Consider the following 72,089-nt stretch of genomic DNA (forward strand, 5'->3'; position numbering starts at 1 on the left):
TCCCTCACTCTATTCCAATATTTGGTTAGTGCCGGTTTATATATTGTCATGTTCTTATATATAGGAATAAACAAATAGACATTAAATTTTGCATTAATTATTAGAATTGAAACACATGGATTTTCCATATGGCTTCTGCCAGAAACTGCTTTCAAGCAGCTCTCTTAAAAAGTTTGGTACCTTAATTCTTTTTAGCCAAGGTAAATTAAATATTTCTAAAAGCAAAATTGGAAAATACAATCACTCTTTTTAAAAAGATAGCTGCAAATTCAGTATTTTCTAATGAAGATTTGTTTGCTGTGAAACAGGAATATGATCAAAAGGACAACTACAGCATATTTCTCAGTTTTTGGGAATATTTGTAATTCTTGATTGCCATTACATCAACTTAATTGAATTATACTGAAATAATTTTCTGTTGACTAAAATATGTTAACTTCTTTTTTCAAATATCTCTTGCTAAAAAGCACCTTCTAGCCATAGTTACAGGAAGCAACTGGTGGCTTCTTTGAAATGAGGCAAAATGTATATAACACCTTTATTTAAGTTTTAAAAGTGTTCTAATGTGTCTATCTCCACATGTTCTTTCTCCTTCAAAAAGGTGATTTTTACAGATTTTAAAGTTGTCAATGTTTTAGCAGTATGCAACATGCCGTTTGAAGTCAGATTGCCAGAATTTACAAAAAACAACCGACCCCATGCCAGGTATAGTGCAATTTAACAGTATTATTATATGATACAAATTGAAACTGTTTTAATTTGAATAGAACAAATTAAAATTATTTTATGTTTTTATATTGGGATTTATTTTTGAAATATGTTTCATTTATTTATTTCCTAGTTATGAACCAGAACTTCATCCTGCAGTGTGTTACAGAATAAAAACACTTAGAGCTACTTTACAGATTTTTTCAACAGGAAGTATCACAGTTACAGGTACTGATTCATTTTTGTGAATAAATATCTTCCTTAGCAACAGGACCTCAGGTAATTAAAGATAAACTTATAACCAGGAAAACAATAACAAAAACTACCTTTATTAAGATCAAACAATGTTCTACATAAGTGTTTTTCAAAAATCTGAATTTAATGGGATTCTTCGCTGGGCAAGTTGTTAAACATAGCTGGTGTTGGAATGGAGGTGAGGGAATGACAATTAAAAACAGGTCCAAAGTTTTTACAAATGCTAGCTCTAGTTCCAAGGCAGTAGTTTGTAGATTGGATTAATCCCCAATTACTTCTTCCTTACCTTCTCTGACAATAAAGCTAAAATTCAGCTCACTTGTATTGAGTAAAACAGCTTATGCTTAAGTAGAGAACATAAAAAAGTGAAAGAGATCTTACATAAGGAAAGCAATAGATTATTTATATATTTTGTGGTTGGCAAAAACAAAACTAAAGAGTTAGACATTCAAGTATTGTGAAACTAAGCTATAAAATATGGAGTCACTGTTTAATTGGTAGAAAATAAAAATATACTATATTCTTCAATACCTCATATAGCATTAATAGATGCAGAAATAGCAATTCTCGTCTGCCAAACTACAGTGGAACCTCAACATACGAGCAGCTCTACGTACGAGCTACTCGAGATAAGAGCTTGGAAGGGAGCGACATTTTTGTTCGCCTCCCGAGCTCACATCCGGGATACGAGCCGAGAGGAGCCGCGCCCCCCTGACGCTTTCGGCAGCTTCCGAAGACGCTGGAAGGAAGGAAGGCAAGCCAGCGCCCGGCTCCTCTCGGCTCATATCCCGGCACTTGGTAAGCGGAGAGGCGTTCGCCTCCCCTGCCGCCCCACTCTGGGGGTCCTTGGCTTCTGCTTGGAGGTGGGGGGATCCGAACGGTGGTAGGGGGACTGTCGCCGGCAAAGCCTTTTGTTTTTTTTAATTCCGAGGGGCCTAGCAGGGAGATCGGGAGCGCGCGCAACCGCCCGTGCGCCCCCGACATTTCCAGCACCCCCCCGAACCCCCAACCTGGGCTCGGGGGTTGCTAGAAAGCTCCCCCAGGCCGGCTGCGATCTTTTCAAACATGCGCATCGCCTCTCCGCTGACTCCTAAAGCCGGGAAGTTCGCCAGGAGTCAGCGGAGAGGCGGTGCGCCTGTTTGAAAAGATCGCAGCCCGCCTGGGGGAGCTTTCTAGCAACCCCCGAGCCCCCAACCTGGCTGCGATCTTTTAAAACCTCCGGAGGATCCCCATCCCGGGCGGAGCAGCCTGAGAGAGCCGCAACACACCGACACACGCGCGGCTCTCTCTCCATTCTTCTCTTTCCCCGGATCGCTTGCTTCCCCGGCCAGCAAGCCGGCTGCCTGGGAAAGCAAGCGATCCGGGGAAAGAGAAGAATGGAGAGAGAGCCGCGCGTGTGTCGGTGTGTTGCGGCTCTCTCAGGCTGCTCCGCCCGGGATGGGGATCCTCCGGAGGGGCGCACGGGAAGGGCTTAAGCCGCCGCCTTTTCCCTTCCCCTTCGGAGCCTGAGAGGGGGAAAGAGAAGAATGGAGAGAGAGCCGCGACACACCGACACACGCGCGGCTCTCTCTCCATTCTTCTCTTTCCCCCTCTTGGGCTCCGAAGGGGAAGGGAAAAGGCGGCGGCTTCTCTTTCCACCTCTCGGGCTCCGAAGGGGAAGGGAAAAGGCGGCGGCTTCTCTTTTCACCTCTCGGGCTCCGAAGGGGAAGGGAAAAGGCGGCGGCTTAAGCCCTTCCCGTGCGCCCCTCCAAAGGATCCCCATCCCGGGCGGAGCAGCCTGAGAGAGCCGCAACACACACGCGGCTCTCTCTCCATTCTTCTCTTTCCCGCTAAATCCTGTGGCAGCAAACATGCTTTGGGGGGTTGGCTAGGGGGGAGAGAGTTAGGAAGGTCCTACTTCTTCTCCCCCCCAGCCAAACCCCCAAAGCATGTTTGCTGCCACAGGATCTAGCGGCGAAGGGACGTGAAGGAATGGAAAGCTGAAACAGCCCCGTTTCAGCTTTCCATCCATCCATGTCACTTCGCCGCTAAATCCTGTGGCAGCAAACATGCTTTGGGGGGTTGGCTAGGGGGGAGAGAGTTAGGAAGGTCCTACTTCTTCTCCCCCCCAGCCAAACCCCCAAAGCATGTTTGCTGCCACAGGATCTAGCGGCGAAGCGACGTGAAGGAATGGAAAGCTGAAACAGCCCCGTTTCAGCTTTCCATCCATCCACGTCACTTCGCCGTCACTTCACAGCTTTCCATCCATCCACGTCACTTCACAGCTTTCCATCCATTCACGTCACTTCCACGTCACTTCACCCCCCAAAGCATGTTTGCTCCCACGGGGAAGGGAAAAGGCGGCGGCTTAAGCCCTTCCCTGTGCTTCGGAAGCCGCTGACGTGCCCCTCTGACGGTGTTCGGCGGCTTCCGAAGCACAGGGAAGGGCATTGAAAAGGCGCGAAAAGGTCCAGGAGGGGGAGAGAAAGAGAAAGAGAGAGGGGGGAGAGAGAGAAAGAGAGGGATAGAAAGAGAGAGAGAGTGAGAGATGCTCAGTGAGCCTTTCTTTGAAGTTGCCTTTCTTTCTTTCTTTCTTGCTCTTTTTCTTTCTCTCTTTTACCTTCCCTTCCTCTTTCTTCTTTTCTTTCTCCTTCCCACCTTCTACCCTCCCTCCCTTCACTCATTCCTCTCTTACTCTCCCCTTTCATAAGTTTCCTTGCTTCCTTCCTCTGTTCCTGTCCCTTCCCCCTTTCTTTCTTTCTTTCTTTCTTGCTTGCTTGCTTGCTTTCTTGCTTTCTTTCTTGCTCTTTTTATTTCTCTCTTTTACCTCCCCTTCCTCTATTTCTTCTTTTCTTTCTCCTTCCCACCTTCTTCCCTCCCTTCACTCATTCCTCTCTTACTCTCCCCTTTCATAAGTTTCCTTCCTTCCTTCCTCTGTTCCTGTCCCTTCCCCCTTTCTCTCTTTCTTTCTTTTTTTCTTGCTTTCTTTCTTGCTCTTTTTCTTTCTCTCTTTTACCTTCCCTTCCTCTTTCTTCTTTTCTTTCTCCTTCCCACCTTCTACCCTCCCTCCCTCCCTTCACTCATTCCTCTCTTACTCTCCCCTTTCATAAGTTTCCTTGCTTCCTTCCTCTGTTCCTGTCCCTTCCCCCTTTCTTTCTTTCTTTCTTTCTTGCTTGCTTGCTTGCTTTCTTGCTTTCTTTCTTGCTCTTTTTCTTTCTCTCTTTTACCTCCCCTTCCTCTATTTCTTCTTTTCTTTCTCCTTCCCACCTTCTTCCCTCCCTTCACTCATTCCTCTCTTACTCTCCCCTTTCATAAGTTTCCTTCCTTCCTCTGTTCCTGTCCCTTCCCCCTTTCTCTCTTTCTTTCTTTTTTTCTTGCTTTCTTTCTTGCTCTTTTTCTTTCTCTCTTTTACCTTCCCTTCCTCTATTTCTTCTTTTCTTTCTCCTTCCCACCTTCTTCCCTCCCTCCCTCCCTTCACTCATTCCTCTCTTACTCTCCCCTTTCATAAGTTTCCTTCCTTCCTTCCTCTGTTCCTGTCCCTTCCCCCTTTCTTTCTTTCTTTCTTTCTTTCTTTCTTTCTTTCTTGCTTTCTTGCTTTCTTGCTTTCTTTCTTGCTCTTTTTCTTTTTCTCTTTTACCTTCCCTTCCTCTATTTCTTCTTTTCTTTCTCCTTCCCACCTTCTTCCCTCCCTCCCTCCCTTCACTCATTCCTCTCTTACTCTCCCCTTTCATAAGTTTCCTTCCTTCCTTCCTCTGTTCCTGTCCCTTCCCCCTTTCTTTCTTTCTTTCTTTCTTTCTTTCTTTCTTGCTCTTTTTCTTTCTCTCTTTTACCTTCCCTTCCTCTATTTCTTCTTTTCTTTCTCCTTCCCACCTTCTTCCCTCCCTCCCTCCCTTCACTCATTCCTCTCTTACTCTCCCCTTTCATAAGTTTCCTTCCTTCCTTCCTCTGTTCCTGTCCCTTCCCCCTTTCTTTCTTTCTTTCTTTCTTTCTTTCTTTCTTTCTTTCTTTCTTTCTTGCTTTCTTGCTTTCTTGCTTTCTTGCTTTCTTTCTTGCTTTCTTTCTTGCTCTTTTTCTTTCTCTCTTTTACCTTCCCTTCCTCTATTTCTTCTTTTCTTTCTCCTTCCCACCTTCTTCCCTCCCTCCCTCCCTTCACTCATTCCTCTCTTACTCTCCCCTTTCATAAGTTTCCTTCCTTCCTCTGTTCCTGTCCCTTCCCTCTTTCCTTCCTTCCTTCCCACCCTCCGTCCATTCATTCACCCATTCCTCTCTTGATCGCTTAAAGCCGGTCCCTGCTGCAAAAAGGGTTGGGGACCTCTGTCCTACAGGATTGGGTGGCAGAGAAGTTGAACATATGTAAATTTAAAAGTTTAAGAAAGTTTACAAGTTAAGTGAAAGAAACTTCATTATTCATTTATATGTACATGTACATTTCTTCATTAAAAACATGTATTTTTGCATAATTTAGACTAACTTTGTGAGTTTTTGAGGGCTGGAACCAATTAAAATTATTTACATTAATTCCTATGGGGAAAAGTCGTTCGAGATAAGAGCTGTTCGACTTAAGAGCCCAGGTCCGGAACGAATTAAACTCTTATCTCGAGGTACCACTGTATATGAAAATCCATAGAAAGCAATATTTCTTTTAGGATTGGCCCCAGTACTAAATAAAAGAGTGCCATATTCTTGTTTTTAAACAGATTATGTTTAAGTGTAGATCACATAACATCTTATTTTCCCATTAAAATGGTATCCTCAATCCTGTGTGACAAGTGACATATGAATGAAATCAGTCAAATTAAATTTTAGACTGAAAATCTAATACAGTGGTCCCCCGATTATTGCGAGGGTTCCGTTCCAGGACCCCTCGCGATGATCGGTTTTTCGCGAAGTAGCGATGCGGAAGTAAAAACACCATCTGCGCATGCGCAGATGGTGTTTTTACTTCCGCCGCAGCAGCAGCGAGGAGCCGAAGATTGGGGTTTCCCCGCCGCCCACGCAAACTCCTCGCTGCTGCCGCGCCCGCCGCTTGTCCGCCCGCCGCTTGTCCGCCGCCTGCCTGCCCGCACGCCTGCCCTTCGCCCGCCCACGCCGTTCGCTCGCGCCGCTTCCCAGCTGAGTCCTGAAGCGAACTTCCGCGTTTGGCTTCAGGACTCAGCTGGGAAGCGGCGCTGGGGTTTCCCCGCCGCCCACGCAAACTCCTCGCTGATGCCCGCCGCTCGCCCTCCCGCCAGCAAGAGGGGGAAGACCCAGGGAAGCCGCCCAGCAGCTGATCTGCCCGGCGCCATCTACGCATGCGTGGCCCTAGAAAAAAGGGTGCGCATGCGGAGATGGTATTTTTACTTCCGGGTTGAAAAATCGCGATATAGCGTTTCGCAATGATCGAGATCGCGAAACTCGGGGGACCACTGTAAATTGAAATTTGATAATCTAACAGATAAAAACCAGAACATAATTGAGTGAAATCAGTTAATTTGTCACGATTAAATGTTTCAGGTATTAAATTCAGTAATCCATCCATCAATATAGCTGACAAAGAACTGGTTTCTTATATTATAAGTAGTAGTTTAGTTAAACATCCAATTTAATTATGAGCACATGGGGAAATATGTTTTTCAATCAGGAATGTAGCATACAATGGAAGAAGGCTTACATCTCCTTTTCTTTCTGCTTATGACTTATACACTTTAAGAATAAATATCCCATTGTACCGATGGGAACATTCTTTTTATATTTTACTAACTGGGGAAGTAACAATTTTGTTCTATCTTGCTGAGGAGAGAAGAAATAAGAATTTGATTCCTACATATTGAGATTCCAGTAAAGATTTTCTAGACTTATAATTGAAGAAAAATAAGAAAAATAGTTGTATGTTAAGGTCTAATTTGAGTTGGAGTGTTGGGTGGCTGTTGATGATAGGTAATTTATAACAACATAAATTGCAAGTAGCAAATATGGTGAAATCAGTTGCTGAATTTGCACTTTTTTCTTCTGAGTTTATGGTACAGCTAGTCTTCAATGTGAGAAGAGCGAAGATCCATCTAGGACAGTGATGGCAAACCTTTTTTTCTCCGGCTGCTGAAAGAGTATGCATGCGTGCACACTATCGCACATGTGCAAGTGCTCACCCCCATAATTCAATGCCTGGGGAAGGCTAAAATAGTTTCCACTGCCGCTGGGGACCCTCTGGAGGCCGGAAATGGCCTGTTTCCCAACTTCTGGTGGCCCAGTAGGCTTGTATTTCATTTCCCCAGGCTCCAAAGGCTTCTCTGGAGCCAGAGGGGGTAAAAACACCCTCCCCCATTCCTCCAGAGGCTCTCTGGAAGCCAAAACTGCCCTCCCAGAGCCTCTGTGTGAGCCAAAAATCATCTGGCAGGCACACACAGGCACGTTGGAGCTGAGCTAGAACAACGGCTCACGTGCCAGCAGATGTGGCTCCGCATGCCACCTGTGGCACCTGTGCCATAGGTTCACCATCACTGATCTAGGAGGTATATGGATGTGTGTGATGTAGAATGTTTTCAGACTAGTTTTATTTTCTGCTTCAGTAGTGTTGGAATTGTTCACTTTTAGAATATTGGAGAAAACAATTGTCGTAAGTATTAACTTCCACTAATAAAGTTTAGGAGTTTCAAAGATTTGTTTCTGCTTCTATTCTGATCCTTTTTTTCTGTTTATTCTTAGGGCCAAATGTAAAAGCTGTTGCCACTGCAGTGGAACAGATCTACCCGTACGTGTTTGAGAGCAGGAAAGAAATTTTATAATTTGCCACTTCATGGTTAGGTGAACTAACCAAGCACCTTTTATAAGACTGCTGCATATTGGACTTAAAGCAAAAAAAAAAAAAGGGTAAAGAAAAAAGGATTAACTGGACCAAGACAGCTGAGAAGGTACAAACTCTTGGCCATAGTGATAAACTCCAGTCCTTTTTGGATTTTATTTTGAACAGTGCTGTATTGTAAAAACAAAAGTTTACAAGAAATATGAAATTGCTGCTTTTTACAAGACATTCTATTTATTTCTGCAGTGATTTCAGTGTTCATAAGCAGAATTGTCATGATATGCACTAACCTTGGAGATACTTCTTTAGGTTGAGCTTGTGTTTTTATTTGTTAATAGTCTTTTACATTTTTGTATGCTGACTGTTGGGCACCAAAGAAGCTGTAGACATTACCTTTTTCACCTGACAAACATGCACAAATAAAAGTCTGCAAAACCTTCCTTCATACCTGTTCTGTTACATTCCTTTTCCCCTTTCAATTAATAATTGTATATTGGCAAAGTAACTAGAGCATTATTAAAGTAATCTTTTGTTCATTTTTTTCCCTTCCAGTTTTAGTGTGTTTGTGTAAAGTGGTCAATAGCAGACTAGGTTCAAGTGAGTGACAGATACATATGTGTACAAAGGACACACACTGTTTTTTCTGCAATGTATTTGTAAGTAAATGCAGAGGTTGGCTGATCTTTTTCTGCTTTGCTCAGTAAGAGCACATTCTGGATCATAACAGATTTTAATGAACGTTGTATTCAATAAAGATAGAAGTACCATGATAGCACTTGATGTTAGTAAAATCAGCTTACTGTGTCCATAATTCAGATACAGTTTTGGTTGGTTTTTTTAAAAAAAACTGCTGTGAATTACTTACATTGACTAGTGTTATTTTTCAGGAAATGTTTAATTGATGTAGACCTTTAGCTACTTCTAAAAATTGTCCACACTTGCCAAATACTGCTATAATACTTCATTTTTGTTTTTGTTTTTTTTATTCTAACATGTAAGAAAGTGTGGTTTTGACATGTAATCTTGGGACTTCAAAAGCCAATGTTGAGTCTCTCAGTACATGTGCATAGGTACAGATGAGTGGTATTATTAAATTTTAATTGGAATGAAGATGCTACTCTCATCATATACAATAAATATGTAAAAATGCAGATGTCTCTTTTTCATATCTAAGCCTCAAAAATGAATAAATGTTGATATGAATATTGCAAATACCATGTACAATATTCAGTTCTCAGCTTGCACTTCAGACTGAAATAAATTCAGCAGAGTCCTGCAGATAAAAATCCCATTGGCATATTTTTTTCAAACTATTTTTAAAATACTGTTCAAATGTCACGAGAGAACTTTGGAGGTCTGCTGGAAAAATGATATAATAAATTGTGCTTTGGGAGAGGATACAAATGGACTGGATATAAATAGACATTGTGTTATTCAAACCAGAAAGTGTGCTAAATATATCTTCCTAGAGCATTTAAATATATCTTCCTAGAGCATTTTCATTGTCGGGAGGCTCACCTTTTGAGAGGCATCTACTCACACAGATTGAAACATTATACATAATAATAATTATGATGGAACTAGGAAGAGTATCTCTGTAACTACAAGCTAATGTTGATTATCATCTTTTGTTATGTATGTGCCATCAAGTCGTGTATGACTCATGGTGACTGCCTGAACAAGTTCCCTAGGTAGGATTTTGGAAATGGTTTGCCATTGCCTGCTTTCGAGGGCTGAGAGGGTAGGACTCGCCCAAAGTTAACCAGCTGCTTTTGTGTCTATAAGGCAGAACTAGAAATCCTGGTCTGCTAATCACTATACCAAGCATTCGTCCCTAATCACTCCTAATCATCTAGTTTTCATAATTTGTTAATTGTTTCTTTCAAAATGTATGTAAGATAACTGCATCGTATATATGAAAAAGTATGGAGATAAATACGAATGATAGAACAATTTTACCCTCTACATTAACTTTTAGTTAGCTGTAATTTACATTTCAAAAGTGTATTGCTTATAAAAGTGACCCTTCCTAGACTGATGGGTTGGAGTGCAATTGTACCAAATTTCAAGTTGATCTGATAGAAATTGCGATGAGTACAGCAAGTTAAAAAGCACTGAATACTTACAAATTTATCCTTTGTATTCAGATGTCAAGGTGGGAGAAAATTTAGGTTGTAGCGACCATCTATGTTTGTGGTTTGATGTAAAAACGCATTGTGAGCAATCCTGTAATGCAACCAAAGTATTGGATTTCAGAAAAACAAATTTTAATGCAATGGGGGAATATTTAGATAATGAATTAAAGGGGAGGGATAAAATGGCAGGAGCGAGCACCCAGTGGACTGTATTAAAAAAGGCCATCTTAAAAGCCACTGGACTGTATGTAAGACAAATAACTAAAGGTAAAAGGAAGAAGAAACCGCTATGGTTTAGCAATGATGTAAGGGCTATAGTCAATGAAAAAAAGGCTGCCTATAGGAGGTATAGAGAGTCTGGAAGTATAGCTGATAGGGAGGTGTATAAAATGAGACAGAAGGAGGCGAAACAGATAATATATGCTGCTAAAGCCTCAAAAAAGGAAGAAATTGCCAAATCTCTAAAGAAGGGGGATAAAACCTTCTTCAGATATATTAGTGATAAGAAGAAGAAAAACTGCGGCATCATGAAGCTTAGTACCGGGAATAATGCATTAATGGGAATAAGGAGATCGCTGACCATTTCAATAACTACTTCTGTTCAGTTTTCTCAAAAGACACCTTACAAAATAATACTATGGAGGGATATAGCATTGCTTCCAGCTGTACGGATTCAGCTCCAGTGATCTTAGAAGCCGATGTCTTAGAAGAACTTAGAACGATTAAAGATAAATAAGGCAATGGGTCCAGATGGCATCCACCCGAGAGTTCTTAAAGAACTCAGATCTGTCATTGCTACCCCCCTGACTGATTTGTTTAACCAATCCTTGTTAACAGGAGATGTTCCTGAGGATTGGAGAATGGCCAGTGTTGTGCCTATCCACAAGAAGGGCAGTAGAGAAGAAGCTGGTAACTACAGGCCAGTTAGCTTGACATCAGTTGTAGTTAAAATGATGGAGACTCTACTCAAAAAGAGGATAAATCAGCACCTAAAAAACAATAACTTATTGGACCCAAATCAGCATGGCTTTACTGAAGGCAAATCATGTCAGACTAATCTCATTGATTTCTTTGACTATGTCACAAAGGTGTTGGATGAAGGTGGTGCCGTGGATATTGCCTACCTGGACTTCAGCAAAGCCTTTGATACGGTTCCACATAAAGAGCTGATAGATAAATTAGTGAAGATCGGACTTATTCCCTGGATAGTTCAATGGATTTGCAGCTGGCTGAAGCGTAGACATCAGAGAGTTATTGTTAATGGCGAGTATTCTGAGCAGAGTCAGGTTACAAGCGGTGTGCCACAAGGGTCTGTTCTGGGTCCTATTCTTTTTAATATGTTTGTGAGGGACATAGGGGAAGATTTGGTAGGGAAGGTTTGCCTATTTGCCGATGACTCTAAAGTGTGCAATAGGGTTGATATTCCTAGAGGTATCTATAATATGGTAAATGATTTAGCTTTACTAGATAAATGGTCAAAGCAATGGAAACTGCAGTTTAATGTTTCCAAATGTAAAATAATGCACTTGTGGAAAAGGAATCCTCAATCTGAGTATTGTATTGGCAGTTCTGTGTTAGCAAATACTTCAAAAGAAAAGGATTTAGGGGTAGTGATTTCTGACAGTCTCAAAATGGGTGAACAGTGCAGTCAGGCAGTAGGGAAAGCAAGTAGGATGCTTGGCTGCATAGCTAGAGGTATAACAAGCAGGAAGAGGGAGATTATGATCCCGCTATATAGAATGCTGGTGAGACCACATTTGGAATACTGTGTTCAGTTCTGGAGACCTCACCTACAAAAAGATATTGACAAAATTGAACGGGTCCAAAGACGGGCTACAAGAATGGTGGAAGGTCTTAAGCATAAAACGTATCAGGAAAGACTTAATGAACTCAATCTGTATAGTCTGGAGGACAGAAGGAAAAGGGGGGACATGATCGAAACATTTAAATATATTAAAGGGTTAAATAAGGTCCAGGAGGGAAGTGTTTTTAATAGGAAAGTGAACACAAGAACAAGGGGACACAATCTGAAGTTAGTTGGGGGAAAGATCAAAAGCAACATGAGAAAATATTATTTTACTGAAAGAGTAGTAGATCCTTGGAACAAACTTCCAGCAGACGTGGTAGATAAATCCACAGTAACTGAATTTAAACATGCCTGGGATAAACATATATCCATCCTAAGATAAAATACAGAAAATAGTATAAGGGCAGACTAGATGGACCATGGGGTCTTTTTCTGCCGTCAGACTTCTATGTTTCTATACTGAATCAATGAACTCATTTCTATGCACTTCTCAGAATTTTCTGAGGTTTTTCTGCCCCATTAAAGGAGAGCAACTGTTGAAATAGTTATATTGTGGAAACGAGATGTTATCAACCTGATTTGAGGGGAAAGAAATTAGATTGCCTAGAGCACAGGTACCAAACTCACCACGTCACATTGCCGTCACATGATGTTTTGTAACGTTTTTCCCCTTTACTGAGCTGGGATGGGTGTGGCCTGCACATGACCCATCCAGCCTGCAGGGGCTACCAGTTGTGAGGCCCCTGGCCTACAGTCAAGTTTTGTCTGGGGAATTCTGGCAGTTGAAGTTCACACATCTTAAAGTTGTCAAGATTGATAATTGTGGCATAGAGGAAATGAATAAAATGCAGGAAAGAAGTGTACCCGAATATTTTCATATTAATCTAGCAACATCACCTAATCTGCTATCTCAAAATGTAGCTGTCTAAATGTTTACTCTACCTTTATTAAAGTTTTTATTCCAATTAGGAAACATTGTTTTACATACACGTAGTGAATGGCTTTAAATGATTAGTATTCTGTTTCATATGAATTCATTTGCACAAAAGTGACTCATTATAGTAGTGAAACAGTGGAACTCTGCTGTTCAAAGTTGTCATTGGTGCATTTTGCTAAACACAAAAGTTGCTACATGTGGGCATAACTATATGGGGAAAAAAAACTCAAAAAAGCAGAGAAAACATTCCCATACAAATAAAGGCCAGGTCAATATAAGCTAGTGTATAGTAATTAGGAGTTTGACGAGAACACTTAAAGGCTTTTAAAATGAGGTAGGAATTAGTTTTTGGCCCACAATTACAGAAGACCAGGAACATTTCTCCATTGACTGATCCACATTATACTAAGCAATTATTTGTTTTAATCTTATTTTTTTTAAAAAATCACAGTAGCCTTGTTTACACAACTAAGCCATAAACTATGGCTTACAGTTATTCAATTTATGCTATATACCAAGCAAAAATTAAGAATTACATTATAATTTTATAGTAAAATATGTGATTGCAGCCTGTGATTTGGAAAGGCTTATTAGTTTAGTAGGGGACAAAGATGATGAGCAGCAGTGATGGTCTACGAGATGCTTTAGATTACAAGTAGCTGATTCATAGTGCCTACATACTAATGTTGAAACATCAGTCTTCTCCCATCCAAAATTAAAAGATGTTTCAAGACTAGTATAGCCATAGTTTCATTTTTAAATCTGAAATCTAATAGAAAAAAGAAAGATTGTCTTCACGGACTCAACACAAAAGCCGGCAACTCGCCAGCCCTGCAGATACTTAGATGTAATATAAGTCTTGAACTTCTGTCCTTCCATCATATTGCCACTTGCCATATCTAGAAATGCTTCCACCCAGAGAATTACGTGGCCATTCAGGAAGAGGATCATTTCCAAAGAAGGAGGAGACAAGTAATAAGAGGTTTTCAGATTTTCCTCCTTGGTGGTTGTAATGCATCTGGCAAAAACATGCTCTTTCTTTCATGTGGTGGTACACTGGATAAAGCTTCCAATTGCTTTATGTCATATCTGGCCTTCAGGCCCTGCTAAACTACCCACCTCACATTTAAGCATCCATTAAAACAAGACCCTATTCTTTTTCTTTAAATTTCCTAATCTTAAAATTGTGAGGAGGTACCCCGTCCCCCAGAGGTTTTGGTACTTATTTAAGGCTGATGTAATCTCTAGTCCCGTGATGGCGAACCTATGGCACAAGTGGTACACGGAGCCATATCTGCTGGCACGTGAGCAGGTGCCCTCCAGTATATATGTGTATGCAGTCAGCTGATTTTTGGCTTGCGCAGAGGCTCTGGGAGGGCGTTTCCAGCCTCTGGAGGGGCATTTTCACCCTCCCCAGACTCCAAGAATGCCTCTGGAGCCTGAGGAAGGCCAAATGGGCCTACCGGGCTCACCAGAAGTCAGGAAATGGGGCAGTGGGGTGGTCATGTGCAGGGAATGGGGCAGCAGGGCGGGGACACGTCCACATGCGCAGGGGCAGGTCACGAGGGTGTTGAATTATGGGTGTGGGCATGTGTGTGTGCGCACAAGCTTTTTTCAACCAAAAAAAAAGGTTCGCCATCACTGCTCTAGTCCAGAGGTCCCCAACCGCCGGTCCGCGGACCGGGACCGGGCCGTTGGGGTTTTCCAGCCAGTCCGCGGCGGCGCTGCCCTCCCGGCAGAGGACATTATGCAGGACAGGGTGGGGCGTCGGGCAGGGCAGGGAGAATCAGGAGGCTCCTTTGGCGGCTGGGGGCTGCCTGGCTTTGTGATTTTGGCTGGGGGGGAGTTAGGAAGGTCCTACTTCTCCCCCCCCCCAGCCAAAAACTCAAAGCCTATCTGCTGGATACGGGCGATGAGCGGGATGAGCGGCGCCGAAGCCGGTGGCTGTGACAGCTGCTGCAAGAGGCTTCCGCGCCGCTCTGTCCCACTCATCGCCCGTATCCAGCAGATAGGCTTTGAGTTTTTGGCTGGGGGGGACTTAGGAAGGTCCTACTTCTCCCCCCCCCAGCCAAAAACTCAAAGCCTCGGGCAGCAGCTTCTGCCAGACACGGACAATGAGCAGGACGAGCGACGCCGAAGCCGGTGGCTGTGGCAGCTGCTGCAAGAGGCTTCCATGCCGCTCGTCCCACCCATTGCCCGTATCCAGCAGAAGCTGCTGCCCGAGTGCTCTTGGTCGGTGGGATTCAAAGTGCTGGGGTGGGGGGTGTCCCAGCGGGAGGCGAAGCACTGGGGTGGGGGGGCTGTCGGGACACCCCCCACCCCAGCACTTTGAATCCCGCCGGCCAAGAGCACTCAGGCAGCAGCTTCTGCTGGATACGGGCGATGGGTGGAACGAGCGGCGCGGAAGCCGGTGGCTGTAGCAGCTGCTGCAAGAGGCTTCCGTGCCGCTCTGTCCCACTCATCGCCCGTATCCAGCAGATAGGCTTTGAATTTTTGGCTGGGGGGTGGAGAAGTAGGACCTTCCTAACTCCCCCCCCCAGCCAAAATCACAAAGCCAGGCAGCCCCCAGCCGCCAAAGGAGCCTCCTGATTCTCCCCGCCCTGTGGAGACGTGTGGAGGGCTGCGTCACTAAGCTCCACCCCTCCATAACCCCACCCCCATATGACCAAAGCCCCCCCCCTCCGGGCCGTGGAAAATTGGTCTAGCTTAAAGCTGGTCCCTGGTGCAAAAAAGATTGGGGACCTCTGCTCTAGTCTATAATCTAAAACAAGGAAGTTTTCAGGCATAACAGCAAACCGCAGTAGTTCAATAGTACCAGGATCTGTCTTGAAAAACCTCAAGTTCTTATCCGTTCTGCTCATTCTATGGTGTGAAAATAAATAGGAAACTGGAAGTCCCTTATGTCTTGCCTTAAACTAGCCCAACTAGATGGATGATCTCTGGCGGGCCCGGGACAGGGGTTTATCCTCTGTCCTGGTGCTCCTCGATCTCTCAGCGGCTTTCGATACCATCGACCATGGTATCCTTCTGCACCGGTTGGAGGGGTTGGGGGTGGGAGGCACTGTGCTTCAGTGGTTCTCCTCCTACCTCTCTGGCCGGTAGCAGTCGGTGTTAGTGGGGGGTCAGAGGTCGGCTCCGAGGTCTCTCCCTTGTGGGGTGGCTCAGGGGTCGGTCCTCTCCCCCTTGCTATTTAACATCTACATGAAACCGCTGGGTGAGATCATCCAAGGACATGGGGTGAGGTATCATCAATATGCCGATGATACCCAGCTTTACATCTCCACCCCATGCCCAGTCAACGAAGCGGTGGAAGTGATGTGCCGGTGCCTGGAGGCTGTTGGGGCCTGGATGGGTGTCAACAGACTCAAGCTCAACCCGGATAAGACGGAGTGGCTGTGGGTTTTGCCTCCCAAGGACAATTCCATCTGTCCGTCCATTACCTTGGGGGGGGAATTACTGACCCCCTCAGAGAGGGTCCGCAACTTGGGCGTCCTCGATCCACAGCTCACATTAGAAAACCATCTCTCAGCTGTGGCGAGGGGGGCGTTTGCCCAGGTTCGCCTGGTGCAACAGTTGCGGCCCTATCTGGACCGGGACTCATTGCTCACAGTCACTCATGCCCTCATCACCTCGAGGTTCGACTACTGTAATGCTCTCTACATGGGGCTACCTTTGAAAAGTGTTCGGAAACTTCAGATCATGCAGAATGCAGCTGCGAGAGCAGTCATGGGCTTACCCAGGTATGCCCATGTTTCACCATCACTCCGCAGTCTGCATTGGCTGCCGATCAGTTTCCGGTCACAATTCAAAGTGTTGGTTATGACCTTTAAAGCCCTTCATGGCATCGGACCAGAATATCTCCGAGACCGCCTTCTGCCGCACGAATCCCAGCGACCGATTAGGTCCCACAGAGTGGGCCTCCTCCGGGTCCCGTCAACTAAACAATGTCGGTTGGCGGGTCCCAGGGGAAGAGCCTTCTTTGTGGCGGCACCGGCTCTCTGGAACCAACTCCCCCCGGAGATCAGAACTGCCCCTACTCTTCCTGCCTTCCGTAAACTCCTCAAAACCCACCTTTGCCATCAGGCATGGGGAAATTAAACATCTCCCCCTGGGCATGTTTAATTTAAACATTGTATGCTTGAGTGTGTGTCTGTTAGTATATGGGTTTTTTTAAAATCTTTAAATATTTTAATTAATTGGATTATTATTTGTTTTCACTTGTTGTGAGCCGCCCCGAGTCTTCGGAGAGGGGCGGCATACAAATCCAAATAATAAATAAATAAATAAATAAACATATTGGCTAGATCAGAAGACTGAAGAGCTGTGTTGACTCAGATCACTGGCATTGCAAGGCCGGTGTTTATTTATTTATTCAATTTTTATCCCACTCTTCTCTTTAGACTCAGGGCGGCTTACATAGCACTTTTTAACAGAGCCAGCCTATTGCCCCCACAATCCGGGTCCTCTGTTCCTGTACAATAGCCAACAAATGCCTGTGGAAAGGCCACCCACAGCAGCGAGCGCAAAACTTCCCACCATTCAGCTCTGTTGGATGGTTTTGATTTCTAACAACACAGTTCAGGCAAACATGTTCTCAACATCCATAATTTTTATCCTTACTCGTCCTTATTCGAACTTTTTCTCATTTTGGTTGCTCTGTGCTGTAATTTTTTGAGTTCTGTAGCAAACAAATCACAACAAACATGCTTTAAACCATCTGGCTTTGAATACTAGTTTGGGGGGGGGGTATGTGTGTGTATACATACATACATACATACATACATACATACATACATACATACATGAAACAAAGAAGATTGATGGCTGAAAAAGACCTCATGGTCCATCTAGTCTGGCCTTATACTATTTCCTGTATTTTATCTTAGGATGGATATAAGTTTATCCCAGGCATGTTTAAATTCAGTTACTGTGGATTTACCAACCACGTCTGCTGGAAGTTTATTCAAAGCATCTACTACTCTTTCAGTAAAATAATATTTTCTCATGTTCTGATCTTTCCCCCAACTAACCTGAGATTGTGCTTCATTCTTGTGTTCACTTTCCTTTTAAAAACTTCCCTCCTGAACCTTATTTAACCCTTTAACATATTTAAATGTTTCGATCATGTCCCCCCTTTCCCTTCTGTCCTCCAGGCCAGTGATTTTCAACCTTTTTTGAGCCGCGGCACATTTTTTACATTTACGAAACCCTGGGGCACATTGAGCGGGGCGGGAGGGGGGGCTAAAAAAAGTTTGGACAAAAAAATTCTCTCTCTCTCCCTTCCTTCCTCTTTCTCTCTCTCTCCATCCCTCTCTTTCTTTCTCTTCCTTCCTTCCTGTCTTTCTTGCTCTTTCTCTCCCTCCTTACCTCCATGTCTTTCTCTCTCTCTCCTTCCCTCCCTCTCTTTCTCTCTCTCTCTTGCTTTCTTTCTCTCTCTTGCTCTCTCTCTTGCTTGCTTTCTCGTTCTTTCTCTCTCTCTTGCTTTCTTTCTCTCTCTCTCTTGCTTTCTTTCTTTTTCTTTCTCTCTCTTGCTTTCTTTCTTTTTCTTTCTCTCTCTTGCTTTCTTTCTCTGTTTCTTTTTCTTTCTTTCTTTCTTTCTTTCTTTCTCTCTCTCTCTCTCTCTTTCTCTCTCTTTCTTTCTCTTTCTTTCTCTCTTGCTTTCTTTCTCTCTCTGAGCTTCGCGGCACACCTGACTATGTCTCGCGGCACACTAGTGTGCCACGGCACACTGGTTGAAAAACACTGCTCCAGGCTATACAGGCTGAGTTCATTAAGTCTTTCCTGATAAGTTTTATGCTTAAAACTTCCATCATTTTTGTAGCCCGTCTTTGGACCCGTTCAATTTTGTTTTTATAGATTTTCACGAGTATATGTATGTAGATTGTTGTGAGTTCAGGTTTTTTCCCTGTGTAATATTTTGAGTGTCTTTGCAATGTTTTGGCGAAATCACATTCGCCATCATCAGGCTGAAGTTATTGGTTTTGTGCTGCTTTGAGTATGGTTGAATATGGTGGCGAATGTGATTTCGCCGAAACATCGCAAAGACACTCAAAATATTACACAGGGGAAAAACTGAACTCACAACAATCTACACACACATACATACACACACATATATATCTCATAATTTAAGGTCAATGCCACTTGAAAAAGAAAGGAAAATGTTTAATTTAAAACCATAAATCAGATTTTTCCATCTCCTGGAAGAGAGGGAAGTTTTCCGATAAGCTTGTACAAGTAAATACAATTCAGATTTAACCACAGCTTCCTATATCCAGATCTTGGCATTTGCCCAGATTTAATGACCTTAGGGTAGATTTTCTTAGGCAGCCATTACAGATTGCCAAGCAGGTAGTCCTCAGGCTTTTGGGACTGGAATTTCTGTCACTAGTAATGTGTCCAGAGTGGAAAGTCATGTGACTCCATTGCTCAGTAATGGCAATCCCCACAGTCCCATCTGCTATTCTTAACCCCAGAAGGACACAGGTTATTAACCAAGGATCCCACATGATTACAACATGGGAACAGGAGAGGCAAGCAGGCTGGCAGGTGAGAGCTACAGGTGGATAGGTACCATGGGCAGACAGTATTGAGCATGGGCAGGTATGGGTCCCGGTCAAGCAGGGTAGGAAGGTGTCACAGACAGGTGCTTCAGAGCATGGCTTGCAGGAACAATTTGAGATTTTCTTTGGCAGTTTCCCCATTGACTTTGCTTGCAGGAAACAGTCAGAAAAAGTCACAAATGGCAATCATGTGACTGCAAGATGCTGCAACTCATTTTAACTGCAAGCCGGTTGTCAAAGGCCCAAAACACAATCACGTGACCACGTAAATGCTGCAACAACGACAACTTCAAGGATGAGAAGCAAGTTTGGTGCCAACCTAAGTTTGAATGGTTTCTGAACAAATGGACATAACCGGAGTGCTATCTGTTATGCAGTTTGTGTGTTTGTGACTTAGCAAGAAGCAATAGTCAGTGTCCTTCATTTTAAAGAGCTTGGCTAATGGCTTGGCCTAGAAAGGATGAGTACAGACGAAAGTATTTTACTCTCTTCAAGAAAAGTTTCCATAAATTTCTCACGTTTGTATAATTGGCTATATTACATTCATGGTTTGTTTGTTTTTTTAATTTCCACAGAAATATCCTTACAGATTGACAGCTCTGGGTTTAAAATGTGCAAATTCATTATTTCGTAACATTCACTGACCAAAAAGTCATCTAAAATAAAAATCAGAGAAAACTAATTTAGAGTAAGACGCTAAAGCATTCAAATGTAAGCGGCAGGATTTCTATGAATTCTACCATCTTGTCCGTTACAAAAGTGAATTCTTCTGGTCTGAGTGACTCAAGCCTAGAAGAACTGTTCATTGGCGCCTTTATTAGAAAGTTCTATAGGTGAGCCAATCAGTTGGTCTTGCCGCTGGCCCATCCAACAAAAAGGATTCTTGGTGTGCTTTCTGAAAAAGAGGAAATAATTTCAGCACAATCTTTAACATAAAGCATTTACTGTTAAACACACAGATCCTCAAACTTTAGGGTATTTATGACACTCTAAAATACTTAATGAATTTGTGTGACATTCTTTTACAGCCTTACCTTCCCTCTGTTCCAAAGCAGCTTTTTCCTAGGGCAGTGATGGCGAACCTATAGGATGGATGCCATGGGTGGCACACGGAGCCATATTTGCTGGCACGTGAGTCGTTACCTTAGCTCAGCTCCAACGTGCATGTGCGTGCCAGCCAGCTGATTTTTGGATCACCCAGAGGCTCTGGGAAGGCATTTTCAGCTTCGAGAGAATCTCCGGGGGAATGGTGAAGGCATTTTTGCCTCTCAAGCTGGGGGAGAGCAAAAATTGGGCCTACCAGGCCCACCAGAGTTTCGGAAATAGGCTGTTTCAGGCCTCCAGAAGGCCTCGGGGAGTGGGCATTTTTGCTGGCCCTAGGTATTGAATTATGGGCATGGCATTCGTGTATGCACGATATCACACACATCTACACTTTCGGCACCTGAGGAAGAAAGGTTCGCCATCACTGGCCTAGAGGATATCAAACTGGCTCCCCATTGCAAAACTGTTTTCTGCAAGAGGTTGCAGAAAACAGGAGCAATTTTTGCCTTCCCCCAACCCCCAGAAGCACTCTGCAGGCATCCCAAACCTTCCACATGCACCATTTTTCACAAGAATGGTGAAAAAACGGGCCCACTTTTGCAAAAAATGGGGTGCACAAAAGGTTTGGGAGACCCGCAGAGTGTTTCTGGGGGAAAGCAAAAATGCCTCTGTTTTTGCAAAAACAATTGGCCCTTTTCCCAAAAATGCCTCTGCTTTTGCAAAAAATTGGCCCTTTTCCCCAAAATGCCTCTGTTTTTGCAAAAAAATTGGCCCTTTTCCCAAAAATGCCTCTGTTTTTGCAAAAAATTGGCCATTTTGCAAATGGCCTTCCCACAGCCCCTAGAAGCACACTGCAGGCCTTCCAAACCCTCTGCACACCACGCCTTTTGCAAAAAACAGGTGAAAAATGGCGCACAGAGGGCTTGGGAGGCCTGCAAAGTACCCCTGGGGCCAGGGAGGACAAAAACATTTTTCTTATCTCTTTGAAATCTTGGTGCATCTTATACACTAGTGCGTCTAATAGTCTGAAAAATACAGTAACTCATATTTATGACGGTTGCAGTGTCCTGGGGTCACATGATCTCCTTTTGCGACCTTCTGACACGCAAAGTCAATGGGGAAGCTAGATTCACCTAGCAACAGTTTGACTAATTTAACAATTACTGTGATTCACTTAATGACTCTGGCAAGAAATGTCGTAAAATGGGGCAAACTCACTTAAATGAAATTTTGGGGTCAGTTGTGATCACAAGTCAAGGACTATCTGTAATACATTTGTCTAGAAACAAGTACAATCTATACGCATATTGCGTGGTACTTACTGTTTTGCCAGTTCCATGGATATTTGCTCTAAAGAGTATCCTTTAGTCTCTGGTATACAGATAATGACAAAAGCTAATGTTGCTAGGCTCATCAGGGCATAAATGAAAAATATCCAGGGTAAGCCAAGTAGGTCTACAAAGAATAAAAATTGTTTGACTCAGATACTTTAGGGACCCCAATTCTTAGACAAACAGTCTGAGGTTACCCAAGATGTGCTATAACATACAAATCGTAATACACAGAATAACAGCAGCAACAAAACCAGTTCAACACTGAAAAACATACATTCTAACTGTTTTGTTTTCAACGTATAGAAATTACTGGCGTACAAAGCAAAACTTTATAGCAGATTCTAGAAAGGACATTATGACATATTTAAAAGTACTACTCGATTGTCATTTGCTTGAACATAAAGGGGAATGGCTATTTTCTCTCTTTACTTTCGTTCTGAGAGTGATTTTGTCATATAATACTAAAAATATCTCTTTATCTATAAAAGTCCTCTAATCAGAGGTGGTATTCAGCTGGTTCTGGCGAACCGGTATCAGAAATTTTGAGTAGTTCGGAGAACATGCAAATACCACCTCTGGCTGGCCCAGCCCCCATCTATCCACTGCTTCCCGAGTCCCAGCTGATCTGCTGGGTCTTTTTTTGTTGCCCTGCACAGGAGAACGGAGTTGGAAAGTAGGTTAGTGGGGTGCGAATGGAGATTTTGTAGTATCCTTCCCCCAGGAGTAGAAAGGGAATGGGGATTTTTCAGTATCGTTCCCCTGCTATGCCCACCACAATTGAATCCCACCACAAGATCCCCAGCAATGAAGCATCCACAAATGTTTGGACTTTCCCAGATTTCTGGGATTCTTCTCAAATATGCATCAATTCATTTTATTTTTAAAGTATTACACCAAGAGGAGAAAAGGGCTGGTTATGTAGTTCCCCAGCCACAGCAAACTTACTTGTTACAGTCAAAAACGTTGATGAGATAAGGAGATTAACCCCCCAGTTGATGCTTGATGTGAAAGCAATTGCTCTTCCTCTGATCCCTGCAGGAAATATTTCACTTAACACCAACCATGACACTGAAATTGAAAAACAAAATCTGTTAGCTAATCAGGTTTTCAAGCAACCGAGTAGTTAATGCCTGGAACTCACTACCGGACTCTGTAGTTTCATCACCAAACCCAGGAGTGGGCTACTGCCTGGACATTGAAGGGGGGAGAACGCAGTGGGGTAGCGAAAATGGAGCTCCACCCCAGAACACCCAATTTGCATTGAAAGATGAAAGAAAATGCAGGGAATCCTGCATAAGCCACGCTCAGAGTGTGGTAGTAACTATCCACAATAGACCTCACCTAATTCCTAAGAGGCCAGTAAAGGGTGTGCATTAAGTGCACCAGCCTGCCTACCTAATGTTTTCCTCTAATTAGTACCCGTCTCATGTATATAAACAGTGGTGTATCTATCACATATTATTGATGAATTTTTAAAATTAAGGGAGACTAGGATAGCACTATTTCGGCCTTGTTCTGGCCTCATCAGCTAGCCATCAGCTAGTGGTGTATCTATTTATACTACCAATACATACTTGACAAAATAAATTAAATAAATAAAAATAAAATAAAACTGTTCTACACTGATCCCTCATAGTTCCATTAAATTCTGAATTGTCAACTACAGCAGAGGTTCCAGAAGCAGAAGGAAGAAACCCCCAGATAATAAAATCTGAATGGTTATCTTAAAACGAGGTACTTTTTAAAAAATAAGTCCCCGACCCTCTGGAATCAACTCCCCCCGGAGATCAGGACTGCCCCCACCCTCCTTGCCTTTTGCAAACTCCTTAAATCCCACCTCTGCCGTCAGGCATGGGGAAACTGATTCCCCTGGGCCACTCCATTTTATGCATGGTTTGTCTGAGATGTATGACTGTTTTATATTAAGGGTTTTAAATTGTGTTTTTTTAACTATTGGATTTGTATTGTGTTCTGTTGTTGTGAGCCGCTCAGAGTCTCTGAAGAGGGGCGGCATACAAATCTAAATAATAATAATAATAATAATAATAATAATAATAATAATAATAATAATAGTAGTAGTAGTAGTAATAAATGATCCTTTAAAAAAACAGCAGTACATCCAAGCACAAAATACTTAGGATACTGTGATTAAAATATAAAAATAAAGCAGTTTGTAGTCTCCATGTGGTAAACAATGGGGGGGGGGGGTTTGTCCCAGGTCTTAACCAACAACCTGACTTTCTCCTTTTTGTGTCTTGAAACTACATTCCAAGCTGACTTATATAAAAGGTGCTCCTTGGTGACCTTGAAGGACTTCCCAAGTAGGCATGGAGACCAAATGAATGCCTTCTGATTTATTGTCTCCATTGTCTTAAATGAATTAGATTATATTTGCTGATCAGGGGCAATGATTCTTTTCTAAACATGTATCTGGGAACACCCATTTGATTTTATTTTGGATGTTAAACACTGCCACCATAACGCCTGGTCGCTTAGTTGCAATCTAATCCTCTCCTTTTCACTGTGTTTATCTGTTTTGAGTCACCCAGAAGAGGTGGACATACATAACAAATTGAATAAATTAGTGTTGGTCACATAATCAGCCAGATATTTAAACTGGATTTGGTATTTTATTCTACCCATCAAGTCTTTCCCAAGGGCCAGGTTAGGTAGATGTTGCTGTTTATTAATTTCAAAATGAGGGCACAAGCTGTTCCAAGTAAAGCTACCTTCTGTAAATGTTGGTGGTTTTGTCAATGCCAGTAGTGTTCGAGTAGTCCTCCAGAGTTTGTAGAAGTCATTATTATCTAATTTCCCTTAAGTGAGGAACAAGTAGCATCTCAAAATTAGCTATCTTTAAGTTAAGCGGTTTCTTTATTTTATTTTATTATTTAGATTTGTATGCCGCCCCTCTCCGCAGACTCGGGGCGGCTCACAGCAAGATACAACAGTTCATAACAAATCCAAATATAATTTAAAATATTTAAAAAGAACCCCATTTTACTAACAAACACACACACAAACATACCATGCATAAATTGTACATGCCCGGGGGAGGTGTTTCAGTTCCCCCATGCCTGACAACAAAGGTGGGTTACATCTTGCCCCGGCTGAATGGCTATGAATGTTTTAATATCAAGGGTTTTTAAAATTGCTTTTATTGTATTTATATTGCTGTTCGTCGCCCAGAGTCCGTAAGGAGTTGGGTGACCTATAAATCTCAACAATTAATTAATTAATTAATTAATTAATTAATTAATTATTGAGATTTATAGGCCATCCAACTATAAATTGGCATTAATTAATTAATTAATAAGTAAGCAAGCTGCAGCCATTTTTCTGTTCGTCTGTTGTCACACAGAGGGAGAAGCGGCCAAGAGTTGAAAATCATTATTAGACGCAACAAAGAGCCTTCTTGTGAGAACCAAGGTCATCTCTATTGGCAGCGGATTGGGGAAGGAGTGCCCGAAGAGCCTTGAATTGGTCAATGTGACCTGTGATATCTGGGGATAGGGTTATTTCCTAGTTTCCGGGGGATAGATTTAGAATTGGTTTTTCCATTGAAGTTGTGCCAATATGATGTACTCAATAAACAGGGTCACTGAGCAGAAGCCAAGTCTTAAGAGTTCTGATTTGTTGGGTTCATTAGTCGGAGTCTTAATGCATAGGTAATTTTCCAAATAAAGATCTCAATCTTAAGAAGGCAGCAAGATCGGTTCCCTTGCTGTTGCTCCCATACTGTTCCATCACTTTTGAGGTTTCTCCTCCTTGCTCTGCTTTGGGGGAAAGTTCCTGCACTGAAAGAGGGGACATGAACTAGTGAGAGGCCTCATACAGTAGTCTCAAGTAGTAGTCTCTTGAAATTCAAGTGTGGCTTTAATTTGAAACAAGGCAATGTTATAAAAAGAAACTAGAATATAACAATGCCCCATCCAGGTCTGTGACTTTGCTGCTTTAATATGTTGTCTTGCTAGGATTACTTGCTTCAAATGCTCAGTGATAATGAATCAATCACGGAGCATTTGAAGCAAGTAATCCTACCAAGACAACATGTTAAAGCAGCAAAGTTTATGTTAACATACTTTTTCACATCTATTATTCAGAACAGGGCAAGCCTGTTCTTGTTTGATTTCCAGCAGCCTTCCTTGGAGACGGGGACTGTTTCTTTCACATTAATAGCATTATTAATAATTGTGATTCAGGTACTTCTCAAGTAGAATTTATTTTTTTAAATTGAAAGGAAGGGTGGTCAGTGTTCCAATTAACATCTAAGTTGAAATCAGAGTCCAAGGCAAAGAGTTCCTCAAAGTTCCAATTTATTCTTAGAGCCATCTTGGCAAGTCTCTGGGGAAACCTGAATCTGATTTTCTAAGGATTTCCACTTCCAGTTTAAAGTTCCTTCCTCTGTCCCATACCCACAAGTTTGTTACATGGACCACTAATCTTCTGCCACTAGGTCTGTACACGCTCATCTTCTTCCGGTCCAGTGCTGGACAAAGGATGGCCTTGAACTCTAAAAGGAATTTATTTTGTCTACCTCTAAGTCGTCATGAAACCGCCCCTCCCAACTTCCCACAGCAAGAAACATCCCAAAAGAATATAGCATAATGTGGCAGACCAAGACCTCCAAGCATTTTGGCTTCGCCCTGACAAAAGGTTTAATCAAAGCTGGATATTCAAGCTACCATCCTATTCATTACACCTAATCTGTTAAAGGTTCTGAAGAACAGACAGACATTTTAAGTTTTCATTCCACCTGATGCTCCGAAACACTACAATGGAGTCAAAAGATACGAAGCAAAAGGTTTCTTGGGATTTTAGGAAATCTGAGCCAAAGAGGCCAAAGAAATTACAGTGGTACCTCTACTTATGAATTTAATTCATTCCGTGACCAGGTTCTTAAGTAGAAAAGTTTGTAAGAAGAAGCAATTTTTCCCATAGGAATCAATGTAAAAGCAAATAATGTGTGTGATTGGGGAAACCACAGGGAGGGTGGGGAGGACCTATTTCCTCCCAGGATATTCCTAGAGAGGCCCCACGGAGGCTTCTCTCCACCTTTTCCGGGCCTGTTTCCTCCCAGGAGATTCCTAGAGAAGCCCCACGGAGGCTTCTCCCTGCCTTTTCCGCTTAGAGTTTTGGAGGCTCGGGTGGAAAATGGTTCTTGAGAGGAGGCAAAAAAATCTTGAACACCCGGTTCTTATCTAGAAAAGTTCATAAGTAGAGGCGTTCTTAGGTAGAGATACCACTGTACTAACAATTATGAAAGAGGGAAATTCTTCATTTTTGAGAGTATTGATATATACATTCGTTTAGCTGCTAGTAATTTAGAATAACCTAGCCTAAAATAGAATGCAGAAAGGAGCTGCTGGATTTAATTTAATCATCTTTAAGAATGTATAACCAATGACTTTTTAAAAGCCTAGTTCAGTGATGGTGACCCTTTTTTGGCTCGGGTGCCGATACGGCTCTGCGTGCCACCTGTGGCACCCGTGCCATAGGTTTGCCATCACTGCCTTATGACATTGCCCCCCCCCCCCCCGGGGGAGTGTCTGTGCATCACAGGTTGAGAACCACTGTCCTAGACATACTGTCTTGACACATCAGCAAAAGCTTTTGCTTTACAATTTTTGTTGTAAAACTTTCCTGTTTATTATTTATTTATTTTAATATGAGCCGAGGTGGCGCAGTGGGTAGAGTGCAGTACTACAGCTGAATTCTAGATCTGTAGGTCAGCGGCTCAAATCTCATCACCGGCTCAAGGTTGACTCAGCCTTCCATCCTTCCGAGGTGGGTAAAATGAGGACCCGGATTGTGGGGGCAATAGGCTGGCTCTGTTAAAAAGTGCTATTGCTAACATATTGTAAGCCGCTCTGAGTCTAAGAAGAATGGCGGCATTAAAAAAAAATGAATAATAAAAATAATACATTTATTTATTCCATTTCTATGCCACCCTTCTCCTGAGACTCAGTTTAGTGACTTCAGTCCAAGCATCTTAACCTTACACCAAAATATGAGAGAAAGCAAGACTTACTTGGTCCAAGTCCTATGGAGAAAGCTGCAACATAAACCAGCAAGCTAGCCAAAGAAAGCCATTTCAAAAAGGGCTGCACCTTGGCCGGTTCAACTGCAACCTGGGATTCTTCTTGCATTGTGACAAACGTTTTGTCTCCCACCAATGATGTCCCGTTCTGATACTCAGAGTCAGCAATTTCACCCCTCCACCATGATGAACTTTTAACAGGTAAAGTCGTGCCAGCAAAACGTTCCTTGAAAGTCTCATTAGCAAAGGTCACTGCTCCTGCTCCCTGAAACAGAACCTCTTCCATAGACTGGTTTTTACAGACGGTGGTGACATTCACATGTATATTTTGCATCACTAGTCCCAAGGTGATCAATGACACCGACATGAGGGATGAGCCAATACAGAGAAATGTCTTGCTTCCTAAGTGGTCCACAAAAAGAATAGCTGGTATCGTACTGATCACTTTAACCACTCCGACCCCAGTTGAAGCCAGAGTGGCTGCTGCATTGCTCTGAAACCCAACTGATTTCAAAACAGTGGAGGTGTAAAACAAAATGTTGGGCTGTCCAGTGGTTTGTACAAAAAAAACCAGAGCGATCCCTATCAGCAGCCGTGTTCTCATGTTGTCTTTGGAATGGAACAAATCCAGGAAATTATATTGGTGTTCATCTTTCAAGGAAGATTTGATCATGGTGAGTTCTTCGGTAGTGTTCAAAGTTGCCCTGAGTTTTCCAAGCACTTCACTAGCAGCTTCCTCGAAACCTTTCATAAGTAGAAAACGAGGACTGGGCAGAAGAAAATATAAAGCAAAGATCTGTAAAACCCCCAGTGGAATAACAAGGCCGAACATGTACTTCCAGCCATGAGAAACAGTAGCAAAGGCATAATTAGAAATGTAGGCAAAGAGAATGCCCGTAACGATCATGAGTTCGTTCAAAGACACAAGCAAACCTCTTCTGTGATGCGGGGCGATCTCTGCGATATACACACATGTTGCAGTTGTAGAAAGGGAAACAGAAACCCCAATCACAATCCGTCCTACTATAAGCAGTCCATAGGAGGCAAAAATGATCAGAATCAGGCTGCCCGCAACTAGTAAAGCAGATGACAGCATAATGGTAAATCGCCTCCCATATTTGTCTATCAGGATTCCACCAGTTACTGAAGCTAAAAAAGCACCGACAAGAACTGTGCTTACAATGATTTCTTGTTCTCGGCACGAAAGTGTCAGAATGCTAGTTAGTTGAAGAAGAGCTCCAGAGATAACTGCAAGCTCATAACCCATCAAAAATCCACTGATGGCCGCAATGACAGATGATAGGAGAGTAAGCATTCCACAACCTGGAATTTAAAAAATATGAGAAAAATCCATTTAGTTTTGTTGCATCAGTAAATATATCTTAGAAACCATACTTTTCTATGATGCTTCAGCAGTTAAAATGGAGAATTGTATTAAAAGAGTTTTAAATGGATTAACAGGTTTTTTTTATTTAAAAAACTAAGCTGCTGCTGTATAACAGTGTTTCCCCGCTGGCTGGGGAATTCTGGGAGTTGAAGTCCAAATATCTTCAAGTTGCCAAGGTTGGGAAACACTGCTGTATAAGACCAGAGAATTAAGAATTGGGCTAAAGGAAATATTAGTCATGGTCAAGCTGTGACAGAATTTCCTGGATCCCGAATGGAACCAGGATCTGCTGATGAATGGAGCCCAGTCTAGTATTACTGGTCATCAACAAAAATTCCATGACAGAATCTGCTGGTTATGAGTTGAAATGGTATATCTAGAGCAGCGCTATCAAACTCGCATCGTCATGGTGTTATCACATGACATATTGGGACTTTCCCACCCTTTGCTAAACTGGGTAGGGCGGGGCTAGCACCTGATGAATCTGGCCCGTGGGCCACAAGTTTGAAACCCCTGATCTGGAGAAAGTATTTATAACAAAATATCTTTGATCTCCATAATCACTTTTTATTTTTTGGCCAAAACATGGGGCTATTTGGGGTGTCAGAATAATGGACAACTGGAAACCTGAGAAATGGAGCTAATATCAAGGTACCATTTTATTATAAAATTAATAGTTTTATTTTACGTTTCTTATTTTTTTTAAAAAATTCCACAACCTTTTTTCATCCTTCAGATTTAAGGTTTAGGAAAGGACCTAGGTTAACTATACTAGAACTGCTAAACTGCAACATATGAAGTTCCAATTGAAGTAATTTATACAGTACAATGTTAAACTGTTAGTAACAGTTCAGATAATAACTCCCATACTATTTATTTGCGTTTAGTTTTTTTTTAACAAGGAAATAACACACATACCAGAAAAGACATCATAGATGAGGCATAGAGACACACTGGTATAAAAACTATCCAAACAAATAATTGCAGATGATTTTCTATATTCCATCTCTCCCTCTCTCTCTCTCTTTCTTTCCCTTCCCACTCTCTCTCTCTAATATTTCTACTGGTATATCTATTATTATTATTATTATTATTATTATTATTATTATTATTATTATTTAGATTTGTATGCCGCTCCTCTCCAGAGACTCTTTCTCTATCTATCTATCTATCTATCTATCTATCTATCTATCTATCTATCTATCTATCTATCTATCCATCCATCCATCCATCCATCCATCCATCCATCCATCCATCCACACACACACATTGCGTGTATGTGTGTGTAAAGTTTAGCTCAAGCAGACTGTCTTGTAAGTCTCACAAACCTGCTTAGCCATAGGGCCTGAGGTTTGTACTGCTTATGATTTTTTAAAAAATTCCTAAGTTTGCTGATAGTCTACATTACCTTGAATATTAGAAATTACTTTAGTTTCTGATTTCAAAGAAGAAACTGAATAAAAATGAAATAAAATGCTATTTAACTATGCTAGTTGAGACATAGGTTGACACACATTTTAATAATCACTTTAAGTTGGTCTTTCCAAGGACTAGAATGGCGTGTTCCAATAATTGCACAGTTGTTAAGCAATGGGTCCAGGAACAGTTAAACACCATCAAGTTCATCATTAAGCAGGAGGGAATATTGTGATGCTCATTATTTTCAGAATAATGGGTGTAAACAGGTAACAGAAGAAGTTGATTAGCTTTCCATGCACCATTGCAATTTACTTTTAGGTACGTAGTTATTCAAGACGTAGCTTGTATTCTTTGCTAGGCTTCTGCCCAAGATGTGTTACATACATGTTGGCTGCCAAGTCTATTTTAATGATTAATTCCTTTAGATTTCCTTTCACTTTTTAAATGATCTCTTGCTACATTTTACTGTCAAGCCTGAATCTGATTGGCGTGTGGAATTGTTTGGATCCTTGGGCTTTCTGCATTCAGCTTGACACATTTTGGAGATGAAGGAGCTGTCAGTCAAAACAGCACTCCTAACTGATGAGTCAATCACTTGGATGAATCAATTCACTTTGTTTACTTTTGTTAGTCATAAGAAACTGTAACAGTCAATACATAAATCTGAACAGTAATTATAAAACACATTTTATTGACTTCATATTGCAAGCTATTTTTAAGTGTGTACCTAGGACACTAAAAACAAATAACTTTTTTATTTCATATACTGTACTACCTGTTGTTATAATTATATATTTTATTAGCTATAAATTGAACTATTCACCATTTGACACTATTTTGCAATGGCTTATTTATTAAATAAATTACATGCTAGTCACGTCACCATAGTGATTAAAAATGATTAAAAAAATAGTTTACAAAAATAACACCCCAATAATGTAACACATGCCCAATGTCTAAAAATCATTCCACTTTGCAGTCAAATAAAGACAAGAACTAGGTTGAACAAAGGAAGATGGAGCCTGATTGCTGCGCAAATAACGTGGCCCTGTGCCATGTAGGGATATATAAGTGATGATGACAGGTTTTAATTGTACTCGGAAATCTGCTGGAAGCCAGCACAGTTCTTTGGAGTTTTAATGAGCATATTTAGAAATACCCAAAACTGCCAAATCCCTGCGTGAAAACATTTTCATAGATGGTCCTTAGTGGAACTATGACATTAGAAAAATTGCTGGTGTAAGCAGTGCTATGGCATTAGAAATCCTATGAGGAAGAGACCTTTGATTTAGTGTGGAACTTTTTGGCGCCAGCCTAAAACCAAATCATTGTAATTTCTAGACCCATCTTAGAAAGAGTGATTTTGGGCCAATCCCCCTCTCTCAGTCCATGACATCAGGCTCGGGTGACAACACTCCACTGGGGAAAAAAACCCCTATATCCTGCATTTGCTGGAAAATGGCAGAAGGAGAGAAAAAAAGAAGTTCTAAAAAGTTCTACAGCGTTAGAAAAACTTGCTGGTGTAGCAATGTATTGTCTGGGTTCTCTTTCTCACCTCTCTGCTTGCTGTTGCCAACTATTTCATCATAGATGGGGAAGCATCTGGGATGCGAAAGGCCAGCAATAAGGAAACAGGGTGGAAAATTGTAGTTGCCTACTCAGTTGAATGACATTGTAAATAACTAAATGACATTGTAAATATACAGAGTCCTTAGGGAGTTGGGTGACATACAAATAGAACTAATGAATAATCAATAAAATAAAATAATGGAGAAAATGGAGATCACCAGAGACTTTAGGGGAGGGGAAAGTCAGGTAAATGAAAAAATTAATGATGGATAACTGGCACATATTTCAGTCAATAAAATAAAATATACATTGCAAAGTAGCACAGAAAAGAATCAGTATATAGAGTCCAGATTAGGGCAAACCAGAGGTGGGTTCGAACTGGTTCTAAAGAATCAGTAGTAACTTGGCGGACTGGGTTGCTGGTTCTGACATTTACCCTGTTTCCCCGATAGTAAGACACCCCCGATTGTAAGACGTATCGGGGGTTTCAGGGGGGTCGGCTAATATAAGCTGTACCCCGAAAGTAAGACATATGTCTTACTTTCGGGGAAACACGGGTATTGCCGCCTCCCTCTCATCTAGCTGCGCGCTGCCTCCTGCCCACGTCCGCACCGTCCCCCTCTCCATACGTTGCCGCGTCTGCCACCTCCCTCTGATCTTAATGAGCGCTGCCTCCTGCCCACTTCCGCGCCGCCCCCTCTCCATACGTCACCGCGCCGTCCCCCTCTCCATACGTCACCGCGCCGTCCCCCTCTCCATACGTCACCGCACCGTCCCCCTCTCCATACGTCACCGTGCCGTCCCCCTCTCCATACGTCACCGCACCGTCCCCCTCTCCATACGTCACCACGCCGTCCCCCTCTCCATACGTCACCGCGCCGTCCCCTGCACTTGTCACTGCCGCCTCCTGCTTAAAATACGGTAATGCACACAGTATTAATCATACATCAGTAAAACATACACACTGGCATACTGGGGTATCATCTGCTGTTTTGTGGTGAATACAATACTGTTCAGGTTGTTAATAAATGTTAATTTTATGGTTAAAACAAAAAATTTGACAATTTTTTTTCCAATATAAGACATACCCCGAAAGTAAGACATAGTGGGGCATTTGGGGATAAAAAGAAAGTAAGACACTGTCTTACTTTCGGGGAAACACGGTAGGAGTGGGAATTATAGGCAAATGACAAACATTTGGAAACTCGCAGGAGAAGAAAGTGAAAGGGATGTTGTCTAAAAGCTACTACGCAAATAAGAAAAAACATAACCTGGCATTATTAAAATCAACACATTATGCAATTTATTCCATTAAATGCATTATAACTGCCAATTCCAGCAGACTACTCATCGATTGGGAATAGTAAGTTCTCAGGACAGCAGGTACTACAGAATTAAGCACTTAGAAATTAACAAAGTGCAAAGAAAATTGATTGTTTGATTTATAATTTAAATTTCTGCCCAAATTTAACAAATTACACATACAAATTAACATTACACAAACTGTCACCCTTTTTTAGGACAGCTGAGTTAAAAAGGACACATGCCCCTTTCTTTTCCAAGCAGATTCTTGATGGAAAACAATATGTTCTTACATATATAAAGCCCTGTGATTTATTACAAAATCAATGCTTGCTTCTTTTATTTCTATTATTAGAAGTTTACTAACATCTAAGCAATAAATCTGAAATGAAGGCACTTGCATTAGTTCTGTATAAGCATGTTTACTTGCCCAGACTGACTTGCACTAACTTGGATTTTACATTTAGGTTTACATTAAGATTTTTATTAATATTGATTGTTTCTTCATTGCTTATTTGACCCCTATGGCAATCATTAAGTGTTGTACCACATGATTCTTGACAAATGTATCTTTTTCTTTTACGTACGCTGAGAGCATATGCACCAAGACTAATTCCTTGTGTGTCCAATCACACTTGGCCAATAAAATTCTATTCTATTCTATTTTACATTTAGAATTCGACTTTCCCCAATACTCACATACTTACTGCATAACTTTCTGAAAATATACACTTTAGAGGCTGAAATGTGAAAATGTTCTCCTAAACATTATCTAAATCTAAATTTATTAAATGTATAGCAACAGAATTGTCCCCACTGAAACTAAAAGAAGATAATTAGTACTACCGTGTTTCCCCGATAGTAAGACACCCCCGATTGTAAGACGTATCGGGGGTTTCGGGGGGGGTCGGCTAATATAAGCCGTACCCCGAAAGTAAGACATATGTCTTACTTTCGGGGAAACACGGGGGGTATTGCCAGGGGGGGGAGCCCGATGACGTCGCTCCAAGCTCCCCGCGCGCCCCCTCGCCTTTGCCTCGCCGTGGCGCCACCGCCTCTTCCCCTGCCGAGGCTCGGCTGCAAGCGGCCAGCGAGGCCAACCGGCCCCGAGGCGAGCGGCCAGCGGATTCTTCGGTTCTGCCCTCCCAAACGTTGAGGAAGGTCGCCAAAGGAGGAGGGAAAAGAGGGAAAGAAAAGAGGAAGGAAGCGTCAAAAGCCACAAGAAGCAACGCTGTAGTCAAGGGAGAGGAGGCGGTGGCGGCGGAGGAGGACGGCTGAGAGAACCTCCCCTCCTCGTCTTTTGCCTGGGCGAAGAATGCCGGAGGCGCCTGTGGCCGCCCTGCACGGAGCTTGAAGGCAGCGCCTTCTTGTGCCGTCGCCGACGCCCCGACCATGGTGGCTCCGCCGGGCGGCTTTTATTAAGCAAAGGACGGGAGGGAGTTCCGCCGTCTCCCCCCCGTCCCCCATCCTTCTTCGCCACCGGGGCTGCTATGCGGGATGGCCTCGGCTGTGTTTGAGGGCACCTCGCTGGTGAACATGTACGTGCGGGGCTGCTGGGTGAACGGCATCCGGAGGCTGATCGTCAACCGGCGCGGGGACGAGGAGGAGTTCTTCGAGATCCGGACCGAGTGGTCGGACCGCAACGTCCTTTACTTGCACCGCAGCTACTCGGACTTGGGCCGCCTCTTCAAGCGCCTGCTGGACTCTTTCCCAGAGGATCGCCCCGAGCTGTCACAGTCCCCCTTCCTCCAAGGTTTGACGGACGCACCTCATTTTCTGACTTTCACCCCCCCTCCACCTCCCCTACTCCGTCCATCCTCTGCCCACGTCGCTACAAGGCGAGAGGAAGTTCCCTGAGAAGGAGCGGCGCTTCCTTTGCGCCACAGTTGAAGGATCGGGATGTGTGTGTGTGGGGGGGAAACTTTTCGCTTCCTTTCTAAACCTGTTTGCTGCCGAAGCTTTAAATAGACCCGACGTTTTCTCTGAATCCTTCCTTGTAAAGTACAGGGAAGCGAACCTTCGCCCGCCTCCTTTCCGGCAGCTCCCCGCGCACCCCTGCCTCCAATGTAAGACATACCCCTAAAGTAAGAGGTAGTGGGGCTTTTGGGGGTAAAAAGACACTGTCTTACTTTCAGGGAAACACGGTATATGATCAATTTGTCTACTATAACATTTATTAGAACTAAAATCACTCAATGCAAGGTTTAAAGGGAGAGAGTGGAAGTAGGTGGAGAGAGGTAGAGGTGGAGTTGAGAGAGGAAGGAAGGAAGCAGAGGTGGGCTGCTAAGGTGGAACAGTGACGTGTGCTCGTTCCCGTGGCTCTGAGTGCTAGCGGAGTCCAGCGCAATTATGCTATTGCACCTGAGCAGATAGTGAAATCGCACGCGGAGATACAGGTGCACCACATTAGATTTTATTTTGCCTTGTACGTCACTTTCTTGATACTTTCTTGATACACACACACACACACCCTTTTATATAACATTCTCACCTCAAAAAAGAATATTCTGGAGGAGGGCTGAACATAGCTACAAGGGTACTTGGAAGTTTAAAATGTACAATTAAACATGTTACTTAACAAACCAGAGCTGGTGTATTATCTTTGGTTTGGATTTTTTACCCCTATATTTTTATATAAGAACTTGGATTGTTTGATATTTCTCCCTTCAGGGGCGAAAAGCAATGGTCACAAAACACTCAATTTTCCCTCACAACCCTGTGAGGTGAGTTTATTATTTTATTTATTTATTGGATTTATAGGCCGCCCCTCTCTGAGGACTCGGAGTTGACCATTGTCACTCAATGATCTTTCATGAAGTCTATTGTTTAGATTTAAACATATAGAACTTTATTTTACGATGTGAGTGATATATTATGAATAGTTTCTTTTATTAAAGATACATATATAGAGAATTTTTAATTAGCTATATGATATAAGATTAAAATTTAAATAAAAGAGATTTTATTATTCTTTACATTGTCGTAACCTTTTGTAGTAAGATGGTGAGGGGAAAAAATTAATTTAGAATTTTAAGAATTGCTAATAATGTATAAAATTAACAGAAAATTTTACACGAGGAGAGATAAGACCCTCCATTGAGCAAGTAATGAGAAAAGAAAAGTTTGTATATGATTGATTTTAAGCATTGTTCTTGTGTTTATAACTATATATTGTTTTATTTCATGGTGGAGAAAAATCAAAAATCTTATACAGGGGGAAAAAAAGATCTTTCATGACTAACACAACACTCTTTAGTACCTGTCCAACATATTCAGGAATGACTACAGGGATGACACTGAAAAGAAACATTTTTTGTAGCATAAAAGCAGCAAAAAAAGAATGAATATATACCATCCGGATTAGGGTATACAGCGTACTATTCTGCAAGTGGTTCTAACATTTAGGAGTGGGTATTATAGGCAAATGACAAATATTTGGAAACTCACGTTAGAAGAAAGTGAAGGCCATGATGTGTAAAACGCTACGATGCAAATAAGAAAAAACATAATCCGGCATGATTCCAGTATTCCATACATGTTACTTTATTAAAATCTGCACATTGTGCAATTTCTTTCTTTCATTAAGTGCATTAGTGCTGTCAATTCCAGCAGATTACTCATCCATTGGGGATGATAACTTCTTGCGACATCAGGCACTAACAAGATTAAGCACTTAGAAATTAATAAAGCACAAAGAAAAATGATTACCGGTATTTATTTATCATTTAAATCTCTGCCCAATTCAACAATGACTCTAAGTGACATACAAATCAACATTACGGAGAGGGGCGGCATTCAAATCAAATCAAATCAAATCAAATCAAATCAAATCAAATCTGAACTGTTTGTCATCAGGCGGGGGTTGCAAGTTACCTCCGCTACTGGTCCTGATGTGCGTGCAGGTGGGCGCGTGCGTCTGGCAGGTGTGCACATATGATGGAGGAAGATTTGGCTTCTGCGCATGCACAGGAAAGAAATCTTGTGAGAAGACCCGTGGGCGGGCAAGATTTCGGTGATTTTTTTGCTTCTGCGCATGCGTGGAAGCAAAAAAATCACCAAAACCCACTGAAATCTCACACCCACGCGTCCTCTCGCAGATTTTTGTTTCCTGCGCATGCACAGAAGCCAAATCTCGCTCCAACGTGCACGCCCACCTGCCAGTCACCCGGAACTAAGCGCACACTCCATTTTTGCTACCGGAACTCCACCCCCAACCCTGTCCAGGTAGGAACTCAATACTGTTTGTCATCCTTTTTTTTAGGGCAGCTGAGTTACAAAGGAACTGATCTGTCCCCTTTCCTTTACAAGCAGATTCTTGATGGAAAACATTATCATAATCTTAGAATTATATGAAGCCTTGAGTCATCGCAAGATTAAGGCCTGCTTCTTTTATTATCATTATACTAACATCTAAGCAATAAATTTAAAATGAAGGCACTTGCATTTGTTCTTGTATAAGCATGTTTAGCTACCCAGGTTAGCTACCCACCCCAAGTCTACGGAGAGGGGCGGCATACAAATTTAATAAATAAATAAATAAATAAATAAATAAATAAATAAATAAATAAATAAATAAATAAATTTTACGTTTAGATTTACATTTTACATTTAGAACTCGGCCTTCCCCAATACACACATACTTATTGCTTAACTTTTCGAAAATATGCACTTTAGAGACTGAAGTGGCAAAAAGGTCTCCTGGACATGATCTAAATCTAAATTTCTTTAATGCACAGTACAGAATAGTCCTAACTATTGTGTTGCTTATACCGTTAATACTATTCCTCCCTTATTCCTCCTTCTCCAGGACACATGTAATTTCAAGAATATTTGTGGTTTGAATGACTAGAGCAGGGGTCAGTAAACACTCTAGGAGCCATTTGGACCAGTTTCTCACACACACAAAAAAAAGACATCTAAAATGAAGATTATTATTATTATTTATTATTATTATTTATTAGATTTGTATGCTGCCTCTCTCTGAAGACTCAGAGTAGCTAGATAATAATACATGTATCATTTTTTATCTTTATGCTATGTATAAAAAAAACTATAGTGTCTTGCATTTATGTAATCAATGAACTGCTAAAGAGAAAACAAATTTTTATTTCCGCATGCAACAAAAACATTTGGAACTCTGTAAACAAAGATGGGTCAATAAATAAGCTCAATAAATCGTGTGCTGGTGGGTGTCACACATTGGCGGTTGTGACGTATGTTTTGAGCGGCAGGGAGCCGCAGTAGAGGGATGAAAGAGCCACATGCGGCTCCAGGGCTGGGGTTTGCAGACACCCGGACTAGAGGGAGAATTCTGGTTCCTCCAACTTTTATACAAGCAGAAGCTTTTCTGAATTCTTTTTTGGGTACTTTGATTTCTAATCTTTCCTTTAGCTCAGTGGTTCTCAAACTGGGGATCAGGACCCCTTTGGGGGTCGAACAACAGTTTCACAGGGGTCGCCTGAGACCATGAGAAAAGACAAATTCCCCATGGTGTTAGGAACTAAAGCTTCTATTCTGGCGCCTTGGAACACATTTTTACAATCCAACCAATCAGGCGTTTACAGTGGGGGTGTTCCTATGACCTTCCTGCTAATTAGCTTAAAGCTCTGTTGGGAAAATTGGTGCTAGACTTATGGTTGGGGGTCACCACAACATGAGGAACTGTATTAAGGGTCGCGGCATTAGAAAGGTTGAGAATCACTGCTTTAGCTGTTGCTAAAGGTTGAGAATCACTGCTTTAGCTGGAGCCCTTCACTGGGCCTGATTTTGAAATGTGCTGTGCACACCTGCAGGCATTAGAATAAGCATTTCTTGTAGCATAAAAGTAGTGTAAAAAAGAATGAACATCCACATTAGGTGTACGGAGAGGGGAGGCATACAAATCTAATAAATAATAATAATAATAATAATAATAACTATTGTGTACTATTCTGCAAGTGGTCCTAACATTTACAAGCGAGTATTATAAGCAAACGACAAACCTTTGGATGATGTCTAAAACGCTGCTATGCAAATAAGAAAAACAAAATTTGCTATGGTTCCAGTTTCCCATACATGTTACTTCATTAAAATCAACACGTTATGCAATTTTATTTCTTTCCTTAAACGCATTAGAGCTGCCAACTCCAGCAGACTTCACTCACCTACTAAGGGTGATAACTCCTTGAGACATCAGGTACTACAGATTTAAGCACTTAGAAATTAATAGAGTACAAAGAAAAATGATTATTTCTAATTTAAATGCCTGCCCAATTCAATGACTCCAAATACTGTACAAATTAACAATTACATGATGTGTTTGACATATTTTCTTAGAACAGCTGAGTTATAAAGGACCCAAGCCCTTCCCTTCCCTTACCTTTCTCCCTCACAAGCCTGTGAGGTTGGTTGAGCTAAGCAAGACGGAGTGGAGTAGAATGGAAACAGCAGTGGATTGCTCCCGGTTTGGCGAATTAATAGCGGCAGTGGCGGGAGGCTCCGCCCACCTGCCCGGGAGGCTTCTGCGAACGATTAATTGCTCTATCAGGAAATTTCTCTTACTTCTACGTTGCTTCTCTGCTTGATTAATTTCCACCCACTGCTTCTTGTTCTGCCTTCAGGTGCTTTGAAGAATAGCTTGACTCCCTCTTCTTTGTAGCAGCCCTTGAGATACTGGAATACTGCTATCATGTCACCCCTATTCCTTCTCTTCATTAAACTAGACATACCCAATTCCTGACTGGCCTGACTGACAGAAGACTTGATCTCTTTAGTGTTCAAGAACAAGGGTGGCGCAGTGGTTGGAGGGCAGCACTGAGGGCTTTTTCAGCTAACTGCTAGCTGTAGTTCAGCAGTTCAAATCTCACCACCGGCTCAAGATTGACTCAGCCTTCCCGCACCGGATTGTTGGGGGCAATATGCTGATTTTGTAAATTGCTTAGAGGGATGTAAAAGCACTATGAAGCAATATACAGTATTCCCTCGATTTTTGCGGGTCCGAACTTCGCAAATAGCCTATTTATTTATTTATTAGATTTGTATGCCGCCCCTCTCCGTAGACTCGGGGCGGCTCTACCACGGTTTTTCAAAAAAATATTAATTTAAAAATACTTTGCATTGTTTCTTCTATACCACAGTTTTTCCCACCCGATGATGTCATACATCATCGCCAAACTAATATTTTTTGCAAATAAATAACAAAAAAAAAATTATTGTTAATAAATAATTCTGTTTATAAATATCAGGATCACTAAGTGTCTTATTCAATGGTAAGTACCAGTAATAATGGTGAGTAAATGGTTCTTAAGGGAATGGGAAATGGTCATTTAGGGGTTTAAAGTGTTAAGGGAAGTCTTGTGATACTGTCCATAGCCAAAAATGGTGTATTTACTTCCGCATCTCTACTTTGGGGAAATTCGACTTTCGCAGGCAGTCTCGGAACGCATCCTCCGCGAAAATCGAGGGAACACTGTATAAGTCTAAATGCTATTGCTATAGTGCCTGTCCCACATGTTCACCGCTATAGCAATGACGCTGAGAAGCAGCAGTTCTTGCATAATTCAAAGAAATGCATATAACATATGAAGAAAAAGGGGGCTGTAGAGACGTCAACCCTGAATTATCCATCTGCCTTATTGCCCATGAATTCAGGTTGATGAACAATGTGCTCCTAAGATAACATCTTGTTTCCGCTTCCCAATGAGGCTGGAATGTCTCTGTTCCACCTGAATCCCATTGCATTCCAATTAAGAGGGAGAACTCAATAAACCGTGGCGGCTGTTTGTTTTTCTGTCCTACCTGTTCCTGTTCACTACATAATACAAATGGTTTTCAGGAGAAGAAGGAAAACTACATGGGGCTACCATGAAAAGAATCCAGAAGCTTCAGCTAATAAAAAATTTGGTTGCAAACAATCTTGGGCACCCAAAGAACGGGGTATATAACCCCTCTACTACCTGAGATGCACTGGGTGCCCATCTGCTTCCAGATCCAATTCGAGGTGATGGTTATGTCCCTTAAAACCTGTACAAGGTATGGAGTAGGGCCGTGATGGCAAACCTATGGCACACGTTCCACAGGTGGCATATGGAGCCATATCTGAGGGCATGCAGGGCCTTGACCTATGTCATCTCCACATGCACAATGGTCAGCTGATTTTTGGATTCTGGAGGGCAAGTGAGGCTGTTTTCGCCCTCCCCAGGCTTCAGGAAAGCCTCCGGACCCTGTGGATGGTGAAAAACAGGCCCAATGGACTTACCGGAAGTTCAGAAACCAACTTCTGGTAGGCCCTTTTGGGCCGTTTTTCACCCTCCTGAAAAGCCTCCTGAAGCCAAAAAATAGCCCAACGGGCCTACTGTAAGTCTGGAGCCAGCATGGGGGGTGGGGTTGTGTGCACAAGCGCAGGGAGAGGGCATTGCATTATGGCTGTGGGCATGCCTGCACGTCCTATTGGCACCCAAGCAAAAAAAGAAGAAGATTCTCAATCACTGGAATAGGGTTACCTATGGAATTATCTTCATCTCATTACATCAGCCTATCCCACATAGTCAGGTAGGAAAAGTATTCTGTGGGCTTGGTCAAATAAATAATTCTGTCTGGTAGGGTCCCAGGAAGAGAGCGTTCTCTGCTGTGCCCCCACCCTGTGGAACACTCCCCCCCAGAAGTAACACAGGCCCCCCACCCACTCGACCTTTCATGAAGATGTACAAACATGGCTCTATGCCCTTGCTTCAGATGTGCAGAGAAACCTGCAGCCATAGGGCTAGTTAGCTCCTTGAAAGTGCCCCCTAACTTTAAACATTGCTTTGCCTTTTTAAACTTTTTAATCTTTTAGATTTTTAGATCTTCCCAGCTCTTAACTTGCAGGCTCTTTCATTGTTTTTCTCTGAAAAAAATGTTTTCCAAGCCCTATGTCTTTGCAGTTTTTTTTTTCATTTCTCTATTTGCTCCGAATGCTTCTTTCCAGCTCTAACCCCAGATCTTAACGGCTTACAAGCTCTTTCATTGTTACTCTCTCCGAATAAGGGTGTTTTTTTAAAGGTCTAACGAGGGGATAAAATAATGTGCTGAAGCTGATCAGACTAAGGACTCTAGCCAGATAAATATCTGGTAGGTAGATTTTTTTTGCCCCTATTTTCCTCCCCAAAAACTAAGGTGCATCTTATACTCTGATGCGTTTTATACAGTACTCTGAAAAATATGATTGATAGATAGATAGAGAGAGAGAGAGAGTACAGAACTTTAATGATGGATTAACTTAATTTAATTAATTTATTAGATTTGTATGCCCTCCCTCTCCGTGGACTCGGAGCGGCTAACTTCTAATTTGCTAGCCTAAGTAACACCCATATATAAACAATATGCTGTGTACATTATGTCTTCTCATATCTATCTAATATTAGCAGTCTCAGGCAGGCAGTATAGACAGGTACATTGGAACTCAGAATTTTGAAGTAATAGTTCAAAAAGAAGACAACAGAAATAGAGCAAATTGAATGAGAAGAAAGAAGTAGAGAAAGAACAAAAAGAAGTACTAGGAAGAAATGGTGTGTATAATGCAATGCAATCCAAACTTTCATTTGAAAGATCTACAAATCCTGACATTTTTAAAAATCAAAATATAGGGTGTTCGTGAAAAGTATATAAAAATGTGATCTAATTACACTGTAAACTCTTTCTATGCATTCATTCCTAATATAAATTATGAACAACATAACAGTGGTTATTTTAATAGTAGATGCAGCAAATTTAAAAGATAAAGGATTTTTACAAATTAATCACATTTGTGTGTAAATGCGTACATGTTTATGTTTTATGTGTTGTATCTATGTATATGTTTGCATTATACCTATGTTATGTGTATGTGTGTGTATCACAACTATTTGCAAAATTAATATCGACAGTGCTTCTTTCTGCAGCCACATATGTCACTGAAATAATAATAAAATAACCCAAAATCTAACCAATTAATGTTACAGATATATGAAACTAGCCATTATCAGAACATCATTTATCAATGGGTTTTTTGGTGGGGCCTAGTTCTTTTACGTACAACTGGTATAAGATACTGAATAATCTAAACCACATTTAGATCATTATCGACAAACAAAATTTACCCCAACCTACCATCTGAGAATGTCATTCTTGGATAGATGCCGAGGCCCTCAAATTCAAAAGGGTCAATATCCATTACATTGACCGTGTGGTATCTCTTTAAGTGAGAGCAACGGATATCTGCCAGTTGTTTAAGACAGTGTTTCTCAACCTTAGCAACAACATGCTGGCTGTGGAATTCTGGCTGTTGAAGTCCACACAGCTTAAGTTTGCCAAGATTTGCCTTACTTATTTCTCACTTTTATTATTTTTACAAATAACTCAAAGCAGGTAACCTACCTAATATTCCTTCCTCCACCTATTTTCCCCACAACAACAACCCTGCAGTGATGAGCTTGACTGAGAGTATGGGACTGGCTAAAAGACTGTTAATTTATGCCTAAGGCAGGACCAGAACTTAAGAGCCTCTGTAAGCACGATGAGCAGTTCTCAACCTGTGGGTCCTGACCATTTTGGGGGTCGATCGTCCCTTTCATAGGGGTCGTCTAAGACAGTGTTTCCCAACCTTGGCAACTTGAAGAGATCTGGACTTCAATTCCCAGAATTCCCCAACCAGCGTTCGCTGGCTGGGGAATTCTGGGAGTTGAAGTCCAGATCTCTTCAAGTTGCCAAGGTTGGGAAACACTAGTCTAAGAACATCGGAAAACACATATTTCTGATGGTCTCGGGAACCAAGACATCGCTCCTCTATCCGTTTCCAGGTGGGTCCACCCACAGGCAAACAGACTACTGAAAAAAAATAAATCTGTCCCGTAGGAACTTCTGAGCAAGCACAGAAACCAAATTGCTGACACTGGGCATGCACTGCCATCTTGTTTTTTGGCTTCTTTTTCTTTTTTCGCAATAAAAAAAACAATCTGCACTGCGCATGTGCTCAAAGCACACCCACACCCAGGAGGCGTGGCCACGCATTGCAGGAGGAAGCGAACCAGAAGCAATGTACATTCAGAACCTGCCCGAGTTTCCTAATACAGTGGTACCTCTACCTAAGAACACCTCTACTTAAGAACTTTTCTAGATAAGAACCGGGTGTTCAAGATTCTTTTGCCTCTTCTTAAGATTTATTTTCTACTTAAGAACCTGAGCCTGGAAAAATTTCCCAGGAAATTTGAGAGTGGCACGAAGGCCTGGCCAGTTTCCTGCCATTCCCCCTGGGTTTCTTTCTCTGGCGCAGTGTATGGGAGGCAGCCTTGCACCAGGTGTATGGGAGGCGCGTGCTCCTCCTTGCCACCTCAGAGTCCCTCTTTTTTTAAAAAAAGCCTTAAAGTTTTGGACTTTTTTGATTCCCTTCACCTCGCCTTCTTCCTTCGGCAGCGACTGTCCTCCTCCTCCTCTTCTTCCTCCTTCTCCTCCCACCCAAATTCTGAGCTTTTATTTGTTTCCTAATGGGTTTGCACGTATTATTTGCTTTAACATTGATTCCTATGGGAAAAATTGCTTCTACTTACAAATTTTTCTACTTAAGAACCTGGTCACGGAACGAATTAAGTTCTTAAGTAGAGGTACCACTGTATTATTATTTTATGGCTGGGGGCAGGGACGGATTCCCAATCCTGCTGCTACCGGTGCACAGGAAGCAAAATCTCACGAGGGGATGTTTGGGTGCGCAAGATTTCAGCAATTCCTTTTGCTTCTGCGCATGAAGAATCACGAGTTTTTGCTTCCTGAGCATGCACAGAAGTAAAAAAAAAAAGGTGGGATGTGTGCGTGCAGAAGAAGGGAACCTGTGCGTGCAGCATAACTTTCCCTACCTTATCCGTACTGGTAGCAGCCTGGCTCTCAGGCTGGTTGAGAAAGAATACCATAAGCACGAATCCCAGCGGCAGATAAGGTCCCACAGAGTTGGCCTTCTCCGGGTCCCGTCGACTAAGCAATGCCGTCTGGCGGGACCCAGGGGAAGAGCCTTCTCTGTGGCGGCCCCAGCCACCTGGAATCAACTCCACCCGGAGATTAGAACTGCCCCCACCCTCCTCGCCTTTCGCAAGTTATTGAAAACCCACCTATGTGGCCAGGGGAAAATTGATATACCTCCTAGCTTTTGCAATTTAGGTATGGTTTGATTGGGTTGTGTGATTATTTTAATGACAAGGGTTTTTAATTGTTTTTTAAGTATTGGATTTGTATACTTTATTATTGTTGTGAGCCGCTCCGAGTCTCCGGAGAGGGGCAGCATTCAAATCAAATCAAATCAATCAATAAATAAAATAAGCCACAACAAACCTGACCCATTCAATATAGGGGTCCCATTCTCCTATATTGCTGTTATCAACAAAGCAAATGACTGACATGGCCTCCCAAAAAAACACTGCTACTTGCTAGGGAAATGAGCTTGTCAGCTTCAGGGATTGAGGTGCGATGTGAAGTCAGGAGCTGAAGCACATGTTAAGAGATGTTTAGAGACGCAGGCAATGGAGACATGAAACCTTTTCAGGTAGGGACCTTTGACCTCTGGAGATGGTCACTAACACTAGAGGAAGGTTGTTGTTTTGCTAATTACAGTTAGTCCTCGACTTACAACTATTCATTTAGTGACCATTCAAAGTCACAATGGCATTGAAAAAAAGCGACTTATGCCCATTTTTCACACAACTGTTGCAGCATCTCCACAGTCTCGTGATCAAAATTCGGATACTTCACTGTAAAGCGTTTACAGTGAAAAAACATAAATAGATTTAGGGAAGATGATTACACTGCTTTTGCAGTGAGAATTACACTGGTTTTGCAGTGAAATACAAATAGAGTAGGGCACTATGATTACACTAGCTTTGCAGTGAAAATATAATTAGAGTAGGGAAATATAATAGAACAGTGTGAGAATAGACAGAATGGTGGATGTGTTGAGAACATTTTGTTAAAGATTTGTTGAATAACAGAAATTTGTACTGATTAGGCGGCTTGATATCTGAATATTATATTTTAATTAAGAGTCACATAATGTGTTTTATAAATTAATTTAGTTAATACATATTACATAATGATAAAAGTTAAGTAGACTTAATGGATATAATTTGGTTTCTTTCTTTTTCCGGGAATGCCATTGAGCTATGATAATATTTTGTAAGATTTAGATGATATGTATGGATAATTAATGTTTCAAAGTAAGTAATTTTTCTTCTAAGTACAATTAGTATAAGAAAAGAGTTAAGAAATATTTATCAGGTAAATAAGGATGCATGACAATTGAAAATAATCACAATGGCCTAAATTTAATAGATGAGTGAAAAGATGAGTGAAAGCAATAAATGTGTATAAGGATGTTGAAAAATTCTCTATTGGAGTATGCAGGTGATAACAGATAAGGAGGCAGCACTTGTATGATAAATATCAAAAGTAATTCTAAAATTATCGTATTGAAGATTGAAGGTATGTCATATTGTATGTGTTTAAAAGTGGAGAAAAATAAAAAAAATTATACAGGGAGAAAAAAAATTGGATACTTGGCAACTGGCTCATATTTAGGTTCCAAGATCGTGGGATCATCTTTTGTGACCTTCTGCCAAGCAAAGTCAATTCAGCAGCCATATTCACTTAACAAGAGTGTCGCTAACTTAACTGTTGTGATTCACTTAACAACTGTGGCAAGAAAGGTCTTAAAATGGGGCAAAACTCACTTAACAATTGTCTGGCTTAACAGTAGAAACGCTGGGCTCAATTGTCATCGTATGTCGAGGACTATGTTTGTACTTGTTGCTTCTGTTAATCTCCCATGCCATATTCCATGAAATTCTAAGCTCTATGCTTACTTAAAGGAGGAAGCTGATCCTGCCCATGTTCTTTACTTAATTAACTAATCCAGCAAGTGTTCAAGGTTAATCAATCATACCCACTAGTCCTTATCGTACTAACACCAGTTCTCTTCCAACCTCCCACATTCCTTGCTGCAGGCTTTTTACGAATTCATTGACTAGAATAGAAGTGCTTCATAAAAGGATTTGTATATGTATTGAAATCAGTCATCTGCACAAGCCAGTCCAAGTATCTCAGCTGCCATGTGAAAGTTAAATCCTTAGCATCAGCACATTTTGAATCCACCCCATGTAGCTCTTTTGTGTTACTTTTGGAAATCTGCAAAAGACCAAGCAGGCATAAACAAAATGGAACAATAATGACATTGCAATCTTAAGGGTTTTTGAAAACATAGCTAATACCAGTCTTGCTGTGTTCTGAAATCAGAGCCAAAATTCTCATCAAACATTTGGAAAGACAACCCTAGTCAGATGAAGAATTGAAGCTTCAAGAGAGACAGATGTTGTTTTGATGGTGTACTGCAAAGAGCACAACAGTCATTCTAGGTTATAATATAGCTTACAATAAGTTCAGGCACGTCTTGATTAAACCAGGCAATATAATAAGTGCAAGTAAACAACCCGCACCTCACATGCAAAATGATGCAAAGGGCCATTGTTCAAGGATAAGATCAAAGTGCTGTAGCAGATGGAGACTTACTTGGACCAGGAAAAAACTGCATTAAAACCTAGTTACTACTGCTTGAATGAGAGAGTTGAGACTCTTTCTTTCTTTCTTTTTATTTATTTCTTTCTTTTTTTCTCTTTCTCTCTTTCTTTCCCTCCCTCCCTCCTTATCTATTTATTGATTTGTTTGTTTGACTTATATGCCGCCCAATCACATAGGGACTCAGGTGAGAGAAGTATGGACATGGGGATGGGGGTAGTTGGTTCTAAAGAGCTGGGGCAGCCACAGAGAAGGACCTTTCTTGGAACCCCACCAACTTGTCAATTAAGACTTCAGGCTAGAAACAGGGGGGAACTGAGTTCTAGTGCTGCCTCAGGCACAAAGCCAGCTGGTGATCTTCAGCCAGGCACTCTCCTTAAACAAGGGAGTAGGCAGGAGGCAATGGCAAACTACTTCTAAAATCTTGCCAGGAAAACCGCAGGGATTTTCCTGGCAGTCATTTAGGGATCAAGACCAATTCCAAGGCGCAAACCCTGCCTCTCATTGCTTAAGCTTTATACACACCACACAGACATATGCCACCAAGCTAAAATAGAACAAGCAAAATTCTCCTCCGTGGTCTGTGTGTGTGTGTATATATATATACATACTGCTCAAAAAAATAAAGGGAACACTCAAATAACACATCCTAGATAGGAATAAAGGAAATATCCTCATTGAATACTTTGTTCTGTACAAAGTTGAATGTGCCCAACAGCATGTGAAATTGATTGTCAATCAGTGTTGCTTCCTAAGTGGACAGTTTGATTTCACAGAAGTTTGATTTACTTGGAGTTATATTGTGTTGTTTAAGTGTTCCCTTTATTTTTTTTTAGCAGTGTATATACAGTATGTGTGTGTGTGTGTGTATATGTGTGTGTACACACACACACACACATATATATACACATACCGTGTTTCCCCGAAAATAAGACACTGTCTTATATTAATTTTTGCTCCAAAAGTTGTGCTATGTCTTATTTTCAGGGGGTGCCTTATATTTCTGGGCAGCGGCGGCCAAGGCTCAGCCCCTTCGACGGACCCATCTTTTTTCGGTGCCGGCGTCACTTGGGGAGGAACCCTTGGTAGCCATGGGCGTGCCTCCGGATCCAGAGGCAGAAGACAGCCTGACGGATGGGTGGCTACCCGCCTTCAGCAACAAAGGGGGCTGATGGTTTGGGGCTGGTCAGCGTTGGGAGCTGCTCCTCCGCTATCGGGATGCCACCGCTGATTTCGCTGCTGTTGATTTCGCTGTCGCCAGGCCTCTCAGCTGTCTGGCGGCCCACGTGTCTTCTGCCGGTCGCAGCGGCGCAGCAGCGGCCAACAGAAGACACGTGGGCCACCAAACAGCTGAGAGGCCCGTCGGCAGCGAAATCGGCGGTGGCATCCCAAAAGCGGAGGAGCAGTTCCCGACGCTGACCAGCCCAAACTGTCAGCCCCCTTTAGTGCTGCTGCAGGCAGGTAGCCACCCATCCGTTGAGCTGTCTTCTGCCTCCGGATGTGGAGGCACGCCCATGGCCTCCGAGGGCTCCTCCCCAAGCGACGCCGGCGCCGAAAAAAGATGGGTCCGGCGAGGGGGCTGAGCCTTGGTCGCCGCTGCCCAGATTGCACCTCCTGCCCCGCAGCAGCCAACAGAAGACACAGTGGCAAGACCTGCAGCGGCAGAAGTCCTATGAGCCACCAAGCAGCTCTGTTTTGGGGTTAAGTAAAACCAGGAATGGAGGAGGGAGGGGGGGGAGGAAGAAAGGAAGCATCTCTATTTCGCGGTCTCAGAATGGTACCGTATGTAAACTTGACTACGCCTTATTTTCAGGGGGTGCCTTATATTAGCAAATTCTGCAAAACCTCTGACATGCCTTACTTTCGGGAAACGTCTTATTTTCGGGGAAACACGGTACATATACATATATTTATTTATTTATTTATTGGATTTCTATGCCGCCCCTCTCCGGTATACATACATACATACATACATACATACTTACTTACTTACTTACTTATTTTGACTTCTATGCCGCCCAATCCCGAAGGACTCAGGGCGGCTTACAAGACTATGAAATTACAATAACAGCAACAATAAAAAGAAGTGAAGAAAAAGGAACTAATATCTAAAATACTAATTCAAACAAAGGACAATTCAACAGCATACATACTAGTCATTCATATATACATTCATGTATGTATGTATGTATGTATGTATGTATGTATGTATGTACGTACAGTATATACGCACACATGCATACATACACATACTGATAGTATTACTGCCAGCATCTTCCCTCAAGAAAAAACAGGAATGAGAAAGTTTGAATTGACGAAACGACTTGCAAAGTTTCCGGGCTGTTTTGTTTCTCTTGACTAAAACGCTATTGTTCCAGTTCCTCGCAACTGGAAAGTTACGGACGACGGCACATTACCTGCATCTGTCAACTTTGCAAGCAAGCCCGCCAATCCGGATTCGCCCGTTTTACCTGTCTGGTCTGGAGGTCCGCGAGGGCTCCCGCAAGCGGTGCTTTCTTCGGTCTCGCCGTGGCTTTTCGGACGGAGGTCCTCCTTGTTCGGCCCGAGTAACATGGCTGGAGCCTGAGAGAAGCCCACTGGGGGCCCTTGGAGACTCGAGACGCCTTTCTTTTTACAGGAGGGCCGCCTTCCTCAGGCGCTCCACACCGGCTTGGAGTCCCGCCGCCCCGCTCATGGCAGCAGGATGAAATCTGAAAGTTACTCAAAGCGATCCGCGAGTAAACTTTTTTTTTTCTTTCCGCTGCCTCAGGCTTTGCCCTTTTCGGTGACCCGGCCTGTTGCTATTCTGGCGGAGCCTATCAGCGGCGCGAAAGGGAGGGATTCCCCCCCCCCTCCTGAGCCCAGACCTATTGTTTTCGTTTTGAACAAATAGCTGAGAAACCGAAGAGGAGGAAGGTACAATGAGTATTTTACATCCCCCCTCCTCGCTCCTATTTACTCCGCCCGCTCCCACCCCACTGTTTCTGTATGTGTGTGTGTGTTTAACAGCTGAAGTACTTGCAGGGCCTACATAAACAGGCCAAACGAGAGCACTCAGGGAACCGTCCTGTGGGCGCACGACAATAATTTTGTTTGTTTGTTTGTTTGTTTGTTTATCTATCTATCTATCTATCTATCTATCTATCTATCTATCTATCTATCTATCTATTTATTTATTTATTAGATTTGTATGCCGCCCCTCTCCGTAGACTCTTTTTTTTAATCCTTCTGAGAGGTTATAGAAATGTGGGAGTTACCTAAAAGGCAAATCCAATGTTTATTTGCTTCTCCCCCCCATCCCCAATAAAGGATGCTCTGCTGAGGAGAAAGAGGAAGGAGAAGCCTGGGAGATGAAAAAAAGGGGATGCTTATAGCCAGGTCAAAAGTGGATTATTTCTGTAAAAATTGAGAAAGAAGTTTAGCGCAGGCAACAGTAGGATGTAAAGTGTGCATAGTGATTTTTGATTCAGCTGTCCTGTAGAAATTACATGAGAATGTAATTTCTCATGTAATTTCTCACACCCTTGAAAATGTCCAAAGATACTTCGCCAGAAGAGCCCTTCACTCCTCCACTCAAAACAAATACCCTATGACAGTGTTTCCCAACCTTGGCAACTTGAAGATATTTGGACCTCAACTCCCAGAATTCCACAGCCAACGGATGCTGAATGGGGAATTCTGGGAGTTGAAGTCCAAATATCTTCAAGTTGCCAAGGTTGGGAAACACTGCCCTATGAGACTAGACTTTCAACCCTGGGCCTAGAAAACGTAGAACTAAGACGCCTTAAACATGATCTAAGTATTGCCCACAAGATTATATGCTGCAACGTCCTGCCTGCCTGCCGGCGACTACTTCAGCTTCAACCACAACAACACAAGAGCACACAACAGATTTAAACTTAATATTAACCGCTCCAAACTTGACTGTAAAAAATACAACTTCAGTAATCGAGTTGTCGAAGCGTGGAACTCCTTACTGGACTCCATAGTGTCATCCCCAAACCCCCAACACGTTACTTTTAGATTATGTACGGTTGACCTATCCAGATTCCTAAGAGGTCAGTAAGGGGAAAGTACAAGTGCACTAGAGTGCCTTCCGTCCCCTGTCCTATTGCTCTCCTATATCTCCTATACCTTTCTTCTATTCCTATATCTCTTCTTCTATTCTTTCATTGATATGTTTTATTTCTATATCTTCTATTCTTTCTTAGATATATTTTATTATGAGTATATCCTCTATAACCTTCATTATGTATTTTACTATGTGTATACCCGCTAAAATCCTCATTGTGTAATGGACAAAATCAATCAATCAATAAAATAAATAAAATAAATGTATTTTATTTGTCAAACATGTATAGGACAGTAGTAGCATAAGTAACATAAGTAAAAAATTAACAATAAAAGAGGACAGTAGGACAGGGATGGTAGGCACAGTGGTGCACTTATGAAACCCCCTTTTATTTATTTATAAATTATAAATACAGTGCTCAAAAAAACAAAGGGAACATTTAAACAACACAATATAATTCCAAGTAAATCAAACTTCTGTGAAATCAGACTGTCCACTTAGGAAGCAACACTGATTGACAATCCATTTCATTTTGTTGTCTGCACATTCAAAACTTTGTACAGAACAAAGTATTCTATGAGAATATTTCATTCATTCAAATCTTGGATGTGTTATTTGAGTGTTCCCTTTATTTTTTTGAGCAGAGTCAATTTATTGTAGGTAATATAGCTCTACCTATTATAAATTTAATAAATAGGTTAATCTTGCGGTGTTTTATTTCAGTCGCATCCTTTCCTGAACCACCCACAATTGTTTGGGTTCACACATAACCACAAAATTACAAACCAATTGGAGGATTACAGGATTAGAAACCCAAGGGATTGATTACATTGCACAAAGCAAAACCTGACTGCCTGAGTACAATGTCTCATCCCATCAGTAATATTTAAATGCTATATTTCTGGGGAGGTAAGGATGTAAATGTTTAGCAAGAGTCTATCCCTGGCTTTGCAAAGCATGGCTTTTAAAAATTATTCTAAATTTCAGTACATACCGTGTTTCCCTGAAAATAAGACAGCGTCTTATATTAATTTTTGCTCCCAAAGATGTGCTACATCTTATTTTCAGCGGATGTCTTTTAAAAAAAATGAATTGTATCCTATATCCTGCTGCAGCAAAACCGCATCCAAACACGCAGCCGCAATTTGGATGCGTGTTGGATGTGTTTTAAATCTAATCGATGCAGCATTTTGGGACGCAATTTATGGACAGCAGTGTTATATATGTTCTGTTCGGGAATGCTGCGAAACAAAACATCTCCTACATCTCACTTTCGGGGGATGCCTTATATTAGGCAATTCTACAAAACCTCTCCTGTGTCTTACTTTTGGGGGTGACTTATTTTCGGGGAAACAGGGTACATTCTGGTAGCTTTAAATATAGTAGAAATCATACCAAAAGAGCACAGTGCATATAAAAAGAGGTGGAGATTTGATCACACTACTCCTATCACTCCCTTGACTTTTTGATACAAAGGCCCCTCTAGTGCTCTTGTCAAGAATGTATCAGGCTTCATTTAATAACTTTAATTTAACATTTAAGCAGAGAAGACTATGATTCCAGATCAGGGATAGGCAAAGTTGGCTCTTCTATGACATGTGGACTCCAACTCCCAGAATTCCTGAGCTAGCATGATTGACCCAGGAATTCTGGGAGTTGAAGTCCACAAATCATAGAAGAGCCAACTTTGCCTACCCCTCTTCCAGATCCATTTAGGGTCATTTGTAGTGGCATTTATAATAATAATCTTCTGGTGAATGGCAGAAGTACTAAAATCAACACAAGTGAGGAAAGCCCAAAGCAAATGACAGGCTTCAAAGATGCTTTTATTTTAAAGGCAATTGGAGTTTCTGGTTTCTCTTTAAGATGTTTCACTTCTCATCCAAGAAACTTCTTCGGTTCTAAGTAACTTGCGAGGCATGGAAGAATTACTCTCTACAACAGCCGGTCAACAGATTTATTGAAACTACCTTAGTGCTAATAATCTGTATCTTCTGACATAGTAAGAACTGAAGAAACTTCTTGGATGGGAAGTGAAAAGTGTTAAAGAAAAATTCAGAAACTCCAGGTGCCTTTAAATAAAAGTGCATTTGGAACAATCGTGACCTAGATGAATGAGAACCTCTATAGACAAATGAGAAGTTGTTCATCAAGAAGAATTTTAATTCTGTTTCCAATGTGGTCTCATTATTTTCAAAGAGTAATTCAAGGGGAAAGCTCATCTATAACTTCTATCCTCAGTAAACATTTTCCACAACTCTCCAGGTAAAATATTTTTCCCAATACAGCAATGGGACCTGTATTTGTTAAAATCAATATTTGTACTCAGATGCAATTTAGTTGTTTTCTTCCCTACTTTCTTTACTGCAGGACAAAATGGGGGGAAAGCAAGGGAAGAGCCTTCTCTGTGGTGGCCCCAACCCTCTGGATTCAACTCCCCCCAGAGATTAGGACTGCCCCCACCCTCCTTGCCTTTCGCAAACTCCTCAAAACCCACCTCTGCCATCATGCATGGGGAAATTGATTCCCCTGGACCGTTTCCACTTTATGTATGGCCTGTATGAGATGTTTGATTGTTTTTATGTTAAGGGTCTTAAATAGTTTTTAAAATATTGGATTTGTATTGTTTTCTTTTGTTGTGAGCCGCTCCAAGTCCTCGGAGAGGGGCAGCATACAAATCAAATAAATAAATGAATGAATGAATGAATGAATGAATGAATGAATAAATAAATAAATAAATAAATAAAAGCTACTATTGAAGGGCTAATGGTGTACTGTATGAAAAACATGAAGCTATCATTATAAGCAATACTCAATTTATAATTATAAGTGGGACCAGAATTTCCATTGCTAAGCAAAGCACTTGTTAAGTGAATTGTACCCAATTTTACAACTTTCTTGCATCAGTTATTAAGTGAATCACTGCAGTTCTTACGTGAGTAATGCAGCCATTAAATGAATGACTGACTTTCCCCATCGGCTTTGTTTTTAAAAAATTGGCTGGGAAGTTGCAAATGGTAATTATATAACCCTAAGACACTGAAGTTGTCATAAATACATGGCAGTTGCTAAGACCCGAATTTTGATCACATGACTATGGGGATACCACAATAGTCATAAGTGTGTTTTTCATAAGCACCTGGTGACTGGTCCTACAATAAATCACTGTTTTCAGTGCTATTGTAACTTTGGACAGTCGCTAAACCAATGGATATAAGTCAAAGGTATTCAAGCTGCAACAAACTAATAGCAATAAAGAGAGATCACACATGCAACTTTGAATTTTTCAACTGAGAAATTCTTAGAAGATGTCATTAAAACTCAGAACAGTCAACCAAATGATGGATGAGAGACAAACTAGCATATAACTCAATAGCAATATATTTCCCATGAGAAGACAAACCCTGATATAGATCATACTGCACTCTTCAAACCAATGTGATATGCCTAAAACAGTTAATGGCTTTTGTGTGTGCTTTTGAGTCATTGTTGATTCTTGATGGCTTCCTGGATTAGTCCTTGCAGTTTTCTTGCCAAGGTTTCAGAAATGACTTGCCCTTGACTTCTTCCTAGTGTTGAAAAGGGCTGACTGTATAAGTTCACTCAGGTTTCTTTGTACTTAAGGCAGCCGGGGTGGCGCAGCAGGTAGAGTGCTATACTGCAGGCCACTGAAGCTGACTATAGATTTGTAGGTCAGCAGTTCAAATCTCATCACCGGCGTTCCATCCTTCCAAGGTGGGTAAAATGAGGACCTGGATTGTGGGGGCAATATGCTGGCTCTGTTAAAATGTGCTATTGCTAACATATTGTAAGCCACCCTGAGTCTAAAGAGAAGGGCAGCATAAAAATCAAATAAATAAAATAAGTACACCAGACTGCCTTCCATCCCCTGTCCTAACGTTTCTCTTTTACTAGTATCATGTATCTTTGTATACCACCAATATGTACTTGACAAAACAAATAAAATAAAAATGAATTTTATTTTGAGCAAAAGTATATTGTTTTCAAAATATTTACTGTAATTAGGTGTAGTCCCAAAAGGTGCGAGTATATATGTAGAATTTGTTGGAATGTAGTATTGGCATCTCCAGATAGCTAAACAGTTTAGAGCTGTCTTTTGCAAATGTATTCAGCACAACCTATTCAGTAACTACTGTAAGAATAACAAGAACAGTGCAGTAAAAGCAAAACCAGTAAAGACAGTTGCATGAGAAATATATTGCAAGGATCAAAACCAGGCCACAAAGAATATAACTTGTTGCATGGTCAGCCAGATGTTTAGATTGGATTTGGCATTTTTATCCACCTACCAAGTCATTTCCAAGGAGCTGGGATAAGCAGACGTTAAGGTATCATAGGATATAAGCAGTTCCAAGTAATTGCTGCCTTTTGCAAACTGACTGATAATGATTTTTATCAATGTTGATGGTGTATAACAGGTGCTCCAATTGTTTTGGGATTGAGATATTCTTTCCCCCTAGGTCTTTACAATTTATGCATGGTATGTTTGTTTGTATGTATGTTTGGTTTTACAAATAAGGGTTTTTTAGCTGTTTTAGTATTGGAATGCTGTTTTGTACTACTGTTGTTAGCTGCCCCGAGTCTACGGAGAGGGGCGGCATACAAATCCTATTATTATTATTATTATTATTATTATTATTATTATTATTAATAATAATAATAATCTTCTTTAAGAAAAAAGAAATTTCAATTTAGGTATCACTTGAGATTGATCTTTCTTATAAATAACTGTTCATGTGTGCTGAGCAATTAATAAATTCGAGTGGATTTTCATATCTCTTCAGCTGATCTTCTACTTGCCTGGCTGAGTTACATAATTGAGTGTGATGGATTAATTTGGAAATATGTAGACCTGTAGCCTTTATTTTCCGAAGTTATCCTCTCCTTGTATATATTTCAATTGAGGATTGATTGATTGATTGATTGGACTTATATGTCACCCTTCTCCATAGACTCAGAGTGGCTCACAACAAGATAAATACAGTGGTACCTCTACTTATGAACTTAATTTGTTCCATGACCAGGTTCTTAAGTAGAAAAGTTTGTAAGAAGAAGCATTTTTTCCCATAGGAATCAATGTAAAAGCAAATAATGTGTGTGATTGGGGAAACCATAGGGAGGATGGAGGCCCTGTTTCCTCCCAGGAGATTCCTAGAGAGGTTCCTTGGAGGCTTCTCCACACCTTTTTCGGCCCTATTTCCTCCCAGGAGATTCTTGGGAGGCCCCACAGAGGCTTCTCCACACCTTTTCCGGCCCTGTTTCCTCCCAGAAGATTCCTAGAGAGGCTCTACAGAGGCTACTTTCCCCCTTTTCCGGTCTTGTTTCCTCCCAGGAGATTCCAAGAGAGGCCCCACGGAGGCTTCTCCCTGCCTTTTCTGGTTACAGTTTCAGAGACTTGGGTTTGTAAGTGGAAAATGGTTCTTGAGAAGAGGCAAAAAATCTTGAACACCCAGTTCTTGTCTAGAAAAGTTCGTAAGTAGAGGCATTCTTGGGTAGAAGTACCATTGTACTGGAACAAAATACAAAAATAAAGCATAGCAGAAATCCAAAACCTAAAATGAATCTAAAACCCTGATACTTAAAAAACACTCATCCACATTCATCCCATCATAATATACATTCACATCATCTGCCGGAGTAAGATGTTAACACTCAACAGCCCCAAGCCTTCCGGCAAAGGTTAGTTTTTAAAACCTTATGAAAGGCCAAGAGGGTGGAGGGCGGTACTAATCTCCTATGTTTGTGGCCGTCTTTGGAGAGGGGCAGCATACAAATCTAATAAATTATTATTATTATTATTATTAATTTATTATTATTATTAATTACTATTATTATTATTACCCCAGGCTGAAAGAAATCTGTATAACACATGTCAATAGGATTGTTGTGGTTTTGTTTTATAGAATTGGAACTCATTGTCAGTATTAGCTTTTCTTCTTGATTTCTTCAGAGATTTTATTTGGCTCTTTTTCACAACAGTGTTTTTATGAATTCTTGGCTACCAGTTCCTGTACTCATCCCTGGCGCCAACAAATGAATAGTTGTGTGATGTATTCAGCTGTTCTCGTGTCCAAAGATGTCTAGGGATAGCATCCATTAATTTATGTGTGTATGTATACACATATATACATTCAATTTGAATTTTGAGTTTATATAATGTCTAAATGCTTAAAATTTATTTTAAACACCTTTGTAATTATAGTTTTCACTAGTCAGACCCAATCTGCTGGTAAATAACCATCAGAAGCAAACAATTTTTGCAGAAAAAACAATGTTTTTCATTAGGAATGAACAGGAAATATTCTAAACTAAAATATATTCATGTTTCTTCCACTAGAGGTCATCAAAACAATAATTTTGTCTTTTGGCTCTTCTAGTAGGCAATATACAGTACAGTGGTACCTCTACTTAAGAATGCCTCTACTTAAGAACTTTTCTAAATAAGAACCAGGTGTTAAAGATTTTTTGGCCTCTTGTTAAGAACCATTTTCTACTTAAGAACCCGAGCTCAGAAAAATTTCACAGGAAATTTGAGAGCGGCATGAAGGCCCAGCCAGTTTCCTGCCATTCCCCCTTTAATCCCGTCCATCTCAGGCTTTTCTGGGCTGCCAGAGGAGCCTTTTGGTGGTGCTTAAGGAGACTTTGGCAGTCCAGAGCGAACAAAACATTTTCCTTTCTCTGGGCACTTGGAGAGGGAATAAACATCTGCCAGCACCCAGAGAAAAGAAACGCTCCCTTCGCTCTGGGCAGCGACTGTCCTCCTCTTCTTCCTCCTCCTCCACCCACCCAAATTCCAAGCTTGCATTTCTTTCCTAATGGTTTTGCATGCATTATTTGCTTTTACATTGATTCCTATAGGAAAAATTGCTTCTCCTTACAAACTTTTCTACTTAAGAACCTGGTCATGGAACAAATTAAGTTCTTAAGTAGAGGTACGACTGTATTTCAACCAAGTCTTGGGTTAAACCATTTGCTACAATTTTATCATTTTTAATATTTTAAACTTTCAAAACACATAACAAATTTAATTATATACTATTTATAATATTTCCATGTTGGAAAGAGCTGAGGCTAAGCTATTTGCCCATTGGCAGGCTGATTACACTTTATAATAAGCCAAAAATTTTATTATGATATTAAAAAATACCAATATATTTGGTTAATTTTGGCCCTTTCTGGGGACATGATTAGCATAGTATATTTGTTAGCTTCATGCATATCTTGCTTAGCATTATATCAAAACAAAGTTCTTGTTTTGTTGTTCTCTGAACAAGCCTGAATTAGAAACTAGAGATTTATCGTATTCTCATTATATCGTATAACATTATATTTTATTAGAAAAAGAATTTAGTTATAAGGCTTATACAAGCCATGTTTTTAAAAAGTCTTGCTTTGATTAGCTACTCTTAACACCAAGAGGCAATCCGATTGTTAAACTTTTATGAACCAGCTTTTTTGCTCAATCCCAACAAGTCTGGACTCAACAATCAACAACTCTGATTTCATAACAACACTCTTGTTGAATCCAGATCTAATCAATTCTAATCAAAACAGTCTCAGCTATCCAGATCTAATCAAGTTCCTTCATGTCAACCTGTCATTTCACATCATACTTATAGCTCATCTAACTTTAATGTTGATTCTTCTTCAATGAGAACGTTCAGTTTGCAAATCTCTCCTTTATTTAATCTTTATACGTTGCTGCCATTTTAGAGAGCATAGTTATAATGTCACAGGATTGGAATGGATTTTAGAGGACGTCTAGATCAACCTCCTGCTCAAGGCAGGAATCCTTATACCATCCTGGACAAATGGTTGTCCAATCTTTTCTCAAAAACCTCCAGTTGAATCCACAATTCTGGAAGGCAATTTGATTAATTGTTCTCATTGTCCAATAGTTGTCCGATAGTTGACATGAAGGAACTTGATTATATCTGGATAGCTGAGACTGTTTTGATTAGAATTGATTAGATCTGGATTCAACAAGAGTGTTGAGTCCAGACTTGTTGGGATTGAGCAAAAAAGCTGGTTCATAAAAGTTTAACAATCGGACTGCCTCTTGGTGTTAAGAGTAGCTAATCAAAACAAGACTTTTTAAAAACATGGCTTGTATAAGCCTTATAACTAAATTCTTTTTCTAATAAAATATAATGTTAAACTGAGAACTTAGCCTCAGTTCCTTCTTAGTTCCAGTTTGAATCTCCTTCCAATGAGCAAAGGCCCATAGCTTCTTCTCCTATCCTCAGGTGCTATGGAGAATAAGCCAAACTTCTTGTCTCTTGACTAGTCCTTCAAGTATTGGAAAACAGTTATGTCATCCCTAAGTATTTTAGTTAGGCTAAACATACCTGGTTCCATTAGCTCTTCATCATAAGATTTAGCTTGAAGACCCCCTTATTATCTTTGTTGCTCTTCTTCGCACTCTTTTAAGCACTCTTGTCCAGACCAGGTCAAGGAATTGTGATTTCCTTATCTGGAGAACAAAGACATCTATAATTCAAAAATGGTTGAAGAACAGTTGCTAGAGAAATATCCATGAACTGGGTTACATCATTTTGATGGGGCTATATTACAGGATATAATAGGGGCGGCATACAAATCTAACAAATTATTATTAATTATTATTAATTATTATTAATTATTATTAATTATTATTAATTATTATTAATTATTATTAATTATTATTAATTATTATTAATTATTATTAATTATTATTAATTATTATTAATTATTATTAATTATTATTAATTATTATTAATTATTATTAATTATTATTAATTATTATTAATTATTATTAATTATTATTAATTATTATTAATTATTATTAATTATTATTAATTATTATTAATTATTATTAATTATTATTAATAATAATAATAATTCTACCTGCATTGTTGTGTTAACAAGTTAAAGCTTCCACACAAAAACTTGAAATGTTAAAGAGAGGGTTGATATGGAATGAATACCTATCAGGAAAAATAAAAACATTGTGTTAGTACTTGATTTGATTTAGATTGATGTGATTTAAGTCAAATTAAAAATTCATCCAGTTTTTGTGATAATATTAGTATTTAGCAATTTGAAATAGCTAGCAGGCTAAGAGAGTTCCGTGAATTGGAATAGGTAATTCTAAATTTGTTGCATATTCTGGATCGCTTTTATTTTTGTGCAGCATCAAAAAGGAAGAGTATCCCTGTTAGGCTGGTTCTGGATTTCCTCAAAGACTTTGTTTACATTGTCAGGACAAATCTTTCTAAAAGCCGAACTCCTATCCTGGACATACTGATTCTTGAGACTATTTCTGCAAAGACCCTTTGCAATAACTAATCGATTAAAATAAAATGTGTGCTTGTGTGGGTGCGCATGTTTCTATCCCACCTAAACTCAGAAAGGAAAAAATAATCAAAGTCATGATGTAATATGTACCATTCAGTTCCTTTTAATAAAGTGGGTTTTTAAAATCAATCCCATCTGAAATTAGAAAAAAAAATTAAACAAACATCTGAATTAGGAACAGGAAATGTGGTCCCCATATGTATTGTGTCCAAGTCATCCCCTTGGTTCTTATCAGACTCTCATTTGATTTTTAAACTATATATTTTTATTGGTAACTTCTAATTTTTAAGTGGGAACAGGGTATATTGCAAAATAAAGTGTCAGACATTATCCACTTGGTTTGTACAGGATTTCCCCTTGACCTTCAGTAGCGATTATAGGCACTCTTACAACCCACAACCCCCCCCCAAAAAAATCCCCACACAGATATAGTCTGTATTTTATATCGGAGCCTATGCATCTTCCATCCTCCCACTGAAGAGAGAGAGAGGGAGGGAGGGAGAGAGAGAGAGAGGGAGAGAGAGAGAGAGAAGAAACCACCATGGATGGATAAGAGGTAAGAGTTAACAAGATACAACCTCATAAATTTGCTATCCTCCCTCCCTCCCTTCTTCCTTCCACCTCGGCAGCCATTTTGTATCAAGATTACTGCTGCAGTCTGTTTTTTTCATTTTTTTCCAATTTTCTGATCCAGTAGTCTCAAACCTTTAAGATATCCATTTTGATGCTTATCTGTTGTTGCCTAGGGTCAACTGGACTGAAACTCTTCCTCAAAATTCCATCGCCAACGTTTTGGCATCTTTCTTCCTTTTTAGGTAAGGTATTTGCAAGCCGCCCAGAGTCACCTCTAGACAAGATGAGTGGCACACAAATTTAATAAGTAAATAAAATTATTTCTTGCTATTATACTTATTAAAATCTGCACACAATTGGTAATATATAGACCTCCAGAGTTCTCCCCCACACCACACACAAAATCCCTGTAGGACAATATTAATAGCTTATGTTTCCTGGAGTTGGATTAGCCATTTGAAGATTACAAAGTGATTTGTTCCATTTTGTGGAACACGGATCTGCACATCTTTAAAAAACCACATGGTGTCACTTTTTATCTACATTTCACTGTGCTGCAAATTACTTCAAGAGAAAATTGCACTGTAAACTTGAAATCTCCTGCTGACTTCATGATTGATTCTAAACAAGGCTTCATTGTGAAATGACCCATTTACAGAGATTTATTGGCAGCACAAGTGCAATCACTTTTCATGTTTAACCTTCCAGTGTTTTTCTACTGTTTTTCCCATATTTTTTTCCCATTGTAGAAAAGCCACTGGCTGGGAAACAAAATAAGAACCTGCAGCACTCCTTAACGTTGCTGAACTATAACATCCAATAGCCCTATTCAACATAACCAGTGACATATTTGGGGTTTTAATTCAACAGCATCTGGGGAATCACTTTTGGGTCATATAACAGGAAAACCAATTTTACCTTTTATGAACAGCGTGTTTGCTGGTAATGAAAACATACAACTTAAGCAAAGTTATGTACATTCTATGTTGACCCATAAACCATTTGTTCAAAACAGAAGAGCCTCTTTAATTCATAATTATGAAATAAGCTTCAAAATTAGGAATGACGATCTGAAATAAGGTATTTGAGTAGAGTTTGTGTGTATAATGTATTATTCTGTCCATTAATTCCCCTTTCTTTCTGATTACTTCGTAAACTGTCTAGCTTTTACAGCAAATTGCTGATGTCTGTCCATTTGGCCTTGACATTTAATGGGTTGTGGTCTGTATATGATGTGTCTGCAGGTGGCTGGTAAGGTCTATACCAGGAGTGGGCAATTAATTTTGCCATGGGGAAGCATGAGAAATTGGGATGGTTTTAGAGGGCCGGATTAATATAATTAACTCAGTTCTACTCAATACTGTATATTATTGGGTAGAACTGAGTTAATTATATTATAATTATAAATTATAATTATATATTATATTATGTTATATGTTATATTATATATATATATATATATATATATATATATATATATATATATAATTATATATTATAATTATAATTATAAATTAATTGCCCATCCCTTCCTTCCTTCCTTCCTTGTTCCCTCCATTTTTCCTTCCTTCCTTCCTTCCTTTCTTCCTTCCTTCCTTCCTTCCTTCCTTCCTTCCTTCCTTCCAACGTTCGCGGGCCGGTCACAGACAGCGGGCGGGCTGTATCTGGCCCCCGGGCCACACTTTGCCCAGGTCTGGTCTATACAGGCACAAAATCTTCTGCCACATGTTGGGCAGACATGTGTGGGCACCATTGTCACAGCATTTGCAGCTCTGGCTTTGGGGAGCGCTCACTTCTCTTTCTGTTCTTTGGGCCTCAGATGTCTGGCAGCCTTGGTGGATCAGCATGCACAATGTTGGTCGATCTTGTGCCAAGGTTTCTCAGGAGGTGGTGTCGATATTGAGGGGCTTGAAGGAGGCTTTCAATGCATCTTTGTAACGCTTCCTCTGTCCCCCATGTGATCGTTTTCCTTTAGACAGCTCACCATAGAGGAGCTGTTTAGGGATGCAATGGTCTGGCATCCTAGCAACATGGCCTGCCCAGCCTGTCTTGGCTTTTATCAGCAGGCCAGCTCTGGAGAGGACCTCAGTGTCGGGCACCTTATCCTGCCACCGGATCCTCAGGATTCTACAGAGGCAGATCATGAGGAAGTGGTTCAATTGCCTAGTATGTCTCCTGTATACTGTCCAAGTCTTACTGGCATACAATCAGATGGTTAGCACTATTGCTGGGTAGACTTTGAGCTTTGTAGAAAGGCTTATTCCACGTACAGCAAATTACCTCTTGGTATAGACTAGACTAGACTAGACTAGACTAGACTAGAATAGAATAGAATAGAATAGAATAGAATAGAATTCTTTATTGGCCAAGTGTGATTGGACACACAAGGAATTTGTCTCGGTGCATATGCTGTCAACGTACATAAAAGAAAAAGATACATTTGTCAAGAATCATGTGGTACGACACTTAATGATTGTCATAGGGGTCAAATAAGCAATGAAGAAACAATCAATATTAATAAAAATCTTAAGATACAAGCAACAAGTTACAGTCATACAGTCCTAAGAAGGAGGGAAAGGATGATAGGAACGATGAGAAAAGCTAGTAGAATAGAAGTGCAGATTTAGTCAAAAGTCTGACAGTGTTGAGGGAATTATTTGTTTAGTAGAGTGATGGCGTTGGTGGATGTACATGTAAGGGCTTGGCTCATTATTGTGTTTGTGCCTGCACTTTCACTCAAACCCAGCTGGCTAATGTTTTGAGAGGGAGGATGAAAGTACTTGTGCATACTTTGCCCCCATGGTAGGTGGGATGACTCAGATGTTTGAATCATCAGATGCCATCTGAAAATCTGCTAAGCCTACTAAACTTAGCTTTGGACATGTTTGGGGCTGTGTTAGAAGGGTATGAGGAAAACAAACAGTGTCAGACCAGATTGTCAGTGAGGTACATGAGACTGAAGATTCATCCACATTAAATTTCCATATGTTTGATCTTCTGTTGTAACTGTGACACAGCATAAAATATGTCTAAGCCCCCGTTTTGCCTGATTCAGGCGCAAGCAGGTATATACTATTTGCACAACACAATTAGTATTTGAGTCATTGGTTTGTGGTATCTCGTGGGAATAGAAGGAGCCAATTCTCTCACGCAATTAGTTCAGATTTACTTGAAAGACATCTAATTCTTGCACTACACTTAAAACTACACCACCCAGCTTGTTGTGTTGTGGGAACGGGTGGGGGATAACCATAGTGAGAAAAAGAACAAATAAAAAAGCAGACTCGCTACCATAGCATGATAACATTATAGCCTCTCTAAATTAGTTTATGATATGATATGTAAGTTTTCCAGTCCTCTCACAATAAGGATCTGTTTGTTTTAGTGGTGAAAGTTCTGGCTTAGAAACCAGGGGACAGTAACCTCTAGGCCTCCCTTCAAAGTGAAAGGATGGCAGGTGACTTCGGGCCAATTATTCTCTCTCAGACCAATCCTTCTCGCAGGACTATTGTTATGGGGGAAATAAGAGGGAATATAACTCAAGGTGGTGAACATACCTAATACTCCCTCCTATGCAACCTATAGTCATAAGTTGTAATAACCTATACAAATAGGTTAAAATTTTGTAATAATGATAATGCACATGAAATACCACCATGCATTTCCTGGAAAAAGTGAGTGGCGATTCTGTATTCCAAAACTAACCATGTTAGTGTTCCAAAACTAGTTAGGCCCCTTCACTAATGAGTTAGGCATCTCAATAATTCCTTTTCTTTCTTTTCCATTGATTGATTGATTGATTGGATTTGTATGCCGCCCCTCTCCGTAGATAAAAGACAGCATGTAACAATCAAATATTAAAACAACTAAAAAAGACCCTTATTATAAAACCAAACATACATACAAACATACCATGTGTAAATTGTAAAGGCCTAGGGGGAAAGAGTATCTCAGTTCCCCCATGGATTTTAAGGAGCTTACGAAAGACGAGGAGGGTGGGGGCGAGTTGGTTCCAGAGCTGCCACAGAGAAGGCTCTTCCCCTGGGTCCCGCCAAACGACATTGTTTAGTTGACGGGACCCGGAGAAGGCCAACTCTGTGGGACCTAACTGGTCGCTGGGATTCGTGCAGCAGAAGGCGGTCCCGGAGATAATCTGGTCCAGTGCCATGAAGGGCTTTATAGCATTTTCTTTAGTACTTACTATACTATTTTACAGTGCTTTACAGCCTTCTCTAAGCAGTTTACAGAGTCAGCGTATTGCCCCCAACAATCTGGGTCCTCATTTTACTGATCCCAGGAAGAATAGAAAGCCAAGTCAACTTGGAGCCAGTGAGAATCAAACTGCTGGCAGTCAGAATTACTCAGCAAAACTTCATTCTAACTCTACAGCTTTAGCCTTTGGTTAAATCCCTAGTTCTTTTCATGCTCTTCACTTGATCAGGTTGACACTAGGCTGCCATGTTATGACCAGTTTCTAAAAACACTGACAAATTGTAATATGTATAAGAAAGAAGGGCCTGGATCATCATGGTTTTGAAAATAAGCTGACCAAGAAATCTGATTGGTAAGGCTTGGAGAAAATATCCTAAAGGTGGTTATGGAGAGGCTAGACTTATTTTGTTGCTTTGCAGACTATTAACACCAAGTGCGCATTTCAATTAAACTTTGAAAAGGTGCCTAACTTCTTGGTTAATTTTTTTGTTAAAAAAGATATTTTTGCCATTGTTGAAGATATAGTCATGTATGCCAAAAGTGTTGCTTTGTAATATTGCATTTCTTTCATTTAACAAGAAGCATTCACAACCTGGACCCAATTGAGGAGGAAGATTTTTTGTAATGAAATAAACTTGATGAGAGGAAGTCATTGACCAGATCAGTCATCTCTTCAACTTTCCTGTTTTGTGTTGCATTGAGATAGGACATTTGGAGGCTAAACATCATTATGTCTGCCAGGAAGAGAGAAGTAATGGCAGAGATAACTTTCTGTTCTATGATTGTTCCATGCCTTATATGTAGCCACATAATACCCCATTACCATAATTTTTCTAATGTTTTAGTGATAGATCCCTGTCAGGCCATTGGAAATTGTAAATCAAAAACATCTTCAGAATGTACTTTTTTCCCCCTACCCCAAAATCGCTGCTGTGTATCTTTAGTAGTGCTGTTCAATACTGTAAACAATATTTTGAATCATTAGTGGACGGTTTTTGACTCTAAAGTACATTTTGAATAAAGATGGAAAAATAATCTGAATTTATAAAGACACTGAAACCATTAATAGAAATATTGTCCAAGATTTTACTGCAAACCAATGGGTTTGGTCACAAAAATGGTACATATTATAACCATGTTAAGTACATTACAATGGTGGTATACATTATGAGCCAAGTTTTTTTTTCTTTTAAATATTCATTTAGCATTGCAAATCAACTGTACACATCTTTTTACAAATACATACAACAAGGATTGCAAGCAAACAATACCCATAAATAATGCCCAAGTTTACAGATTATGAAAAAAAAAATGAACTAAACCAACAGATTAGCAGACAACAGCTGGGGCATTTTGGTCCATAGAAACCATTTCTAAAAATAGAAATATTTATATACATATATATCTGTATATATATATTTCCATAGCAGCAATGCTTTCTTCAAGCATTTGGGATACATACAAGTAGTTGGAGCCCATTTGAACTATATATATATTTACATATTTTTCTTTTAAAAAAATCACTATCTACATTTATTAATTTATTGTCTTCCAAATATGGAAGGAACAAACAATGCCCCACACTGACACCTTTCAGCAAAGTCCGTCTGTGGGAATATACAAATCACACTCCTGCCATTTGTCCACGTTACACTCGCTCACACATGAATCCAAAAGCACTCTTGTGATAAAAACTTCAGAGTTCACAAAGATCTCAACGTCCGAAGGGGGGAAAAAAAGGCACGTCTTCGTAAAGTTCTCTTCACATCCAGAAAGACCTCCAAGTTAGGGGGCGCTATGCTCGCCAATCAAGGAAGCAGCGTTTTGTTCCGAGGCTTTGTTCTGAGCAATCTATGGCAGCAGCTGTTTTTTCCCCTTCTCCTTTCCAGTACTTGCAACCGTGATGTAGCACCACTTGGGTGAGTGGGAAGAACCAGTAGTGAAATGTCATGAGTTCACTCAAGAGGAGTTAAATGTGCTCTTCCAATTGGACAAGAACAACAGCCCCCTCCCCCCCCAAAAAAAAAGCTTTCAGCAAACGATAACAGTTGAAATTTAAGGCTGCAAAGCTGCCACACAGTGGGAAGATGTGCAAAAAATTGTTATCTTTCAAGATGACCAGGCAACTGGCAGCTTGATCAGAATGCCAAAAGAACAATTATTAAAACACACACACACAAACACACAAATTCAAAGGAAAGAATCCATGGGAGGAGCATAGGAAAAGCCCAGAAATGCTTCAGCGGCCTCTTTGACGCTGGCAGTGATGAGGATGCTGTCTGAAGACTGGCCAATGGAGTTTGGGACAGGCTCCTCTGTAAACTCGGGATCAAAGTGTCGCAGATCGTTGGGCCCGCTCTGCAAGAAAAAACGGAGGCATATGCTTATTAAATGGTAGGCTGCAAGGAACACTATACTGTACTGTCTTCCAATTCGAAAGTAGAACACTCAAGGATCTGATGATCCTAAGAGTAATTGGAAACCAATTCTCAGGTTTCTTCTCACTGTCCACCACTCCTGAGGTCATATAAGGTCCAAGCCAACTTTCTGCATTCGGGAGCAGTCGAAAGGTGCTGGCTGAAACTGCAGCTGCCAGAATTCCTGGCTAATGTAGCCTAACAAGTCTGGAAGGTGTAGTTCCAGGTTATCTGAAGGCTACCAAGTTTTCAGGCATTTTAAGCACTCTGCATGGGGGAGGGGGAGGCAGTATGCCAATATTAATAAGCCCTGATGGCTCTTCAAAACTACCATCCAAAAGGCATGCTCATTCAGCAGCCTAGGCAGACGAAAGGTTGGATCCAGATTTTGCTGTAGATACCAGAATAGGATAGTTTCCCATTTCTCTGCAGCCTCCTCTACCTCTTCAACAAGCCCAAGAAACATTTAGGCAAAACTTACAAAAGGAACCTTTCCTGCAGCCCATCTAGTACCAACCCCCCTATTTTGTCCAGGACAGTCTTAATATCAAAAATAATTTACTTTTATCAGGGCAAATTCAAAGCTAAATTACTATGGAATTTAGGCCCACTGAAATCAGTGAATTTGCTTTCATGTGACTATGTTTATGATGTATCTATGTGTATCACCATTCGAAAATCATTTGAAACACCCCCTTTAAATCCATTCGAAACACCCCCTTTAAATCCATTCGAAACACCCCCTTTAAATCCACTACTTGTGTTCTTGGGTTTAAAAAGCAAACCTTTTAAAGTATTAGTTAACTCAGAATGGTGGGAAAAATACTCTGGTGTATGTTTGTGTGTGTATAAAAAGGCTCAATAATTTTTTTGCCTTACATTGAGCCAATCAATAGTTGTATTATAACTGTTATTTTGTAGGCTATAAAGCTTCTAATCTAGCAGAGACATGTTTTAAGTCTTACATTAAGTCAAATGCAGGTGGGTTTTTTGTTTTTTGGTGATTAAGTGTGTGGGGAACTGCGACTTCCTGTAGAATTCTGGTGTGAACTCTTGATACTCGTTCTTGATTTATGGACACATATACTTCTGGCATCCCCCAATAAAATAAATCTTCCCTGGCCATTATGCAATTAGAAGAGCTCTTACCACATTTGGGTTAAAAGGCGGTGTAATCTTCTTATTTATAAGATCATCCCAGTTAATTGGAGAGAAAAAAATGTGATTCTTAATCTCCATCTGTGGAAATAATGGAAATTATGTGAGTTTAAATGCAAAGAACTGAAATAGTCTTAAGACAAATTCTCAAATGCCTTTCACCTCTTTTCCAAGTTATACTTACAAAGTCTTCCTTTGCTCCTAGCCTCTTGGTTCTGTCCTTCTGCAAAAGTCCTTCCAAAAGGTGCCTAGCAGAGTTGGTGATATTTGGCTTCAGTTGTAGAGGTTTGTTCAAGATGTTGTCATACATTTCTGCTGTGTTTCTGCTGTAGAAAGGAGGCTGCAAGAAGAGAAAGGATATTTACTACCATTGTCTAACCTTACTGTTGTTATTTATTCATTTGATTTGCAAAGTCCTGCATCTTGTCTTTCCTCTGGGAGTTCAAGGTATCATGCATGCCACTCCTTTCTCCAATTTTGTCCACAACCACTTGTGATGTAAACTAGATTGCAATCCTACTCAAATATTTTAACCATCCAACCATACAGTCTCTGAGTTTGATGTGAGACTTGTTTTAATGCAATATCCATTAAATAGCCAGATTGGTCTAATAATTACTGCACCAGGCTAGAAACTAGGAAAATTCGTTTGTAGTCTGATTTTAGGTATGAAAACTGGCTGGATTATTTTGGGCCAATCTCTCACAGTCCAACTTATCTTACAAAGGTTGTTGTAGACAAATAGGGGAATAGTATTAGATATGTTTGCTAGCTTGAGTCATTTATAAAAATAAGGGAAGGATTTAAAAAAACCAATTTTTCATGAATTATCAAGCCCATTAGGAGAGGGCTGCTGAAAACCCTAATAAGCAAATATGAGCGTCCATCCCTGATATTGCTCCACATAAACTCCAACTTAATTTCAGTAGCACTGAAAGTTTTTATTTCCTCTGCTATACGTATGGAGTGGTTTTTATTTCCTCTGCTATACGTATGGAGTGGCAAACCATCCCAGCAAGCAGATTAAATCTGTTCTTACTTACCAATCCATAAAGCATCTCGTACAAAACTGCTCCAAGGCACCACCAGTCCACAGTCCGGTCGTAAGGTTGCTTGTGAAGGACTTCAGGGGCAAGGTACTATTGGACACAAATGAAAGAATGGGAACATTTGATTAGAAAAAACCTGAAGGCTAATGGCAAATCTAAGATAAACCTACTCTTCTTTAGGAATTTTTCTCATGGCAGACAAAAGGACCCTGCAATTCTACAGATGATTCCAATTTTCTTGACCATTAGCTTGTCAATTAAGATGGAGATGGCACAGAGGACCACAAGTTCCTCACTGAAATAGCAAAATGCCTGGGGCTCAAATATGTGAACTAGGGGCCAGGTCAATCTGGACAAACCAGTTTCTGCACCTTGAACATTTTCTACAGCAATTCCAATAGAATTTTCTTTCTTTTTTAAAAACTCTCTAGTGCAGATGTCTTCAAACTTGGCAACTTAAGACTTGTGGACTTCAACACCCAGAATTCCCCAGCCAGCACAGCTCAAATATCACCACCCACTTTCACAAGGCTGGAACATAATTTCCTACAGTCTCATCAGGGAAACTCCTGCCATGGTCATGCAGTATCACACTTAAAAACAACACTGTCATGGGAGAAAGCGGAACTCAAGACTTACTTCAGGAGTGCCACAAAATGTGGAAGTTGTGCCGTTGTGTTCAATGTTCTCTTTGCAGAGTCCAAAGTCAGTCAAAACAATGTGGCCTTGAGAATCAAGCAAAATGTTCTCTGGCTTCAAGTCCCTGTAGCAAAGAATACGAAAGGCAGGTCAGCTTCAACATCTTACTTGTCTGAAACTCTTTTTGTCATTCGCATTTGTCCGATTTACAAGCTTTCCCCCAAATAAGCCACTGTCACGTATAGTTTTCTTGCTTTACATATAATTTTATATAGTTTTTACCCACATCCAGTCCATATCCAGAAACAGCAACCCCCAACCTCTAATTATTTAGGAGTATAAAATTACTGATCCCAAAGCCCATAGCTAGCATTTTGGCAAAACAGCTTATAAATTAGAACTCCATTCTAATTTAATATGCATACATTAAGTAGAGCGCTTACCGATACACAATGTTCAAAGAATGCAGGTAACCCAGTGCACTAGCTATTTCAGCAGCATAAAAACGAGCTCTTGGCTCCAGAAAGCAACGTTCCCTCTGGAGATGGTAGAACAACTGCATGATAAGAGAGGGGGGGGGGGAGGAGAAATCTTATTACTGATTCATTAATTAAGCGCAGCACAATAAGCTAGAGAGGATAATTGTCGGAAATGGCCTACTAATCCTCGGGCTATTTCCTGCTATTAGAGGCTGGCAAGCAGGAGACTGAATCTAGAATCTCTACTGTCAAGAGTCCCCCTTTTTAATAACAAACAAGGCACCGAAGTGTTGTGTCACTCTAGACTGACTTCTATTTTCCATCCAGAACCC

General features: G+C 40.8%; 3 protein-coding genes across 7 annotated transcripts in view; 1 reads left to right on the forward strand and 2 right to left on the reverse strand.

Annotated features, from left to right (window-relative positions):
- Positions 1–8,871, forward strand: part of TBPL1 (TATA-box binding protein like 1) — a 19,192-nt gene extending 10,321 nt beyond the window's left edge. For both annotated transcript variants that reach the window (XM_070733552.1, XM_070733553.1), the window contains exons 5-7: positions 602–705; positions 842–936; positions 7,624–8,871. In XM_070733552.1, the coding sequence (XP_070589653.1) occupies positions 602–705; positions 842–936; positions 7,624–7,703 (279 nt within the window). In that variant the 3' untranslated portion in view covers positions 7,704–8,871. The remainder of the gene's footprint in view (positions 1–601; positions 706–841; positions 937–7,623) is intronic.
- Positions 8,872–19,627: 10,756 nt separating this feature from the next.
- On the reverse strand, positions 19,628–50,763 carry SLC2A12 (solute carrier family 2 member 12). The gene is made up of 5 exons (XM_070733554.1): positions 50,273–50,763; positions 27,572–28,903; positions 22,486–22,608; positions 21,529–21,661; positions 19,628–20,057 (listed from the first exon to the last, which is right to left on the reverse strand). Exons 1-5 carry the CDS (start codon positions 50,373–50,375, stop codon positions 19,952–19,954), a joined length of 1,797 nt encoding a protein of 598 aa, XP_070589655.1. The 5' UTR covers positions 50,376–50,763; the 3' UTR covers positions 19,628–19,951.
- Positions 50,764–67,087: 16,324 nt separating this feature from the next.
- SGK1 (serum/glucocorticoid regulated kinase 1) overlaps positions 67,088–72,089 on the reverse strand; it is a 107,758-nt gene continuing 102,756 nt past the window's right edge. For all 4 annotated transcript variants that reach the window (XM_070733555.1, XM_070733557.1, XM_070733558.1 and 1 more), the window contains 6 exons: positions 71,722–71,834; positions 71,279–71,402; positions 70,634–70,729; positions 69,775–69,930; positions 69,582–69,671; positions 67,088–68,373 (listed from right to left, as the gene is read on the reverse strand). In XM_070733555.1, the coding sequence (XP_070589656.1) occupies positions 68,206–68,373; positions 69,582–69,671; positions 69,775–69,930; positions 70,634–70,729; positions 71,279–71,402; positions 71,722–71,834 (747 nt within the window). In that variant the 3' untranslated portion in view covers positions 67,088–68,205. The remainder of the gene's footprint in view (positions 68,374–69,581; positions 69,672–69,774; positions 69,931–70,633; positions 70,730–71,278; positions 71,403–71,721; positions 71,835–72,089) is intronic.

This window comes from Erythrolamprus reginae, chromosome 1 (assembly GCF_031021105.1).
Source record: "Erythrolamprus reginae isolate rEryReg1 chromosome 1, rEryReg1.hap1, whole genome shotgun sequence".
NCBI classification, from domain to species: Eukaryota; Metazoa; Chordata; class Lepidosauria; order Squamata; family Dipsadidae; genus Erythrolamprus; species Erythrolamprus reginae.

Coding starts and splice junctions, on each gene's coding strand:
- SLC2A12 (XM_070733554.1), bottom strand. CDS start 50,375: ATGTTACTCGGGCCGAACAAGGAGGACCTCCGTCCGAAAAGCCACGGC. Junction 28,904..50,272: donor CGGACCTCCAGACCAGACAG/GTAAAACGGGCG, acceptor TTTAAATTCCAG/GTTGTGGAATGCTTACTCTC. Junction 21,662..22,485: donor AACGTTTTTGACTGTAACAA/GTAAGTTTGCTG, acceptor TATTCTTTGTAG/ACCTACTTGGCTTACCCTGG.